Below are 50,704 nucleotides of genomic sequence, written 5' to 3'. Positions count from 1 at the left end.
ATTATCTTGCTAGCAGAAGCTATTAGAAAATGGATTCACTTGCCGTAAAGAGATGGAGATGGTCACCAATAATACTCATTGTTCCATTAAAGGGCCCAAAGTGTGACAAGAAAACGTTTCTGACATCATTACACCACCAGCACCAACGTGATACAAGGCAGGGTGGATCCCCAATGTCATGTTGTTTGTACCAAATTTTGTCCCTCACTGAATATGAACTCTTTTCCAGACCGTTCTTTGTGAACCCTAGACATGGTTGTGTGGCAAAATCCCAGGAGACCATCAATTTTTGAAACAGACCAGCCTGTCTGCCACCTCACAATGTTCAAAATCACCTTCCTTACTCGTTCTGATCCTCAGTTTGACCTTTAGGCAAGCTTGACCAAGTCAACACGTATGAGTAGTTGCTGTGTGATTGGTTGATTAGAAATTTACCTTGAGCAGTTGAACAGGTGTAACTAATAAAGTGGATGGTCAGCTGTTGTTTTTGTTTTATTTTTATTCTATTGTTAAATTAATTGGCAAAACCTTTAAAGTTAATTAAAGTACATTTTAAATTGGTGGAAGAAAATAATTTCGGGAATATTTTATGATTCTGTTTTATGTATGAAAAATATAAACCGAAAATGACACTACAGCAGAATATGTCGTTTTTCCCCCCCCAAATTAAAAAAACATTGTCTCTTCATATAGCAGCTAGTGGTATTGATGATTTTACAATTGAATTACATTATCCAGAATAGAATATGTATTGTGAGAAAAATACGGCATGTAGTTTAATTTGGAGGCCTGACAGGACCTATCAGCGTCCGCGGACCACGGCTTCGCAATATTAATGAACCGATGTTGTAATTGGTTCTGAAAGCGGAACTGCTCTTGACGCGTAATGTGACGAGCATTGTAAACAAAAGTATGGTAAATGTTTCCCTAGCCTAGAAAAGAAGGAATGCTGTCTCAAGAGTCTTTTCCTTGAGTAAGGTAAGAGGCCTAAAACACGAATTCCCCTATTTAGATAGATACGCTTTCCTGTTAACACTATGGGTGTGTGTGGCAAATGAAACGTTAGCTAAAAGCCAGTGGCTCTAGTTTTCCCCTGTCTTGTAGCTAACATAACTCGATTTCTGCACCGAAACTCGCGTAAACAGCTCATTACTCTAACGTTATCATTAAGGTAAAAGTCAAATGCAATGGTTAGCTTAAGCACCCATGCACTCTAAATGCTTGAAAGTGTCTAGGTAGATGGCTAGCGGGACTGTTTATAGCTTGACATTAGATGCCATGCTAGCTAGCTACTCTATCTGTGTCTGTGTCACGCTGACCGATAATCGTGGACATTAAATAAATGTGACTCTGCGCAGGTTTTGTGCGGTCAGTGTCGATGAGTTTGGCAAAACTAGCTTTGATTTCATTGTTCATAATTAATGATTTTTTTTAACGTACGCTTTCTAAAAGATGAAAGATTAGCCGCACCAGATATTTAACATCAGTTAATGCGTTTTTCTTCTTGTTGTCAATGGCTCTCAAACATTCTATTCCACAACCAATTAATTAAACGTGAAACATGCATGGAAATGAAATGTATAGGGCAAAACACACAGGCTATACAATATTAATGAACCTGAAGGTCAATATTTGGCTAAACCCCAAAATTTGCCGGTCCCCCAGTGGGCTCCCTCTTCCCCCTGTCAAGACTGTCCTATGCTGGTAATAAATAATAAAGGTGAGCACGAGAGAGGAAGACGCCCTAGAATAAGTTGAAAAATTAACTTGTCCTTTATTCCTGCATATCCATTTTTTACTCTCTGTGTGTGTGTGTGTGTGTCATTCGTATTGTCTCACTTTGTATGTTCCTCAACCTTATCTGTTTTTGGTGTGCCACCCCAAATATTTTAGTGGCCCACATTTGGCCACCCTTATGAAAAAATTGTGCAGGTGCCCCTGCTTCAGTAATGTTGAGGCCTGAGCTCTGGAAAGGCCAATCATGAGTCTGTGTTTTTTGTTTTGTCCCCCCCCCCATACATTCACAGAAACTGGTTGAAAAGCAACCAGTTTCCAGAGGAAAAAGTTGAAAAACCTTCAAACTGTATTGTTGGGCATTTTCCATAGAATCGACTGCAGAAATGGAAGCAAATTATGTATTTAGTGACATGCTACTAATAACAAAGTGCCTAAAGATACAGTTTAAAATCACTTCTTTGCCAAGGTGTCACTTGTGTGTCGATAAAACACTAATAATCCTTTAACTTGGGTGCTTGAATTATTTCTTGGTCAGCCTTAAGTGGTTAACCGACAAAGAAACATTCCTATGAAAATGGTCAGGTACAATGACCGAATTTAAAAACTGGTGAAAAAGCAGCCACTGTCCAAACGAAAACACTGAAAGACCTTCAGAAAGGCTGAGGAACTATTGCTCAAGACCACTTTTAAAAAGTTACCAAAAAGTCTGAGTACAAAATCTAATACCTTGAGGAGAGGCTCAAGACTTTTGGACTGTATGTTGTATGTGCTACAGACATAATTTAATTGTTATTTAGCAACAACATGGTGCCCACTACCTTCATAAAACTGAAATCATCACTTATATATGATGCATGTGTGTCGTCCTCACAGAGCTCCAGGATGTTGTGTGAAATCCTGCTCACATCGCTATGGCTCCTGTTTGTTATCTTCTGGCTGGAGTTGATAAGCCTGTGGTTGTTTCTGTCCATGTTCTTCCAAGATCGAGCATTTTACCACTGGGGGGATGGGTAAGAGATTGTTCTATGGTGTCTTAAATATTTTTTATTTCTTGAGTGATTAAGTTGTATCTACATGTTCTCACAATATCTGAATTAAATGTAGTCATTCTTCATCTAAGTACCTGATTTATTTTACTGCTTTTCCCATTGAATTGGTTTAAGGCTGGGCCATCCTCTTGTCTCCTTATTAGCTAGGATCCATAGACAACTGCTGCTATTTATTTAAAGTTGTGTCTCTGTCATTGAGAGCTTCGTGTCAAGAGCAACTAACCTATCAGGACTACATTGAATGCATTGCTTTGGAACAAACACTTGTTCAGAAATTCCTCAGTTTTCTATGCAAATAAAACCCAGCTACAGTTTCTTCTGCTGCATATAATGTTTTGATTCAACACACATCGATAACAGACCTATCTGGGAACAGTTAGGTCTGTTATGTGTGCAAGATGGCACAGTTGTGCTGAGCAAATTCAATGCTCTTTCAAATTTCCAGCAATTGAATTTGAGTTTTTCAAGGGCAGTTAAGCATGTGTCAGTGTGTTGTTACTAAGTCAGATTGCTGCATTTGTACTGACACCCATAATTATAAACAAGTTTGACTTCACATGACTCATGATGTTTTGCTCACTGAAATGTCTTTGAACTAACTTGGACAAAGTTTGTGGAAAAAAGAGACCGTAGACTCACAAGGGTTGAAAGTAAAGATGTCACCATTTAAACTATGGCTGTTATTTGATCTTAGCCCTCAAGCCCTGTTCTGAACCAGTAGATGGAAAAAATATTTTAAAGCCATTCGCTTGTCATTGTAGGATGTTTGCAGATGATCCTGGACAGATGATCTACATGTTAAGCCGGTATGAATTATGTCTTGATTCAGTGTGTTGTGGGTTTTTGTTTGGTTTTTAAAAATATGAGGTGTTTGTTTATACCTGTATGCAAATCTGATCTCTTGTCCCTTTCCACAGCGCTGATGCCCAGACAGAGACGCAAACCTGAGATGGAGAAAACAAAACAAAAGAAAACAAGAAGTCCACTAAAGACTCTGAATGGAGAGCTGAAGTAATGTGACTGAAGAATATGATAAAAGGCAGGAGCCTTTTTTTTCTTTTTTTTCTTTTTTTTTTTTTAAATGATCTTTTTTGTCCTGCCTGGCGCACCCTTGTGCACAGTCCACTTTCAATAATAGATGGTAGAGAGGTACAGCATGAGTGAAGGGCCAAGTTGAGATGCAGAGGGGGGTGTGCAACATTTATGATTTTTACTTTCAAATTTTGGTGAAACAGAATGAATGTAAAGGAACTGTTGATTCAGAAAAGACTATGCTTTTTTTTTTTCTTTTTTTTTTTTCTACCATTTCATTTTAAACTTTTTTTTTTTTTGAAATGTTGAGATAGTGTTTTGATCATGTGATTCTATGCAACTACATTTGTTGCTTTTTACAGCTATATTCATGCTTTCAGAAAGCTGATTACTGTAAATCTGTTACCAGATTTATTTTTTTTTATTATCTTTTTCTTTTTATTATTTGTTCCAATCAATTATCAGAGGTTTGTATGTTTGATGCTACAGCTTTTAACAATGAGCTACTTTTGAATGTTGGATTTGATGAAACACATGTGATGAGTGTAGAATAGGTAATTAATAATTTGATCAAATATTTTTATACACTTAACACTAAACGTTTCACCTACAGTAGATAAAGCATTATTTGAGCTTGAAGGAGGTATCTAGTATTACAAATTTCAGCCTTTATCTGATTTTGATTAACTGTATTACCACTCTTATAAAATCTTATACCAGGTCAGAAGATGGCAAGGGAAACGTATTCATTTGTAAAAGAGGATCAAGGAATGTATCGGGGGAATGGTAGCAAGTGTATAAAGCAACTTCTTTTTTCTTTTTTTTTTAAATTAAATATATAGATATATCCAGTGCATAAAAGGAAAAGTCCACTTTTCAAACATATTAGTCTCAGCTAGCCTGTGAGATTACTTGTCTGCAAGACATTTTTGTGTTATCTTTAGGTGTCTGTTAATTAAATGGTTTCCCCTGAAACAAACAGCATATTTGGGTTTTCTTCGTTTCAATACATTTTTCTCACAGTGAGCCAAATGTGGTTGTCATTTTTAAACTGGTCTTAAACAATAGTTCTACAAGTTTTCTGAAGAGCTTTCTGAGGGTCTTTCAATTTTTATTGGAAAATGTATTTCTTTAGTCAAATAGATGAAAAATGCCAAAGATAACAGTTTGACAGAAACTAGTGTTGGGTTTTTTTGTTCTGTTTTTGCACCAACAAGGTGATTCCCAAAGATCTATTAAATGAAAGCTTATATTGGGTCAAGGTGAGGACAAGAAGTAGTAGACCTACAGCAGATGAGCAGTGTGTGAAAGCCATGTGCTTAAGAAGTTGGAATCCAGCAAAGACCTGATACGGGAGCTGCAGTTGATCCATCTACCGTCGATGCTCACTTCAGCCTCATCAGAAATGGTGTCATAGGAGGGGTCTCTGTTACACCTGTTTGAATCTATTAAGCAAGGTAAACTGGGAGAAAAGGCTGAGGTATGCCAAATTCCGGGAGAACTGGATGAAATATCAGTGGCAACAAGTCTTATACAGTAATTTATCCAAATCATCACTAATATGTATGGATGAGGTCAGGAGAGGCACAACAGTCAATGTCTACATCAGCTGTAAAACATGGAGTCTAAGTCAGTAGTGTGACTTACCGACATCATTACAGTATCAGATTTTGATCCACCATGCAATGCCATCTGGCAGAGGCTTCATTTTTCAGCATGCCAATGATCCCAAACACATCACAGTAAAAAGCATTAAAAAAAAAACCCCAGAACATTATTAGTCATGGACTGGCCTCCCCAGAGCATACACCTTAATGCTATTCAAACAGTGCTGGATCATTTCAACAAAGAACATAAAAAAAGCCAGTCAACATTCAAAGAACTTTGTCCTTAGAAGCCGATTTCTGAAAACTACTTATAGGAAAGCTTGCCTAACAGAGTTTAGGTTGTGTTGAAGAATAAAGGTGGTCATACCAAATACTGGGTTTCAAAAATCGCCCATGTCCCCTTTTCCTGTGAAAAAAACATTTTAAAAAAGGACAACGGGTTGTTCAAGTACTTCAAATTCCAGAACACTAGGAGGCGCTCACAATAAAGAAAGTCCACTTAAGAACCGGAGATGTGGATACACTACCGGGTCATCATCCCATCCTGCTAATAAAAGATGAAAACGCACTCAGGCCATGAACTCGATAGGAGTTAATGTTTTTTGTTGACATCGGGCGTATTTGTGCTGGTTATTTGTGCAAACAAACGGTTTTGTTTGTAATTTTAAGCGTTTTTTCATAAACATGGCTCCAACGATTCAGACGCAATCTCAACGAGAAGACGGCCACAGGTACGTTCAACAGTGCCTTAACAAGTTCGCTTACCTGAGTGGTTTCTGCACGTTTTGTGTCAGTTTACGACACAGAGTTAAGTGTAATGCAGTAACAAGTGATCAGCGGGTCCCAGGGTGCTTTTCTGATGTGTGTAGCATTAGTCGGAAGTGTTGTGTAGCAAACAAACAATCAAGCTTAACGTTCGGCTAATTTACGATAATCTTACAGAAATCAGCGTAGTGATTTCCATAAGCTTAGTGTCAGTAGTTTGTGCCAGTCAACAATTTATTACTTTTTTTTTTTTTTAGCAGCACTAATGTAAAGTTGAGGTAAATCAAAAGCTGACTTTATGTTGGCTACAAGAATGCTAACAACAATGTGGCGGAAAAAAGGCGCCTGAAAGATTAGTTATTAAGTACTAAAAAATTGTGGTTTTAAGTTTGCGATATGTGTAGGGTAGCTTTTTATGTTCCTTTTAAACATGTTAACACACAAACACCCCTTCCAGTGTTGCCATTGCCAATATTTGTTTTGAATTTTTTGTCCTTTGTTTGTAATACTGCAAAATAAAATAAAACAAATAAAATGAGAGTTAGCTTGTAATTGGTTTAAGCTGTACATTTCAGACCACAGTGAAAAGTATGTATAGACAACATAAGGAATGCCCTATTTTTGCCCAAAAGGAGAGGTTCTCTGTTTTCCAAGTTGAAGACATTTGGATTCTTAATATAAAATTAAATTTTGTAGTAAAGGGATTGTGCATTGTGCACTCTTTACTACTAACCAGTGGCTGTTTTTTCTTCCAGCAGGCCATCCTCTCACAGAACCGTCCCAGAGAGGTCAGTAGATTCAAAACATATTTGTATGTACATAGTTTCTGTCATGTACAGAAACTGCTTCTGTATGTGAAGATTGCTGGCTTACCGTTGGTGTATTCTTTACTTTGGTGCTCTTGACAGGTCTGGAGTTGTCTGCAGAGTGAAATACTGCAACACCTTGCCTGACATACCCTTTGATCCTAAATTCATCACTTATCCATTTGATCAGCACAGGTATTCATTTTTCACTCCGCTGAATTGAGTGAATACAAGTATTCACTTTCCATCAAGTAAACATGTTTAAACACACACACACACACACACATATATAACCTGTGGTTTTCTTTATTGGCAGGTTTGTACAGTATAAAGCCACTTCTCTTGAGAAGCAGCACAAGCATGAACTCCTGACTGAACCAGACCTCGGGGTCACCATTGATCTTATCAACCCAGACACGTACCGCATAGACCCCAACAGTAAGTCTCCATCAAGGTCGATCCTGTTCTTAATTTACCTTGTGAATTATTTAAATGTCTGCACAGACTAAGTTAATCTTTCACATTTTCAGTTCTGTTGGATCCCGCTGATGAAAAACTGTTGGAGGAGGACATCCAGGCTCCATCCAGTTCAAAGAGGTATGACTGCTAAATGGGCTGCTTTGTGTTATGTATTCAGCAATATTTTATTTTAAGCAATTTTTCCTCTTCCCTATAAGGTCGCAGCAGCATGCCAAAGTTGTCCCATGGATGAGAAAAACCGAATACATTTCCACAGAGTTTAACCGATACGGTGTTTCCAATGAGAAAGTGGAAGTCAAGTAAGTTGGATCAGTGGACTCGCCTTTACATTTCACACATGTACAGATGCATGTTCTAGGTGTTCACGTAATCGAGACGATTTTGTTTTTGCGTTTAGAATTGGAGTGTCTGTCAAACAACAGTTTACAGAAGAAGAGATCTACAAGGACCGAGACAGTCAGATTTCTGCTATTGAGAAGACGTTTGAGGATGCACAGAAATCTGTGAGTGAGCATATTAATATGCTGCTCAAATCCTTCTCTTCTTACACCAACAAAATGATGTAATATGTAAAAGAAATGAGTTCAATTTAAACCTTGTATTGGATGTGCAACTCCTGTTCCGGCAATTTATTTTTTTATTTTATTTTATTTTTTTTTATGTTCTTGTTTGTTTGTGTTGGTAAGCTACAAACTAGCTAAAATTGAGTTGTTCTTTATCTCCAGATTACACAGCATTACAGCAAACCCAGAGTTACTCCTGTGGAGGTACTACCTGTGTTCCCTGACTTTAAGGTGAGCTAATTCCTTAACTGAATTTATTTGTATTAACCTATGGAACCTTATGCAACAACAACAACAAAAGAAATCCACTCTTGTTGCGCTTTTAGTTAAAAATAATAAATACACTTTCTCTTTGCCCCAGATGTGGATCAATCCATGTGCTCAAGTCATATTTGACTCTGATCCTGCACCTAAAGACATGTCTGGACCAGCAGCTGTGGAAATGATGTCTCAGGCCATGATCAGGTATGATCAGATGTGTTTTGTCTGTTCTCTTCTTCAACAGCTTGTTTTTTTGGGGGGTTTTTTTTGTAAATGTCACTTGTTGTTTGTGAAATATAGAGGTATGATGGATGAGGAAGGAAATCAGTTTGTGGCCTACTTCCTGCCCAATGAGGAAACGCTCCGAAAGCGCAAGAGAGACTGTGAAGAGGGGATTGATTACATGCCTGATGATCTGTAAGTAAAATAATGCATCACAAACATGTATCTGTGGAATTTACTGCATTAAATAAACATTAATTGGGTGTTATTTTTTTAAATTTTTATTTATTTATTTATTTTTTCGTGAGTGTGTTTGGTGAAAGTGTACTGTATACAAGTATAATGGAATTTTGTATGGTATGTTTCAGCTATGATTACAAGATAGCGAGGGAGTACAACTGGAACGTTAAGAACAAAGCCAGCAAAGGCTATGAAGAGAACTACTTCTTTATCTTCAGAGATGGAGATGGTGTTTACTACAACGAGCTGGAGACAAGGTGACACCTTAGAAATTATTTGTATATGTTGACACTTTGGTGGAAAATATTTTTAACTACCGGTACTTCAGCATTGTACATGTTGGTTTTGTTGCACAAGTTTTGGTGTTGGTGGTATTGATGTTGTTGCACAAACCATCATGACAAATAACTGGCTGGCCAAGACCTTTTACAACTGTTATTCTGGCCTGTAGGGTGCGCTTGAGCAAGAGAAGAGCCAAGGCTGGAGCACAGTCTACAACAAACGCTGTGCTGGTGTGTAAGCACAGAGACATGAATGAGAAGGAGCTTGAAGCTCAGGTGAGTGTATTTTATTGTTTTTCAGAGCTTTTAATCATGGGTTTAGCTTTCCATCCTATAGTTTGCTGATAAAGTTAGAAACATATGTTGTTGTTACTGATTTTTTTTTATTTATTTTTGTTTTGTTTTTCTTGGAAGAAGATTGGGATTAATACAATGTCTTTAAAGACATTTAAAGAAAACTGTTTAGAACTGTATGATTGCTCTAATAGAAGTAGTTCTGCTGCCACACATTTGATAAACAAAGTAGTTGCTATACAAAAGAAGTGCTGGTATGGGAGGTGGCTTTTTATTGCTTTAAGCAACAACAACAAAAAACTAACAGGGTCAATGATGGTTTGATTTTTATCATTCCTCTGTTACTCTGTATTTATAACTGACTGCCTTCACTGTGATTTTTCAGGAGGCACGTAAAGCTCAGTTGGAGAACCATGAGCCAGAAGATGAGGAAGAAGATATGGACATGGACAAAGAGACGCAAGATTCTGGTCAGTTGTTGACATATAATTTTTACTGACTTTTCTACCCTCTGTCCAGAATTGGCTGGGGAAAGACTCCGATGATTATTTTTTTTTAGTTAATCAACATAAACTTTGTTTTAGAAATACGTGATAGCCTGGGCAGTCAGCTACCAAAGCATTTTCTGTAATTTTGCACATTTATGATGTAGAAAAACTGTCATGTGCTGTTGAAATTGCACTTCTTTAGCTTATATTAAGATATCTGGGAAATGGAAAGGTTCTTATAGTGCTTTTCTACTCTACCTGAGCACTTATTGCGCTTTATTATCTAAATCTAATTAATATTTTGGGGATTAAATGTGTAGTGAAATGTCTTTAAAGTGCTATTTCATTTTTCTGTATGTGCCCTCGATGTAAAATGAGTTTGAGCGATTGTCAGTAACTCTGCTAAATCAACGCACTGTTATTTTCTCCAGGTGATGAGAAGGAGAAGGGCAGCGGCAGCGAGGCAGAAAACTCTGGCAGTGAATCTGAGAGAGACGATGAAGACCAGGAACAAAGGGGAGAAGATGACGATGAGGATGAGGACAGAGGGAAGAGGAGGAGGAAGGCAAGCGGCAGTGGTAGCGAGAGCGGCGAGGAGAGGACCAGAGAAATGCGAGATGAGGAAGAGATCTTTGGCAGTGATGACGACAGCGACGACAATGAGCCAAAGAATTCAGCCAGGAGCAGCGGGGAGGAGGGCAGCGACAGTGACGATGAAGGAGGGAACAGAAGAGGCAGCCGGAGTCGCAGCGCCTCTCCTGCAGGCAGCGACCGCAGCAGCGACCATTCAGAGACTCGGGCTCAGAGCGGAAGTGGAAGTGACAGGGGCTCAGATTCAAGCGACGCCAGCGACAGTGAATAAGACCAGTGAGCCGGTGACCTGTCTTATCTATATATTGAGCTCCAAACGCTGGCGCTCTTACACTGTCATTGAGTATAATATTGGCCTGATGTGGGGTTGAAGTTTCTTGCTGATTACAAATTGTTTATGAAATGCTGATAATCTTTCACCTGGATACAACTCTGTTTAATCCAGTTTTTATTTGTAGATTTAACTCTAGTTGCTATTTGTATGCCATTCCTCTATATTGTTTGCCAGATGGTCATTACAGGATCATGTTTAAAAAAACAAAAAAACAAAAAAAACCCAAAACGTTTTCCACTCTTAAATGATTTCCACTCTTGAAATGCCTTTGGAGTGGGAATAGTGTAAAGCATGTGGGCTCTCAAAGCAGGTAATACATTGTAGATGACATTTTCTATAAAAAAAAAACAAAAAAAAACTCTGACCAGACTTTGTTCTTTTTCTGCGTCTTTTTCTGATTTGGGAACCTCTTGAGTATTTTCATGAATTTAACCTGTATGTGCTGTAATTAGTACAGCTGATCTTATAGTATTGGATTTGTTTATCTGAAAAAAAATATCTAAAATGACTGATTTAAATGCAGAACTGACAAAGCTGTTTTGATTAAAATGTTTATTAACAATTCCATACACACCAGATGGACATTAAACTGACAGCCTTGTTTCATAAAGGAACCTTTTGGAGATGCAGAAGATGTACATTCAGCGAAAAAATGACAGGTGGCTCTTCAGCCATTCTTCTGTCAAGTCGTCAGGGTTTCTTGTTTCAAACACCTTAGAGAGTAAAGCAAAGAAATTATAAAGTGAGCAACAGCTCATACACAGGAGAGTTAACATGTAAGAAAACATGTTTATAAGAAAAGATTACATTAAAATATGAATATGAATGGGCTTTGGTCTAGATTCAATAATGATCTAGTTTATGTCTGTCAACTACATAACTAAAAACAACTGAGATTTCACAAAAAAGTCAATCTGAGACTTTCAATTAAAATCTACAAATTTACAGATTTTCAATTTCTCTGAATAAAAAGAAATATTATACCTTGTTACATTAAATACTAGTATATCTACTCAACATACCACTGTATATTATAAACTCATAATTTTGTGATAATTACCTTTGTGAGCTCTGCAGTTTGGACCAGTCGATTCTTGCTTCCTGCATACATCATCTGCTGCTCTGGCTTGCACCCTATTAAAATGAAAGTGACGAATTTTGGGGGGTAAATTTAATACTCGCCCAAACATATCTTTAGAATTCTAATTCAACCTTCATCACCATAAAAACATTTAAAAGTGTATTTTAAATTAGTTTACTTTGCCATTGTTGCTACAATGCTTTAGGAATCTAGATTACTGTAACTGCTTACCCACGGGACTGGAGAATATGAAACACAGCGGGTAAGACACTCTGCCATCATCATGGACATATTTGTAGCTGTAGACAATGAATGTACGTTTTGGTCAAGGAACTTTTCTGTTTATATAACCATATCAGTAGAATCTGAACAGGGAGCAAGCAGAAAGGAGTCTGAAGAGGTGGAGGTATGGATTGGAGAAAAGAGGAATGAAAGTCAGTAAAAGCAAGACATAATACATACATGTGAATAAGAAGGAGACAGATGTAAAGGTAATACTGGAAGAGTAGTGGCAGAAAAGGTGGATGAGTTTAAATACCTGGGGTCAACCAATCCAGTGCACAAGAGTGCAGCCAGGGTAGGGTGGGTGGAAAAAAGTATCAGGGATGATTTATGACTGATAGCAGCTAGAGTGAAAGGGTTTACAAGATAGCAATGAGACCTCCTATGATGTATGGTTTGGAGACCATGACACTGGCAAAAAAACAGGAAGCAAAGCTGGAGGTGGCAGAGTTGAATATGTTAATATTCTTTAATTGGATTGACAGGATTAGAGATGAAGACAACAGAGGGACAGCTCAGGTTGAGACAAAATTATAGCGGCAAGCCTGAGACTGTTTGGACGTGTGCAGAAGGGGCATAGTGGCTACATTGGACATAGGACTTTGAATATGGAGCAATCAGGCAGGAGAAAAAGAGGACCACAGAGGAGATTCATGGCTGCTGTGAAAAAGGACATGCAGAGGGTTGGTGTGACAGAAGAGGATAATAGGATAGAATGAGATGGAGGCTGATGATGAACTCTGGTGACCCCTAAGGGGAGCAGCCAACAGAAGATCACCTGACTTTGCAAAAAGACTATTTTTTTAATGAATAATTTTGCAATTCATGATATGACGTAAGGATATCTGGGCTGCCGCTCTGGAAGTTCATTCCTTAAGTCATCCATTGAGATGTCCTAGAAGACAAGAGAGAGTGTGAGTGACTTTTTAAATCAAAACAAACAAGAGATTAAATAGAGAGAGAAAGAAAAAATTGACTTACGTCATATTCCTCCTCAAGAATAACGAGCTGTTTCTCCATGTCTATTTTCACTAAGAAATTTCAAAGAAAAATCTTTTGTGCTTTGATTTTATTTTATATTAGTTGGTCTGCAGATATTTATATGCGATGAACATTTTTGATAATGGTTTTACAAATGTGAAGTACGTGTGTAAGGAACGGATAAACGCTACTTACTTAGTATGGCAGCATTGCTGGTCTCTTTTCGAAATCTAAACTTTTTCAGTTTATCTTTCAGACTTTCATCCACTTCACACACAACTAAAGAGCTTGACTGTAAAAACAGGCCATGAAAACATTAGTTAATTTGTGTCACTCTATTAAATGTTCAATATCTCCAGATAAAACTGTGATAAATAGTTAAGTGGGCTGGTCTACAGACCAAAAATAGAAACAAAACAAAAAACGGGGTGAAGGACATCTACTAGATCTGTAAAGGGCTCTATCCACCTTGCATGAGTACATTAAACATTCATGACACTCTTTGACATTTTGAGGGCAGGAAATGTGTTGCAGCAATATGCAAGATTGTAGTTTCCTGTTTTATAGAGCAAGGGGGATGGTCGCAATGGTTAAGTAGAACAAATATCTTTATGCGCACACACAAATACATAGAATTACGGTTCATCGAATGCAGTGAACTTCAATTGAAAAGTCTTTCAAGAAATTGCATCAGTTTCACCTACCATTCTCAAAGGATCCTTTTCTGCTTTTAAGTCCTGAGGGTAACACCGTCTTGCTTAAACTGTTTGCGATAGACTGACAGTTACTTTCAAACTGTTGAAGACAGCAGGGGAGGGCAGACGCAATGCTAGATTGCCTCTCAGTCATGCTTCCTCCTTTCAGCAGGAAAACATGACAGCAGTGTTGAAGTGGAGCAACGTATCTCAGTCTTTTATTGTATAGGGGAGAAATTACGGAGAACATTCACACACTAAACTCACACATTTTACTGTAGCAGAAGAAGCTGGACTTGAAATTGAATAATTTTAGGCCATTTAAACCTGAAGATGATCAGTTTAATCATTTTGCGTTGTCTTTTACTGTCACTTAGTATCACTTCCCTTTATAATGCGAATGTGAATATCAAAGTGAAACTTGCAGATGTAGAAAACGTCTTCATATATTTAAACAATAGCAAAACAGAATGTTGTTTAGGAGCTGAAGTATTTTATTTATACCGTTTAAGTCATAATAATAATAAAAAAATAAGAAAGCTATTATGTTTAAGCAGTCAAAAGTGGGGGAAGAATACTTTATTTTAAAAAATTCTTACTGTTTTACATTCTGGTTATATTATGGAAGGGCAACCTATAAATCACAAGTGAAAGCACATTGTAATATTAGAGTTGATACTGGATTTTTTGGTCAATATTGGAATTTGTAAGGCACTGGTCATGTGACTTACATATGCTCTGTGTCGCCTTATAGGGCCTTTTCCCACCACGCCTGAAACTAAAAGGCTTAAGTCAGATCTCACACTCTGCACGACTGCCATGCATTTAAGAATCTGCAGCCTGAAAGAAATCAGTTTCCTTTCTTTATGAATAAATTACATTACACTTACACGGCAACCTACCCCAGTGCCCAGGAATATTGTCAAATTAGAAGTGCAAATTAACTGTGTATCTGATAGGAAAGAAATTTATTGCCATGCTGCTCTCTACTGGTAGAAATTGTAGGCATGTTGCACCTCTGGCCAGACACACTTTGCTGTTTCCTAGACTTAGTTTTAAATAAAAATAATTAGGTGCAATTCCCTTTTTTAATCTGTACTGATTAGTACCAATTGTGTTCTTCATGATTCAAAACTGGTATTAATAAAATAATGGAAAGGAAGTAATGAATAATAAATACCAATGAAATCGTAACAGCAAAGGAACATTAACAATGAGCAAGACAACTGAAAGACAATACCCAGACAGTAAAAGCTACCATATGCAGTTTAATTTAGTCGATAAAATCTTTTAGTCTTGTGTTTTAAAAAGTGAATTTTAAAAGGATGCTACAGAGTCTGCAAGCCTTATGTTCTCCACACTTCAAAGTTGAGTGACTTTGATGGCAAAAGCCACCTTTAGATGTAGTCTCTACTTTGAAAGGGCAGAAGGGTCACATCCAAGGATGTAAGGGTATGAACTGAGCAATATGGTCAATGTTTCCGATATGTAACTAGAGCCAGCGTTAATTTAACTGTGGTTAGTTTGAAATCAATTCTAAAATATACAGGAAGCCAGTGGAGAGATGCCATGATTATGGTGATGTGATAAAGTCTACTAAAACCAGTGAAAAAGGCTTTCTGCTATGTTCTAAACTAGCTGAAGGTGGAAGAGTGACTTTTCATTTATATCAAAGAGAATAAATTGCAGTAGTTGGGCCTTATTAGTATGCATGTGTGGAGGTCTTCTTTCACGTCTGACTATGAGGATACTGGTTTTATTCTGGGGTTGCTTTTTATTTCAAGGAAGCAAGACTGGAGAACTGGACAACCCAAAGCTGAATAAGCTGAAACTCCTGTATCTCTTTATATTTGTAAAAAAAAAGAGCCAAGAGAACTCTAATCACTATTCATGCCGTTTGTGGGACTGAACAATAACAATTTTTATTCTTATCTATAAAGTGGAAGAAAATGTGGCGTTTTCTAATATTTAGCATCACTATCACAGCATTAGCTAGGTCTCTGGGCCACTGTATCTATGGTGACCAACAAACTTCTTTCTAAAAGACAAGAATGCAACAATCAACTGCAGTATCCTCGATAAAACCCTTAATTTTACATTATACACCCTTTCCTTCCAAATGCAGTCCAAATTTATTCATAAAGCACATTTAAAAACAACAAAGTTGACAAACATGCTGTACATGAAACAAAGGGTTACACAAAAAAATAAGAGATACGGCCAAAGAATTGCCAGAAAAGAAAAGATCACATACATTTTCATTAATATGAAGATGATAGGTCATTATATTTATCCTTGAAGACAGAAGACCCAATTAGTTAAACTACAGGCATGTCTTAAAGACATAAAGGCCTGGATGTCCCATAACCATCTTCTCCTAAATACCAACTATACTCCAATTATAACAGAGCACTTCACTTTTTTTTCAGGCTGTAGGCTTTCTTGTGGTTTTCTTGTGTACAGGGTATTTAAAAGTAGAATGTGGTGCAGAGCCTTTAGTTAGAAAGCCCCTCTATTGTGGGATCAGCTACCAACTTGGATTTAGGAGACATACACCCTCTCTAGTTTTAAGATTAAACTCAGAACTTTCCTTCGCGATAAAGTTTATAAATTAGTTGGGGCTGGCACAAGTGAACTTGAACCATGCCTGTTACTGCTGCAGGACTTCCTGTGATACACTGTGGTGGGTTAAGCACTTCCTCTTCACCCACCTCTTTTCACTCATTACGTGTTTATGTACCACTGCAGCATGCCATTAAATTTTTGTCTTCTCTCTACCTTAGTCTATGTTCTGTCCTATCTCCTTATGCTCTGGTTTGCTTTTCTCTTCTCTTTTTTCTTTTCTCTTTCCCCTCACCTCCCAACCAGTTGTGGCAGATAGCTGCCCCTCCCTGAGCCTGATTCTGTTAGTTTCTTCCTGTTAAAAGGGAGTATTTCTTTCCCTCCCATGCAAAATGCTTGCTCATAGGGGTTTGTATGATTGTTGGGTTTTCCCCAGAATAGTGAAGGGGTTTTCTACCTTAGGTTATCTTATCTTATCTTAAGGTGTTCTAAGGCCTATGTTATTCTAATTTGGTACTATATAAATAAAGCTTAATTGGACTGAAAACATTTTTTAAGATGATCTAAAGGATCATCATCTAAGGATCTGTCGAACCTCATGAAACTCTGACATGTCTAGAAGACTTCAAAGTCTCCTCTGTGGACTGGTTACACTGAGGAGGCAAAATAAAAGCTAAAAGGTTAGTGGAAACAACTTAAAAAAAAAACCTTTGATAAAAATTGAACTTTAGAAATTGGTCTTAAATATGTAAGAACAGAAGGATGAAAGTTTGCTTTCTTTAAAAAAGGTTAGATGACAGCACATATAAAAATAGAATGGAAAATGATGCTGATAAAGAGATGAAAGAAAGTTTTACATTGTTGTGAGGCATCAGTGAAATGACACTGGACAGATGTGAAAATTGAGTCTATATCTACTGTATTTTATATTCAGGTTAAGTTGCTGTTTCTTGTCTATTGCACATGTTTAACTGTCTAGCACCTGCCATTTATATCTTACACAGTACTCGTTCCATACACTCAGGATTGTGGGTCAATTCAAGCATGATCATATGTTCTCTTTAAATATTAAATTTATAGCTTAGTTTAATTTTGCCAGTAAACTGCCTACTTTGGGGCATTTTTGTATTTTGTATTTCCACTGTTCTCTATGTCGAAGCACAATGTGTGGACTATGTATATGTGCACACTGTGGAACCTGAGCTTCACAATTTTGTCTCTTTGCATACAGGTGATATAACAATAAAATTTGGCTTTATCTGTATAACTACAGTGAGAGAAGATGACAGAATAGCATACACTACTCAGCCACGACATTAGAAACAGTGGCGAGTGAAAGAATATCATTAGTCATTTTGTTAATATTCAGTGTTCTGCTGGGAAACATTTGGTATTGACATTTATGTTGATGACAAAACTGATTACAGCGGCCACACACATTAGGGCAATACAGGAGCTTAGAAAGGCTCATCGAACAAGCACGTTAGGTTAATTTAATGGTTCTTAAACTCTGGTGCTGGCCCCACTGGTGGGACATAGAGCCACAGCAAGTGGGATTTGAACGACCAGAAGCTAAATATAGAATAAAACTAAGTTGAATTAATAAGTTTAATAAGTTATGCCATTAAAAAGTACCTTTTCTTTTCTTCTGTCTTTAATAACTGACACAAATGTGGGGAGCGGGCTGTGTGGGCGAGTGTGGTGTGAGGTTGTCTTTCTCTGTGATCGACTAGAGACCTGTTCAGGACGTTCTGGGATAAGCAGCATTCCCCTCGCAGAGAAAACGTAAGAAAATTTATATATGTATCAGATAGATAATCCACCTCAGCCAGGGTCTTCTTCATATTTATGAGATTGTGGGCGGACATTAATATTACGTGCGTCGTGTAGACGTATGACGTTGTGCCCACGTCTTACGTCAACTTAAAATCGAAGTAGATTTCTCCAGGCGTACACTCCTTATTTCTGTATTGTAACTAACATTTTTGTACATAAATTCTTTAATATAGTATGCTTAAAGCCACAGAGGCTCACCACTGTACAGGAACCTCCATAAGGAGTACCACGCATGGGATCGAAAGCTACGCTTCTCAGCTAAGCTAACGTTGCTGCATCTTTTAGCAAAACTTGCTAGCTAAGAAGCTAACGCTACCGTCGAGCTAGCTATGCATTACTATTAGCCTAGCCCGCTAACCAGTGACAACTGACAAAGGTAAACAACAAATCTTTTGAGTCTCTTCAGTTTAAATCGTCACTTGAGTAACTTAATCTTGCTATCTGGCTAAAACCTCTGGCCGATCAGAATAGCGTTTTAACATTGTCGTTTTTACCGCTAAGACTGAAGTACGAGGCGGAGAAAAGGGGCAGCAACAGCGTCAACGAAAAACAATACAAATCTCGATCCCTCATCACAGACTAGGCCAACCGAGCTAACTCCAGCTAACCGCTGTCTAATGCTTAGCTGCCGGGTGTAATATTCGTCTATTTTAGTCTAAGAAACCCTCGCAGCAATGTGAGAACCGGAGCTTTCAGCCGAGCACCCAGCTTTGTTCATAAAACCAGCATTATAGCTCATACTGTTACAGGTGATACCGTTTGTAGTGCTGGGAGTTAGCAGTTTTGACATGTAACTGAAGTTACCCTTGCTCGTTAGTGATTACATGTCTGCGATTCATTTTCTCTGTAAGAGAAAGCAGTATTAGTTTCTGTAAAAAAGAGGCATTGTTCACTTATGTTCTTTGAATAGCAGACTACTTTTGCACTACGTTTTACTGACCCAGTCTCTTATTGATAACGGTGTTGACACACCTTTTGTGACTGGCTCGTCTGTATCATGATGCTATGACTTAAGAAGCATAGAACTGGGAGAGGTCTTTACAATGCATATGATATAGCAGTAGTCTGTTTTATTTGCACTTTGTGCCATAATCTCTGATTAATGATCATGATATAAGATTAGACCCTCATTGTCAGTTAATTTTTTCCTCTCCCTGTGGTTGATGATCCATTGGCATGATCTAACAGAGTCATTACTGTTACATTGTTTGGAAGGTTGAGGCAATAGATTACTCAACTGCCTTATTTTAACATAAGATACTTCTGGCTGCTCCCTTGCAGTGATGTTACATTTAAGAAGTTTTTCCTTGTATATGATTTTAGAATTAACGTGACAGTGCACCGAATGTCTAGTTTATGTATGCAATGTGGTTTGCTTTCTGTGTTTGTTTTGTAATAGGGCACAGATGATCCAGAACATGCCGGAATGAAAAAAATATTGTCCTGTTTGTGTGATTAGCCACTACAGTTGACACTTTCAGCCTAAAGACATCCTGTGAAAAATCCACGCCACATCCCTCGCTGAAGTTTCTCCTGCATCTGAACCATGTGAGGGTCCCTCGGTCCAGTCTGAGGGGAATCCCAGGACTGTTGAAAATACAACCCCGCTGTGCGGGGCTGGACTCAACCCATCTGTGTCTGAGAGAGCAGCCTTTCCGGTAGCCCGCTCCCTGTTGGCACATTCTTTTTCTCCTTACCAAGGAGACGCGCCATGATGTTCCGAGACCAGGTAGGTATCCTCACAGATTGGTTCAAAGGCTGGAATGAGTGTGAACAGACAGTGGCGCTGCTGTCCCTCCTGAAGAGGGCATCCCGCACCCAGGCTCGCTTTCTACACATCTGCCTTGAACACTGGCTGGCAGACTGCACTGACATCCACATCCTTGAAGCTGAGGCCAACAATGCAGGTAGCTGAGAGCTTAAGTGTCATTTATTATTAATTACTTTATAATTACAGAGCCATGTTAATTGTTTTTCTAAAATGAAAAAATAAAAAAAATCTTTTTGTCGTTAGCAATTGTCAGCCAATGGCACCAGGAACCAAAAGAGAAAGTGGTCTCCTTGCTGTTGTCCCATCTGCCTCTGCTGCAACCACGTAATAGTGAGGCCAAATGTGAGTACATGAAGCTGCTGCAGAAGGTTTTGAGTCACACTATTGAGAGTAGCCTGTTTGTGGAAGAAAGCAGGCAGCTGCTATCTTATGCCCTCATCCACCCTGCCACCACACTGGATGACCGCACATCTCTCGCCATGTGGCTGAACCACCTGGAGGAGCACCTTTCCAGTGGGTATACACCACGTGCTCCATCCAGCCCCTACCACCCACGCCAAGGCTCAGATGAGTGGCCCAGTTCTGCAGAGTCTCTGGACCCCGGCCTTGTTTGGCACGACAAGTCTCCTTCATCCAGCACACCTTCAGCAGGCCAGAACGGACACATGTCATTCCCAGGCGGGATGTCCTCACCTATTAACAGCAATAATACAGGTAATATTTGTTGTTCAACTCTCATTTTTCATCTTTTGGGAAAACATAAAAAAGAAGTGGTTTAGTAAAAGCACGAGATGTCAGTCATGAGCATATCGACTATGTTTTACAAACAGTTTTTTTTTTGTTGTTGTTGTTGCTCATATCTGAAATGTTTCCCTTGCCAGGCCTTGGTGGGCAGATGCAGCCCAGCCCTCAGAAGAAGTCCATGTCCATTATTTCTTCCAGTCCCCAGGCTTGTGGGTCTGAGTGGGTTAGCCAGGACGACGCATTGGGCCGGCAGAACTTTATTCCGACAGATCACGCACCCCTTTCACCCCAGAGCAGCGTAGCTTCTTCAGGCAGTGAGCAGACAGAAGAACAAGGCTCTGTTCGCAACACCTTCCAGGAGGATGGTAGTGGCATGAAAGGTCAGAGTTCTTTACCTAACCTAACCAGGCCAAAAGCACTCCCAGCTCTGGTAAAAGCCATGCACAGCCAACAGCCTGGGTGATTTTAAGCCAAAATATAATGCGACTTTTTTTGTAACTTTTTTTCCCCCCCTTTTTGTTCTAGATGTTCCTGCATGGTTGAAGAGTCTCCGCCTTCATAAATATGCATCACTTTTCTCCCAGATGACCTATGAGGAGATGATGATTCTCACAGAGCAGCACCTGGAGTCACAGGTTTTTAAGCCTCCTTTTTGCATACGCCAGGCTTTGATTATTCTACACTCCTTATCAATTGTGAACATTATTGTCCTCAAACCTGATGATACATCAGCTCTCAATGAGGCATGAAATTAAACAACGCACCCTACAGTTATATCGACCCAGTCGCACATACAAATGGTGCGATTTTGCCTCTGCCCCTTGGCTTTAATGAAACAGATGGTGATTAGGTCTGTTATTTAGTAACTGTATAAATTGCCCAGTGTTCCCTCAAGAAATGACTTTCCTGCTTCTCATGCCATCTTGCTATTTTCTCTCTCTCCTTTTTAGAACGTCACTAAAGGAGCACGACATAAGATTGCCTTGAGTATCCAAAAACTGCGAGAGAGGCAGAGTGTGCTCAAGTCTTTAGAAAAGGTAATTCAAATTGGATAATATTTTTCTCAAGCTAAAAACAAAATAGCAGTGGTGCTTTGTCTTGATGAATTTTCAATTGCACTGATCAAAATTGCACTTGAGTATGTACTTGGTGACAATCATGTGATTTAGCTCCATTGGGAAATTCCCAGTCTGCTTGTTGGCATAGAAACATGGAGGAGGGCTGGTAGGAATTCAGTGTCTTCCTGTAAGACATTTCAGTGGAGCAAATGTTTGCTTTGCTACAGCCTAAATCTGGATTTCCGACTTGGAAATCAATCTTTCCACTCACAACAGCACCCGTAAAACTTAAGCTATCATATGACAGTGACGTTGTCATCTCTTGTCAGGATATTTTGGAAGGGGGAAACCTACGTAATGCCCTCCAGGAGCTGCAGCAGATTATCATCACACCTATTAAAGCCTACAGTCCACCCACTGCAGCACAGCCTGCTTCAGACACCACCACCTCACCTTCAGATTCTACAAAAACAGGAACGGATAAAGAGCCGGCCCCAGAGGGCTTCCAATCCAACAATCCACCTCCCTGTGATGGAGATTCCTCAGGTGCACCCATCTCAGATGGTGACATTGCTGGACAGTTCACTCGTGTTATGGGTAAAGGTAAGAATACAGTAGAGGTTTTACTGAGTAGATGAAGGTTGGAAAGTAGATTGGTGGCCAAGTCCTTATTGGAATCTCTCTTACAACTTTCTTACAAAAGCTATGAATTTAGATTTCATACCCAAGTCAGGATATTGTATAAAACAAAAATACTTAAAATAATCCATTTTCACCGACCCCTATTAACAGAGATCAGCAGGTGTCACTCACACTGAAGGGTACTGTGCCTTTTTCCCCCTTCAGTTTGCACCCAGTTGCTGGTGTCAAGGCCAGATGAAGAAAATATCAGCTGTTACCTTCAGCTAATTGAGAAGTGTCTGGCACATGAGGTAAGAAACGGAAGATGAGGCTTTTTCTCTGTTTGCTCAGATATGTGTGGATGTAGTTGTAAATGGAACTTGTGACAACCTTGAAACACAAATATAATGCCTTTAAAAATATATTTTTAAAAAATCTTGCCTTTTTCTTTCTTGAACTTGCATTTTTCTTTCTTAAAAAAAAAAAAAAGATTCTAAATGTATTTCCAGAAATCCTGCTAATACTTCGTTCATTATTTCACTCCTTTTTGTTGTCTTGTTTTGACAGGCTTTCACAGAAACTCACAAGAAAAGGCTGGTCTCCTGGAAGCAGCAGGTCCTCAAACTGCTCCGCCTGTTCCCTCGGAAAGCTATGCTGGACATGCCTGGGTACCGTCAGAAAGGGTGAGAGTGCTGTCCTTCTTTTACCTTTGATCTTCCTCTTTAGCAGAAGAGCTGTCACACCAGTTTATTGTAATTCTGCATTCGTCTCTGTTATCTGTTAGCTTTATTTTCTTTCCCTTCTTATTAGTTTCCCCTTTTCCTAATTGAAATTGCTGCTGTCATTTCTTATGAAATGGCTGTAATAGTTCAACAATCCTTAAAATTTCTAAGGCATGTTTCTCTGGTGTTTGTTTTGCTACTCCAGCTGGACCTATGGGTCCAACTCCCTCCCCACAGCAGGTTCTGTAAGTGGAGGTGTAGGGCGGCGCGGCCAAAGGCAGTTCCAGATGACCCCTCGTGGACTTCCAGCTGGACGCATGTGTCTCCCTGCTGGTATTGGGGGAGCTTCTCCACGGCACACTCTCACTAGTCCTGCGCTGACAGGACAGGGTAGACAAGTCAGTATTTTAAATGTTATAATTATATTATGACATCAAGTTGTAACATGCATTACTAATTTTAACTTCTATACAGATTAGATGGCCTACAAAAAAGTCAAATATTAAAAGATTTAATGACTTAAAACCAGTTGTTCTCAAACTGTAAACCCCACTGGTGACAAATAGTGAGGTAAGTGGGGTAGAAATGACCCAGAAAGAATTAATGGAACAAAGTTCAATTAATGTGAACCCTGTGTAGGGTAAATTTGAATAAAAGAAGGAAATACAAGAATTGCCAGTACTGTTGAGCATAAGCTAAAATTGAACTTGGACAATTTGTTTTGTAGTTACTGATTGATAAAACTTATGGAGTTCTTTGGGGATTACAACTCTTCTTTTGTGGATTTTGAATTTGTTCATACTTCAAAGTTAGTAGTTCTTAGACTTTTTTACATGCTAAAATATGACCTTTAGGATGATTAAATGTAAAGGTATATTTCAAAGCAAGATTATTTTCAGCAGTGTTCTTTTATTTTGGTCTCCTTCAGTAGTTTTGTGTGAAGGTATTGGCCAGTATGAAGCACGTTAAAACGGTCATAATACAGCTTTGTTCTGAAAGCAAAAAAACTCCCCCAAAAAAGAGGTTTAATCAGTACACATTTGACAGTAAAACTGGTTTCATAGTTTTATATAATTTGAGTGTTTTTATTTGAGGACCTAGCTGTAGGTTTAAGAAACTTTGCCAGTTTTCCTGGATAAGTGATGTTTGTGTAAGGAGAACTTGTGTTTTTCAATATATAGAGCCTGTGGTTTGCCAACCCTGGAGGCAGTAACAGCATGCCAAGTCAGAGTCGCAGCTCTGTGCAGCGGACCCACTCGCTCCCTGTCCACACTTCCCCACAAACCATGCTCATGTTCCAGCAGCAAGGTATATATATATATATATATGCACTAACCCACAAACTGTCATAGTGCTTGTTTAATGTACCACATTCTGTGCCAACATGTAAACACAACCTTCCTGACATCTTGGGATTCCTGTTTACACTTTATAACACCTAGCTTTACCTATATGTTCTGAAAGTAATTTTTTTTAAATGCCTAACTGAAAATGGCTATTGGAATCTTTGAAAGCTCTGGGTCTCAGTCTGAGTTTTGCAAGTAGAACAAGCTACACAACCTCTGTGAAATAAAAAAAAAAAAAAAAAAGCTATGAATTGGTCAGATGCCAGAATGGAGAGTGTCTCTCCCTCTGTGCCAAGGACAAACTAACAAGACGGCTTAGCAGCATGTTGCAGAAAACAAGCTGTCACCTTGTATAGTATACATAACCTTTTGGTTGCCTTGTCTTGTGTGCCAGATGCCAGACGTGAGCATTGCAAATTTACCTGTAATGGATCTGTCGTGTTTTAGCAGAGTCAGCTTCGGATATTTCCATAAAGGAGTATGTGAAAGCCAGAAATGTATAGTTCCACAGACATGAACTCAGTATGGTTGTAGTTTCAGTGTCTACACTCAGGCAGTTTCATATTCTTGTATTCTTAATAACACAAAGAACCAAAAACCTGAAAAATACAGCATTTCTAATTGACTGTGTACAAATCTGAATACTGGCTTTAAAATTGTGTTGGATTTTTTTAAATGATCGATTGAATAAATGTTGGAAATATTTAATTGCAAACTAAAGCTTGGTCCTGCACAACAGACCATGTCTCCTAATTTACTGCGCTTCAGGCAGCTTACTGCTTATGAACAGAAGTGTTCCTGAACTGCTGACCTTGTTATGTTTGCGATTCAATGCTTAAATCTGTATTTTTAATATAGTGGCATCTACAGTCATCTGCCTCTGACTTTTCTCTTATTGCATGTTGTTTTTGTTGCACGCTCTTCCTACACTTCATTTAGTGTAACAACATGCCTTGCATCCATACATCATACACCTTGTTTTTCTCTCAGGTATAACCCTTTTTATTCTTTTGGAAGTTTTGTTCCTCAGTACAGAGGCAAAACAAAACTATTGTAGCATAATATTTTCTTTGAGTATCCCAGAGGATTCCTTATAAAGCTGTCTAGACATCACTGTCAGCCAAACACCTAAATGCCTTTGTGGAAGTTCAACTTTCAAGCTCCGTTTTACTCTCTCTTCTCAGACCAGTATTGTACTATCGATCATGTCTTTATTCTCTTGAAACCGATTGAAATTTACACCTTACCTCAGAATACATCTAAAGCTTTTCTTGAGTGACCCACGTGTGATCACAGTCTGCTTTTTTTAAGTAAGTGAAATGCTAACTGATGTAAGAAAGAAAAGAGGATTGCAAAGGCAGACCTATATCTCAGTCTTGATTTAAAAAAAACAAACTGTTTGTAAGTATAAATTACATTTCATTAAACACTTTTAAAAATACAGTAAGATGATGTTAAACTTTAGACTTTTAAACCATTTATACAAATTTTTGTGCCAGTTACCTCCAGTTTTCGTAATGTAATACTGTTTAATTTGGTTGAACCTGACTGACTATCTGTAGATATGACTTGTCTTGTTTGTTTAGAAAACAGAACTACTCCCTTTATTAGTATTACTCACTTCAATTTTAGATTACAACACCAAGGTGAACTGAGCATTAGCAACATTGTGATGATTATTCTTTTGCACACAGTAGCCACATGGAGCACATTGTGTTTCAATAATGTAATCTAAAAGTGAATCAGGCAGATTAATCTGCGTTAATGCAGATTTTATATATAAATGTTTTTTTTGTTTTTAAATTTGGTGTGGTGACAGTATGTCATTTCCTAATGTTCCTGTGGACTAATAGTTTCATTCATTTCCTCAGAATGCCAAGTTCCAGGTGCTGACCTGGAGATCAACCCTACGCTGGAATCACTGTGCCTCAGTATGACAGAGCATGCCTTAGGGGGTAAGTGTCAGCAACTTGGGACACTGGTTGGCAAACTTGTACACAGTTTTCAGCTAGAGCAGGGGTGGACAGCCCACGATCTCCTTAACTGTGACTCCCGCAAGCTTTGAAAAACAAAATAAAACAAAAAAAGATGTAATCCTGTAATTCTTCTTAATGTGCAGCTTTTTTCTTCCATTGTTTGGCAGGAGGAGCTTAAATAGATCTTTTGACATTGAAGGTTGCTGACCCAAGAACTAGTTAAACGGGAGAAAAAGAGCTGTTTAAACGAAAGACAGTGTAAAAAAATGGATATACCCAGAGAAGTTTTTACTATTTTTTTTTTCAGCCACAAGCTACCTTACATGCTTGATAGGGTCAAGTTTTACTTTATCAGCTAATGCTAGCAGGCTTGATTAGAATGCTGCATCTATAAACTGTATGGCTGCAACTCAGACACACCTTTGAGGTAATTAGTGCCAAGTAAGACTAATAAAATACTAGAATTTCACTCACCAAAATTGAAACAAAAGAAGCCATAACATTAGTCAGATAATCCATTGAAAAGGCTCCAACAGCATAGACACAGTGAACAGTTTAATGAGTCAAAGTAGTGGATGAGGCCTAGCAGACTTGATCAGCTCCAGCTGCCTGTGGCAGGACACCTGTCTGTCAGAGTGGCCACACCCCTGACTCAGTTATTCAAGTGGATGAGTTACAAAAAAATTCACCCCATTTAGAGTGGGATCAAAGACAGATTGTTTTATGGATATTAATTCTGTTTGATATTTGAACATGGGGGTCTGTGCAGTGCTCTATTTGGAAGAGAAACTCGAGTAGCAATTAAAGGAACTGCACTGCCACTTCTATGTTGGCTTAAATTTTAAGCTCTGGAGGTTGCACCTGTGTTTCAACATCAGTATCTCTGTATAATTGTCCAGTATTGTGGTTGTAAATAATTTATGAGATGGATGAATTTTGGAAAATGTTATAATATTTTCATTCCTTTAACTGATGCGGCTAAAGTTATGTTCTGTTTTGTCTTTGTATATCTTAAAACAAGGATGCATACAGGTAGAGAGCCAGAAGCAGCACTGGATAGTATGTGTTAAATCAGTGACACTGCAAGACAGAAGCCAAGTTAAATTTCATAGGATTTGGTGTTGTTAATTTTCTTAATGTGACTAATATATGTATCTAACAGTAAGTTTAGCAGCAGGACAGTGACATATCCCTTCAGCGATGCCATGCTCATCACATTGTGATTATAAATGTAATGTACCTTAACGTGTCTCCGTTCTCCCCCTCAGATGGAACAGACCGGACTTCAACAATATGAAAAGAAGAAAGGAAAAATACACTTCATTTGAGGCCTATTCAGTTCCTCATCACCCAGCACAAAGATAAACGTATGCTTCAGAAAACCAGGCAAAGCAGTCACTACAAAATGACAAAAAAACTGTGTATATGTTCTCTAATATTTTTGTACGTTATTATATACAACTAAGTTTATTAAAAATGGAATACAGATGATTATTATATTGCAGGACAGAGAAAAAAAAAAGGTTAACTGTGCAATCTGCTCCGTGTCACCTGCAGGACTGTGGCATGATGTGCAGAGGCTCAGTTTGCCGTTGTGAGAGAAAAACAGTAGATTGGTGCTTTCATAAAGGGTTCCGCCCTATGAGTTATTCTTCTTTTCCTTCTGCCTTGGAACAAGGCTTTCTATCCAAAACACACTGACAGCAACAGCCTCTGCACCATATAATGTGTAGATTCTGAAGATTTCCAGCCAGAGTTAAGGCACTTTTAATAAATGAACTTTGATATTAGGCACTAAATGGTATTTGGCTCAATTACACACTTACTGAGGTTCCCCTTGTAATCAGGTGCTGATATACAGACACCAGTATGCTTTCTAGCCACCGTAATTGTTCTTTAACCTGTGATAGTTGGGGCTTTTGTTGGTTGAAACTTGGTCAGCTTTCCTTGGTTCTTTTTGTCGTCTCTAACGAGCATGTTTTTGTGTCAAAGGAAGGAGAGAGATGACCAAAAGGCTTGAAGAACAGCTTGTAATTGAACCACAGGTTTATCCTTTGTCTTGGTTGTTTTTCCCTTGAACATGTAGTCAAAATAGAAGTGACTCTCCTCCTCTAAACTTCTACCAAGCCAAAGAGAAGGGTTGTGTGACTGTCAATTTGAGAAAGACATTTATAGTGAAATGGTATACTATTTTTTAAAAAAGAACAGCGGTTTAAAGAATTTATGCCAGCTGCAATTTGTCTCTGTTATTTTATGCCCTACTACATAAATGATGATGAATCTCATTTTGTGCCGAGGAATCCCCAGAGGGGTGAGTAAGGGCTGTGAGGTTTGTACTGTGTGAGAGCTGATTTGATATTGAATTGATAAAAGCAAGGAGCGCAGAGTGTTTTCAATTTACAGTCTAATGCCGGGCGAGAAAACTAAATGAAACCCATCTCAACCCTCTGGCCCCCTTATGATTGGCTTTGGAAAATGAAGCTTGATCTCATAATAAATGCTATGGAGCACAGCGCCTCACCCTCGCAGTGCCCTCTTCCTCAAATGGCCAATGTGATGATTTGATGAATCATACTTTTCAAGGTGCTTGACGATGTTCATCTTTTTTTCTGTTTGTGTCTCAGTGTGTTTCAGTCTCAGAACCCTAACATTATCATGTGGTATCAGTGTTGAATCAAAAACTGTCTTATACAGCCTCTGTCTGTGAATGTGGCAGAGCCGGAGGTGCATGTACGTGTAATATGGTCTTAACTTTTGGATCACTTTTGGTTGCAACATAAGGCAGGGATAACCATTCAAATTATTATTTCATCAAAAATAGGAGGTCTGTCTAGTAAAGATGGTTATTTACAGATATCTTTTTTTTTTCCAATTGTATTTTTTACTCTCCCTTGATATTGATAACTTATGCTTATTTTCTATAATCGCATGTTTTGCCACACTAATACCACACTGTTGTAGATAGAGGGCATGGTGGTTGATGGTGCCCAGTGTCACCGGAGAACAGAAATCTTGCAACTAATGTTGTATGTTTATATCGCCTAAATGTCACTGTTTACATCTCTCTGGGATGATGCCAGATTCATGTTATGTGATGTCATGCATAATCCATTGTCTCACAATCTAACACATTAAAGAACTGAAGCCTTCTCACACCTGAGCAGGCTGGGTAGATCCCAAAAGCGAGTCTTCTACCCCCCCTAATCCGTGGACTCCATATGAGTTGCAGTAGTGTTTTTTTTGTTTGTTTGTTTGTTTGTTTGTTTGTTTGTTTGTTTTCAAAGGTATAACTATATGAGGCACTTAACGGCTCCTTTTTTTTGTTTTTGGTCATGTGGTGGTGAGAAAGAATTGTTTCTCAGACCTTGTGATTAAACTGTTTAGCTGTCATGTTCTCATAAACTGTTCATGTGGTGCCTGAAATTCTCGCTCCAGCATCCTCAGCTTTTGTTTTAATAATGGTCATGAGAAGCATTCTAGTCATAGATTTCTTCAGAGCAGGCTCTTGGGATTATCTGACTTGTTAAAAGCATCACACTCATGCCCGCAAAGGACTTCAGTGAGTTAGCAATGCTGGCTTTAAGACTTCTGTCTTTTATTTTTAACTCTTCACTATCCTGTATACCAACTATGTTGTTGCAGATGGCTCAGATTATCCTTCTCATGGCCTCTGTTGCTTTGGACAGCCTACTTGTTACTTCAAATAGACACAGAGGTACAGTGCGGCAGATTTCTACAAGAGTGTGTGTGCGTGTGTGTGTGCGTGTGTGTGTGTTTATAAAGATGATGCAGCAGGGGGGTGACAATGCTTTTCTGAGCCACATAATCATGATGTGATTATGAGTAAACTGAACACTAATAACTGGCCAAGGAATATGTTTACTCCATGTTTACATTCCAAGATCCGTGATGTTAGTTGGGAAGTGCATGTATTAGTTTCAGACTGGTGTATTTTAACATGCCACGCACCCACTAAGGAGGTACAGAGCCTGTGTTGCATGGAGACGTCTACCAAGTGGTCCTGAGACCATGCTCGTGTCCCAGCATGGCTTTATTATTGAATTAATGTAGCCCACCAGCTGCATATATCTATCTTGTACCAGTTATATTTAATTCTAAAACTCTCCCCCAACTTTTTCTAATGTTTTATGAACCTTTTTGCATCACATGCTTACACTCTACTTTTTTACTGTCACTCATATGTGAATGGTCTGAAATGCAACATCCATCGGATCATTGACAGTCCAAATAAAGAGGTTCAGTTCTTTTGCAAATTAACTTGTGGTCTGTGTTTGTCTATTTTTTGTTTCTAAATGAGGCTGCGGGAAACTCGTAAGTCGCTTTTAAGATGCTCTTGTGTTGAAAGAGTGGCCGTATTGATGCCGCAGAGATAGTTTTTACTTCCGGGTTGCGCGGTTCTCGCAGTTCATCAAGCTAATGTGAGCTAGTCATCTCGCTGTTAGTAACGGCTTTAGTTTAAATAAGAAGAAACAACGTCTGTTTGGTCTAGGAACTTCATTGCAACTTCTTAGGTATGTTCAACATGTGTGTTGTGGCCCTGTAAGCCAGATGTAAATATCTGTAGGCAAGGCAAAGCCCTTCCTACCACAGAAAAGTAGAGTTAGCGGATGGCTAGCTGTGCTATCTTAGCATGTATCAACACTGAACAGCTGTCGGCTAACGATGTTAGCTTGTTAGTTCTTGCTTAGTAAATTTCACGCTGTGTAAATGATTAAGTACTTAATTTGGCTGGTAAATTTACATCTTTAACGACGATTGAGGTCGGCTCAGCTGTAGAGTTAAAAGTTCGTAAATCTTTACTTTTAAGTCGATCGTCCCCGGTGTCTCGATAATAGCGGGTGGTGTGATTTGTGAGGACAGAGCTCAGTCCCAGATAATACTGCTGCCCCTGGTAGGTTTGTTAAAACTGACACAGTTTTAACATTTCTATAAGTTGCTGAGACACTAACGTTAAAAAAAAAGTTTATTGCTGTTTAAGAATGGTATAAAGCTTTATTCATAAAACATTTTCACAAGTTGTGTCACAGAGTGCTTTTCAAGGAAGTGCTTTACAAGACACCTAATCAAATAAAAGGAAGCCTAATGCAGGAAAGAGAAAGTGGGTGGTTTTACCATTAGTCAACCTTCATGTAAAATGTAATATCTAAATGTTTGGGTGTAAAAATGAAAGCATGAATTACAATCCGAAATAATCACTAATATTAATAAAATGAATTATCTGTTATCCTTTGTTTAATTTATCTTGTCTATGCTGTACATAGCTGGACAGCCACAGAAGCACATTCACAAAGCCCCTGGAAAGCATTGCTAACCGTGGCCAACAAACTTGAACTTTTTCTGCCCCACTTCAGATGTCAAAACAATCTTAATATCGCAAGCCCTGTAATTAAAAAAAAAAGAAAGAAGTATATTATTATTGCCTTTGGATTTATAGCAAAAAAGCGACCCGCATTGAATTTTGCTCGAAGCTGTTAGCAACAAACAAAATAAATAATTAAATAACTTTAGGTTTGTGTGATATTTTTCACCTTGTTGACCACTCAAAGTCTTAAGAATTGCTGCAACTCTGTTACTGGAAACAATGCAGTGGATTTTGCCTTGTGTTGCTGTACAAACTGCATAACAAAATAATTTCTAGCTTACCTTCAGGCATCTCTTTCTCCACTATGTTCTGTAAAGGTACACACACCTCTGTGTACTCATCTGATGTCATAGAAACTCAAGATTTCTTAATGTTAAAAAGACTCTCTTGTGCAGTCTAACAATACCATAAACCAAAATTTGGCCTGTATAGTTTTTCCTCCTCTTTTCTGTACCTAAGATTCAAGTCTGAGTTAAAAAAAAAGAAAAGAAAAAAAGAACTGTAGATTAATCAACAATGAAAATGTCAGTCTCGGCTCTAGAGTCGACACCTTTCTAAAACAATTTAAACAAAAATAAACCTTAGATTTCAACGCAGTGAAATTCTGAGAAGTGCTATTGTGTTGGATTGCATCAGTTTTATATGAGCATTTGAAATAAACTGGCAACAAAGTGTGCGTCACCAGAATTTTGACATTATGTTATGTATAAATATTCCATAAGGTTGAAGCTGAGCTTTGAACAGTTTTCTTTTTTGTTTTTCAGGCATTGTAAAGTCTGTATGGCCACTATACTTGGATGGTGAGAGTGATATGTCAGGATGTGGATGGAAATCATTTGCTAAAAGATAACTGTAATTAGCTGTTCCTTGGAAATTGGTGAAACTGTCTCCACATATTCCGTCATGTCATTACCAAAGGACTCAGGGAACCGAGGAAAAGATCGAGAGAGGGGGGCTCGTCCCAAGGTGAGACAGAGCCGGTCAGAGGAGAGACGAGATGCAGGCGGTGGAAGGAAAGGTGGAAAGGGGAAGAAAAAAGGCCTTTCCTCCCACGACGCTGCGGCTGAGCGACCTGTCAGTGATGGCTTTGAGTATGGTGAGCTGTTGAGTGAACTGGAGACCAGGGACCAATCTTCCCCTTCGCCTCTGAGGGATAGTTGGAGGTGGCAGGGCTTTGAAGTAGCTGCCTCATTACTAGGACAGGAACGAGTAACAGCAAAACCAACTCTGGGAGCGACTGGCTCTGCTGCAGAGTTACCCACATCTAGTGAAGGTGAGGGGAGAGGGTCGAGCAGCAGTCGCACTCTCAGGCAAAAAATCCAAGATGCAATGGGGCAGTGTTTCCCAATAAAGACACACACTGCAGCGGCACCAGCTCCACCGCCGCAGGCTCTTTCATCATCAAGTGCCTGTGGCTCCTCGAGGCGCAAGATCCATCTCAGTGAGTTGATGTTGGATGACTGCCCTTTCCCTGTAGGATCAGAGCTGGCTCAGAAGTGGTATCTCATTAAACAACACACGGCCCCCATTACCCAGCCTCCCCTGCTAGATTCTACAGTAGTGTGCACTGCCCCGACTTCAACCATGGCAGCTGCAGTGGAGGATGTGGATGACCGATTACGAGAGCGCAGGCGCATCAGCATTGAACAAGGGGTTGAGCCACCTCCCAATGCAGAGATCCACACATTTGAGGTTACAGCCCAAATTAACCCTCTCTACAAGCACGGCCCAAAGCTGGCTCATGGTATGAACGACTTAGCTGAGACTGACAGATCCTCCATCCATCAGCAACAGCAGCTTCTTCTCCAAAGACAGCAGCAACACCAACTCCTCTTACAGAGCTGTTTGGACACTCTGGATGAAGTTGCAGCCTCAGCCTCTGCATCAGCCTCCGTTCACACCTGCGACGCCGTCTCCGACGCTTTGGTTGACCCAGACATAACTGCGACCAGCATGACCTCTAGAGCAATTCTTCCTCAGACTGAGCATCACAAATCTCACGATAGCTACCGCATTCACACTCAGATTGATTACATTCACTGTTTAGTTCCAGACCTGCTGCAGATCACAAACCTCCCATGTTATTGGGGAGTCATGGACCGTTACGAGGCAGAGACATTGCTGGAGGGAAAGCCTGAAGGCACTTTTCTACTGCGGGACTCTGCCCAGGAAGACTACCTCTTTTCAGTTAGCTTCCGCCGCTATGGCCGCTCACTACATGCACGTATTGAACAGTGGAATCACAACTTTAGCTTTGATGTTCATGACCCCAGTGTCTTCCACGCGCCTACAGTTACAGGACTGCTGGAGCATTATAAGGATCCCAACTCCTGCATGTTCTTCGAGCCCCTCCTGTCCAACCCCATCCACCGCACACAGCCCTTCAGCTTGCAGCACATCTGTCGAGCGGTCATTAGCAGCTGCACCACCTATGATGGCATTAATATGCTTCCCATTCCAAATGCTTTAAAAAAGCACCTGAAAGAATACCACTATAAACAAAGAGTACGTGTACGGAGAATGGATACCTGGTGGGAATGAAAAACAACAAAACACTGACTTAGAGAAACTTCCAAATACATTTTTAATGCAAGTCTCACTAAACTGAACTGAGAAGTGAGTCTTATTCTTCACTCCGTTTGGCTGTATTAACCTACACCACACTGTACTTATTTATTATATTCCTGCTGTACAGGTCTTAACAAATTGTACTAAACAACACTGATGAGGCAATATGTAATCTCACTGTTCTTGCACACTCAGTTCTTTATCCTCAAATTAAACAGACTTATTTAGATGTGTGTTGTTCACAGCTATCCTCACATATCATCTGTGTTTTCAAGTGTGACTAAATCAGCTTAATTATCTAACGGTGGGGGGGGAGAGTCCTAGAGTGAAAGGAGATGATTATAATCAAGTTGTTCATCAGTCACGTGCTGAGAAGGTGAAACACGCACTGACAAGGTTTCTTTCTTGTAAGTGAGGTGCTGAAGTACAGCACGTCTGTGGTATTAATCATCATTTCCTACATAGCCCAGGGCTGATCATAAGGGATGACAGTTAGGTGCATATGCTACGTGGTCCTATTAAAAATGCAAAGGCTTGTCACTCACTGGATTTGATAATGTGCTCACATTAGTTTTTAGTTTAATTTTTACTTTTAACTGCAATTAAAGACTAACTAACATCCCGTGGTATCAGTCCTGTCTTTGCTGCAGTGATGTACAAGTATGTTATCGCTGGTGGGGTGGCTCCCGGTGCTTCTAGTGGAGACACTGGACCCGGTAGGAGGTGAAACTGATTTGAAAATGTCCTTCTCCCAGGGAGTGGAGTAAAACACTCCATTCTCTTTTACACCTTTCTTTAGCACAGTGTGATTTTTTTTTTTTTTTAATTTTTTTCTTTCCACATTCATTAAAGTGTGCAAGTCTTATGCTCAGATTCTAAACCTTTCAGCTTCAATCCTAAACTGTTGGTTTCTCGTATAGTTAAATTGCTGCAGCCAGTTCCGGCAGTCTTCATTAGTTTAGTCAGGATTATATGTGGCTTGCATGAACCTGTCAGCCGCATTGTGATTAGAATGTAATTATAAAGCCCTGTGGTTTATGTACCTTATTTTGCCCAAACTCTTGACTTTTGTGCATTTCAATAAGTCCAGAAGTTTAATCTGTTTTATACATTTTTCCCCTATGCATCTAATTGTGATGTGAAAGGAGAAAATTGATCTTGTTGCTATACTTCCTGCTGGGTATATTTGAAAGAGGTAGGGTGTCTCCACACTAATCTTCCATTCCAGCAGTTCAATGACAAAATTACCATAATGAAGTAGCACTGGTGAATCTTAATTAACAGGGAGAATGATGGGAGATGGAATGAATTTGAGCTTTTTTCTGGGCTGATGTGAAGTCAGTTACCAAGACAAAAATCAGTACGCTCTAAAAGCTCTGCAAAGAAAAATCAGTCCTAAACTAAAACCCTTAAGGTGCTGAAAAAGGGAACAGCTTACAGTGTGTAAATCTACATGTTTGGGAAGAGTAGGGTCGTAAAAGCTATAGTGTAATACATAAAATATAATGCTATGTGATGTGTCTGTGATGAATGCTCAGAAACACTGAAGTTTAAACATAATACATCACCAAAAAATGTACTGTCTTCTCATTAGACTGTAAAATCTTGCTTTATGTGTGTTGAGTTGAACATACACAATCCGTAATATCTATTTTATTAATATTACCTGACTAAAATAAACACATTTATGTATAATTCTGTCCTGAGTTTGCATATGAGCACTGCAAATCTCGCAAATGAAGTGTTTACACATTTGCGTGTTTAAACTTCCAATTACCATAGCAACACAGAAAGACTGAAGCATTTCACGCAGGTCAGACTTACGTGGTCAGTGACATATTTATGACTTATTTTGAGAGCAATTCCAAATTTTTACCCCTGCAGGGGAGTCATTCACTCCTATGTGTGAACAGCATTTTGTATTAATGAATACACAGAAGAGACACCCCCACTGCTAATTGTTGTGTGCACTAAGTAATGGTAGTCACAAAAGCCAACCATCCCAGTGTTAATGGGAAACCATGGAGATGGGACCTAGTTTGTCCTCTGAGCCACTGTGATGTTGTTTTCTCCTTGAGATGGCTCATTTGACATGCAGAATGTAAATCATCCATGACAAGCACTCATCCAATAATGAGGCTGCTATTATTTAAGCAGCAGTTCCAATGCACCATTAAAGTCTGCATTCAAAATGCGAAGTCAGAGCCTTTGACCTTTGTGTACTTAATTAAGTCACCATAAAAACTCAACAATAAAATGAGTGATGGAAGACATTTGACCTGTCATGCATACACAAGTGTGGGCTACACCAGCAATTTGAGTCCCTGAACAGCTCGAGGTTTGTGCATCTTCCACCGGTATGCAAGACTCTGCAATCAGGTATTCATGGGAGAAATAATCCAGTAATAAGATGTTTTTTTGTGCAATATATTCCCATAGATTTGCATAGCTATAAAGAACTGTAACCAAATTCATATATGCATTCCTGGAAAGCAGTTTTTAACAGCTTGCTAATTATTACTTATGCTGGCACCCTTTCAGTCAGCATTTACAATGAGTTTCCAGCAGAGCAGATCAGCTAAAGATGCTAAATTTTTAAAATTTGTTTACAGGCAAGCATACAATTCAGCATGCATTGTTTGAATTTGTAAGTTATCAATGCGATACCATTTAGTTGTCTTTAAATACAGCTAAGCAAGTTCTCTATTTACCCAGTAAATGCAATAATTCTATGTAGGGATTATTAGGAAATTACAGACCTGCAAAATAAAGAGTTTCCATTTTATTTTATAATTGCTATTAAAGAAAAAAAATACCAAAGATAATTTCAGTTAGTTCAAAATGCTGTATTACTGCAAGCACAGCAGGTGGCTGTAAAGAGCTTCAGTGTGTTACCCCCTGGCTCCTCTCAGTACCGTGTGATTTGTGTGTGGTGCATTGAGATGGAGGGATTGAGTTCGGGTTTTTTTTTTTTTCTTTCAACTGGCAGCACGGTGGCACTCATCATGCAGGTATTACAGGTCCTGGGGTAAAAAGAGGACTTTTCTTTCCCTGGATCATGAGGCCCAGAGGGATTGGATGCTCAAGCAAATCAGAAAGCTCATTGGCTACACATACTTAGTGTGTTTGTGCCTGTTTGGACCCGTTTTCCTCTGAGCCTAATCTCTACAGTTGAGAATCACGAGGGTGGAGAATAAGCTTGGGATGTTCATAACACCTGGGGACAATTACTTTCCCAAATAATCTGCCGGTCATAATCTAACAAAAGCTCAAAAAAGAGCTTGACATGGCACAGACTTGGCTTATTCGGCTAAAAATCTGTAGCAACCTTAGGTTCCAGGGGTTGTTTTTGATGTGTTTGTTTTAGCGTGCAGTATGTAAACCCATAGATTTAAAACTCAACTACCATGAGATGCGGCGTGATCTGCGCCATTAATTCAGGGGAGGGCGTATCAAACTGATTTGGAATTCTTGCAAGATGCAAACAGCTAGACATGATTCTCCTTATCCACCCAGAGAGGAAGAATATATTTCTGTGACTGAGAAACACCGTGGTTGCGAGAGTTATTTTTGGTCAGTAAACGAATCCAGCTGAATCTCAACCTTGAACATGAATCAGTACATTCCTTTCTATTTTGAAGCGCACCACCTTTTCAAAGATAGCGCTTCTTGTCAAAACCAAGTAAGTAATTCGTGAGTTATTAAAGTTTCAGTTCTTAAAAGTCTTGCAATTCCCCCTCAGGAGGTACATTGTCACGCAGTGACATGCGTACATTTGATGTTTGTTTCCCTGGAAGCAAACCTTTGACAGCACATTATTTTCTTTCCTACTTATTTAAAATCCAAATGCACTCCTGCTTCTCTCATGCGTGTATTGGAACTCTTGTGAGGCCTTTGCTGCAGAAAAACATCAATATTCTAATTTAGACCTGTTTGTGTTCCTACTGCTCAGTCTCTTGCCGTTTTTACTCTCCTTTGCACTGTCAGATTGTTGATGGAATAATAGGGGTGTAGGGCATTCTACGACTAAGCCCAGAGAGATACTACACAGATTGATGAGATTGCAGGGTAAGTGACACATGACAGTCTACATCCCAGCCCCCAACCTGTGGAGCTGATATCTAACACCCTGGCACGTTCTAAGGACATTCCGAAGTTTTAATCGACAGCTCGTAAATTAACATATTATTTAATTTAGCATCAAAATATAGTTGTAATGTGTATCATAATGTGTTTGTACAAACTGTAATTGACACAGAGATAAGGCAAATATAATTATAGATAAGCATTGTTTGTTCTGAGAAGATGGTTAATTACAATAAGCCTTCACAATCACTGTGAAAAGGCCCATGCATCATTGATAGAACGTAGAGAAAAAATTATAATTGCATAAATGATACATTACATTGCATAACACCTGCTCTGTGACTAATTATGCTGTTGCACAGTGGCTGCAATGACCAGTAGAACAAGTTCAAGCGATAAAAGGAATGTGTAGACCTCAGTAGCTGGTTGTTATTTTATTTTTTTCAAAGTCATTTCTCACATCAGGCTCCTTTTGGACCCAGTGATATCCAGCCTGTTAATGTACTGTCAGTGAATGGACAAGATTAATTTGCAGGAAAATACATTTGTGGAGGACAGAAACCTAAAGTATATGGCCTTTATGCTAATCATTCAAACTAATAAACACCACACTGCTGTGCTAAAGTTATTAAAGAATCTTTTTTCATTTTATATAATATGTCTAAGTAAGTTTATGTTAATTATGCATTGTAGGAATGAGTCATTTGTCAGTGTCTTTTATATTTGTTTTGTTTTGGTCCCTGTTTGATTTGCTGGTTCTATCTCTGTCATGGTTCCTCTAGTTTTGGTTTTACTTGTTGCAACCCCCTCCCCCGCCTTTTGACTTTGTCCGTTTGGCTCTTGTTTCTCTGTCCTGTTCCCTGTGCTCCTTTGTCTATTCCATAACTTTTATATTTCCACTTTTACTGCTTTAAATGCTGTGGGGTGTGTCCCCTGTTGTACGTCTTCATTGGCTATTGAGACTTTAATTGTCCTGCATTTGGTTGCTGTCCAGCATAACTCTAAATACACTGTATGTTAGAAAAGACATCTGTTGAAAGTATTACAAATTTTTCTGATAAAAGCATTACTAAATCAAATTTACTTGAGTTCTGGCATGCTCTGCTCTTAATATCATTGCATAGAGTACTAGAATAAGAAAAGCAGCTATGTACAGTTCAGGCATCATTACTCTTTGTTAATGTATTCGTTCAGTTCATCTACTTTCTTGCTTAATTGAGTACTGTTTGACCTTCTGCCTGTAGCTGCAATATGGTTTTATTTATCACAAGGGATCTAGCCTACATATCAGCCACATATTATAAAGGAGAAAAAAAGGGTTTCAAAAATATTTCCATTTCACCCACATGCATCACTTCTGTCTGTTGCATTTATAAGAGCAGAGGATGAACTGTGCCTGGCTTTACAGTTTGAATTTGTTCGCCGTAATCATGCAGCAAATATGACTTGTGACCAATAATTAGACATAAGCTAATCAAACAAGAACTTGACACATTAACTGCTAAATGGGCCTGAAAATGAGACAGATTTTGATAAATGACAGATCAAGACATGTGGTCACTGAGCCTTGATATGGCACTTCCGGCTGCCATCTTTCTTTGGTTAGAAATAAGATGCATCACGGGGAGTTTTTGTACAAAGTCCACAGGGGACCCTTTGAGATGTCTGGAAATGTGTTCAACGCAGTGGTAACCTAACTGTTGTCAAACCCCTACTGGGGTTTTGAAATTTTGAATTGGAGCTTGCTAATTATCATTGTGAAAAACAGATGCTCAATGCTCTGTGCCATTAAGTGCCAGAAATATCTCAAGCAGAAGCTACGAGAGGCATAAATAGTGCTGCTAAAAAAACAGAGGCATCAACAACATTTTATTTTATTTTATTTTTTTAACTTTTTTTATTGAAGGAAAAAAACTAACACATGTTGCAATAAGCTATAAGCAGGATAAGAGCATTAGAACCAACTTTGGAGCAGGTGGATGTGGCACACGAGCTTTGTCCCTGCATGTTTGCTCATCCAATGGATTCAATTTTCAGGCTTTAGGAGTCAAACCTATATAGTTATAGTTCTCAAGAAAAAAAAATATAAGCACAAGCAAGTGCTCACGATGCTGAAAAGCATTATGGACAATAATGGACAATTTAAAATAATGATACTCTAAAGAAGGTGGGTTGTATGAAATCAGATGAACAGGAGCCCACTTAGATCAGCCTGGAGTCCTTTTGGTAATATGCGTGCAGGATTCTCAGACAAAAGTAAGTAATGTTTTTTCCGATAATGTATATTGCATTGCTGAGCTGGAGTGAAAGTTAGCTTGGCCGTATGATGTTCTCCTCTAATAACTATGCAGCGTCCTACTGTGCTGTCTGCAGCATCTGCAGCCACTTGTTCTGGTTTGTTGCTCAGCATTGTAGTTGTGGTTATTGATTGCTGAAGAGCGGCTTGAGTTCACTTTGCCTGATTATTGTTTGGGATCCGTTTTAGTTGATAAAATACCTGCCTTATACGTGTACTGAGCTGTGTACGCCTGCCAAAAATGTGTAAAATTAAGCTCTTATCACAGACAAAGCTCAACTTTCATTCCAATATGTAAAAATGCCTTTTCTCCATAAAGCAATTTTTGCAAAAAAACAAAACAAAACACTGAATAATAAAGTCATTAGACCCCTTTTAATGGCTTCTCTGGTGCCATACAGCAGACATGACTATCACAAAAATAGCAGCTCTTTTAAATTATGCTTCTATTGCCTATCTGCTTCTTCAGTGCCAGTGGAGGCCTCGTCAAAATGATTGGCACTTGTAAGGAAATGAGTTTGACCAACTGTAGGGGAGCTGGAAAGTTAACAAAAAAGTTATTTACTTCACTTTTGACCAAACTGTATCCTAACAGCTGACATAACATTTTGAGTTGTTTTTCATTTTGGTGATTGATGTTTTTTTGTATCACATGCAACTCGGAGGTTTTTAACACCTCTGAGTTCCACTGTGTTCCAATTAATATATTCTCAAGCTCATTTAATCAGACCTGTAAAAAACACAGTCCAAAATGCCATGTGATGAGTAAACAGATTCGAGAGGTGAATTTGCCAACTCAGTGAATTTCAGTTTGACTACAGTGAAAACCACTGCAGATGAACAGGAACTGCTTTGCTCAGTAAACCTTGTAGATGGATACCTGATGGTCCTATCATAATACTGATACTGGGTTTTCATTTATTTTAACATCTCAGCTATTTTTACTTCCTACCAAAACACAGCAACATAACGTCATGTAGGAAAAGAACAATAAAACAGATGTTTTTCCACAAATACAATGACATGAATATCACATGTAGCTAAGAATACTTTCAGTTATTATTTTTTTCAGTGGGCATAGCATGATGTGAAATGCAATATAAGGACAATAGAATATAAGTACTGGGCCACCAACACAGAAGATCTGCAGGAAACTCCTGCCATGAAGCTCCTGGTGCACAGCTACTGTGCACCATGAAGCTCCTGGTGCACAGCTACTGTGCTGATGTTAATGTAAGAGGAGTTTTGGAACTCTGCAGTTACTGAGTCAGCAGAGAGCCAGCGACCTTTATGAACTATGCACCTCAGCACTAAGTGACTGCGCCCTGTAACTGTACATTGTCTCACACTGATTGCTGTGGTTCCTAAATGCTTCCACTTTGCAATAACGCCGGTTAATAAGACCCCTTCTTCCACAAATGTTTGTAAAAGCAGACTGGATTGCAGACTCAAGGCACACTGGACTTGTCAGTTGTTATATAATTATGAGTAATGATAAGATATGCAGTAGATGTTGAAATTCAAAAATTCTATTTTTCATTAAGAAAAACCCAATTTGCATTTTCACAGAGCGATGAACCGCTCCCTATCTTTACTTCCCTCTCCGTCTCTTTTTATATCCAATCATGTTGCTAATTAACCTGATTAGCTGTGAGATGTTCTGCCAGGTGTTTTTTGTTATGTTTTCATTTTTTTAAGCATTACAGCAACATTTTCATTCTTTTGTTGCTTCTGAGTTGACAGAATTCAGTTAATTTATTCAGTATGATCATTTCTTGTCAGACTCTGTTAGGCATGTTTTAACTAAAAAAAACTGATAATTCACTGACACAAGCCAGTGTAGTAATAAAAGCTAAATGAGGTTTGGAATTGTGTAGTAAAGGGTCAAGCACATAATTTAGGACAGTGAAGCTGTAATAACTAGGTGTGTTTCTTCGTACATTTTTCTAGATAGGCATCACTCAATATTTGCAGCTGATAAAAAAGTTCTAGAGCGTGGATTTCAGTGCAGTGTTTAGAAGACCAAATAAGCTCTTTGTTTATTGACAGAGCAAATCTTTAGAGGCTTTTTACTGCCTCTACTTGGTTTTAGTGTTCTCTACCTCACTCAATTCAAAGCACTGGGGTTGAGTGCAGGCGTGACCACAGCTGTAATGGCTTCTTTGAATTCTGTTTAGAGAGAAAGTTCATTCAGTCAGTTTTTTTTTTCCATGAGGTAAAATTATAATACTAACCACGGGTGGGCAAGCGCAGGGTTTATTGTATTTCAGGTAAGAATAAAACAAATGTATTAAATTCTGTAAATTCTTGGTAGTGATAAGGAAATAGTCCTTAAAGCTTTTTAAAATTCTCCATGGTGCCTTTGAGCTTTTATGATCTCCTTTTAACAAAGCACTAGGTCTTTTCATTTGGAAGAAAAAAGCTGTTTCCCTATACTCTCTTTTAGTAGGTTTATGATAGACCCATTTTGTTCAGGAGCTTATAGTACTTGACTTGGTTTTTACATCAGATGCTTTAACAAATTAAGAATTTCCCAAGCATTAACACATTTTAAAGGGAAATTTGGCTGTCGCGTTACATCTCATACACAAATGTGATCTGCTGGGTTCAGTTTAGTTGCGCTGACTTTTTAAAAATTCATTGTACAGAAAAAATACCCCCCCAAAATAATAAAAAATATGTGTTTAAAATGCATGGAGAGCCAAGTCCTGCATGTATTGAATGCCAAGTTTGATAAGTTTTTTTCTTTTTAAAGAAATTTTGAATTTACAAGCACAAAACAGCACTGTTACTACCAGGTGGGAAGACCTTGACAGTTATGAAGTATTGAGTTGTTTACCAAATTAAGGTGTGATTTCTTTCTGCCTGCGAGCTTCCCATTAGGCAAATGGGAACAGACCCCTATGACTCAAGTGCATCTTCTGCTTTTAGACAGCAGTAAACCTGTTCATAGCTGAGCAGCTGGAAGGTTTTCATACTCAATCTGTTTTTTCCCCTTGCCAGATTAAAAAAAATGAAAAATTTCCTTTGGTGTCTTACTCTGGATTTATAGGCAACATCTTTGAATACAGCAGTTAGATTAATAGATATCAAGTCTTTTCTACCAATCCTTAAAATTGGCAAGTAGAGGATCATGAGGATTCTTCTTCTTGACACTGTCAAGTGCTTTCGATCATTAGAACTTTTTCTTAAATGGTCTCCAATATATTTTCTTCTAAGTAAGGGGACGTTGATGTAGAACAGCGAAGGGGAGGTCAGGGAGATTAAACCCAACTGGCAGATCTATTGATTTTTTCTAAATTTCTTGCATGTCATTGCAGTGATATGCAAACCAAAAGCAGATATGGCTGGTAAGGATTCCTCTGGTTTCCAAATAAACATCATCCTGGATAAAGTGTGGCATGATGGTGAAGTGGATAATGCTGTGGCATCATAGCAACGGTTCAAACACTGGCTGTGGCCTTTCCACGTGGAGTTTACATGTTTGCCCTGTCCCGACGTGGGCCTCCTCTATGTATCCAGGCTTCCTTCTGCAGTCCAAAGACAGGTAAATTGAATTATACCGATGACATGGCCATGGATGTGAGGAGTGATGTGAAGTATATTGAATAAAGCACAGTGGGAATGTAGTTAAAATGTGGCTTGTAGCAAAAAGGCAGAAACAATCGATAAGTTAAAAAATATTACTCACTTTATGCTCGCTCATCTTGTGTAGGGCTAGCTAGATGCTGAAGTACTGCAACCACGACCTGCAGCCGTTCCACAATAAATAAATGAATAAAAACACCGGTCCACTTTAACCCCTGACCATCGCACACTGCCTATTAATCACGTGGTGGTGATTAATAGGCGAACATGACTGCCTTTCCTGTGTTACTGTTTAGGATCAAATTGGTTTGATGTTTAATGGCCCGTAGTGACGAAGTAATAATAACTTCCCTCAAATGTCTTAAAGCAAAAGTAACAAGCCCATTTTCAGAATGTTGTCAGAAAAATGACTACTCAGGTACCTGAAAAGTCAACTTAAGCACTGTAATGGTGTATTTGTACTTTGTTACTTCCCACCTCTGCCTAGGGGTGGCAGTATCAGTTTCTCAATGACAAGCCTTCACTCAGATTAAAAAAAACAAACCTCAGCCGAAACTGGTGTTGGTAACATTAACCATTCTTATTAGCACTGCCTAAAACATCTGCACAGTAAGGATGTTCCTGGCAATTCATTTCTTAGTCGACCAAATGAGAGGGAAAAAAAAAAAAAACTAGACTAACCAACTAGTCTAAAACTAAGAAACATTCAAATGTTAAGTTAAATTTGAAAACCGTTTAATGGAAAATGTCAAAAGCTGATAAGAAAACTTCTTTAAACTGTTTATGAGATTTTTCAATAATGAATCATGCCACTTAGCTGTGCGGCACCTTTCATTGTGCATTATCAACATAACACGTTATATTCCAGACAACGCAGAAGAAAAACACTTAAAACAAACTGATGTTATATATTATATGAAAACATGTAACTATATCAGATGTTCACGTATTACTAAAGTATGACAAGTTAACATCTGGAAAAGGAATATGAAAATGAATTCATCATCTTCCATCTTTAAGTGGTCAGTAAAATGGGAAAAAGCATGTGAGTACATTACGTTAGATACAAATCAAAGGCTGCTATATACGCAGTGCTTAACAATTTTACCAGCCAATGTAAGTCTTATCCCACAGCTACCGTAAATTAACACTAAATAAACAATATTGGTAATTGCTAAATTAGTTTTTCATGTTTCTGTTAAGGTTAATCTACCACGCTCTTTAATCAAAATCTGATTGTTATGCTAAAATATAATTATTGTTGTTTTCTGTGAATTTTCAAATGTAATTTCTTACAAAAAAAGCTGAAAAAATAGTTAAGCACAATATTATTTTTTGATTAAGAAGCCAAATAGATTCATATTTCATTCATCTAAATATCATTTACTTGAATTCCCGAATGGAAAAATTAGTTTTACTGGTTAAATGTTATGCTTGATTAATTTCTTACTTCTCTGATATCTGGATGTAAAAATGGGAAATTAGGTTGTTTTTGTTGTGTTGTTTGTTAATTTTTTTTGTCTAATAAATACCAATTTAATTTTTAGTTTTAAACGAGTGTTAGACAGACTCAAAAAAATATTTGTCTTTCTTTGTTTTTGACAGGTGGTCAACTGAATTTGTTAATCTTCATGTGGATGTCATTGTATAAATGGCTGCCATTACTTTATCCCAGGGTCATTATTATTAGTAATAAAGGTCAGTTACTTACTGATAACACCAAGATCAAATCCATGACACAGAAATTCACTGGATCACGTTGCAGGTTCTCCTTCCTGTGTTGTGATAGAAACAGCACATTTCTGAATTGGTGTAACCAGCTCTGTGTAAATGTAGGTTAAGAAATAGCCTCAGTAAGATGTATTTGCAGGGATATGCTACATTATTTAACCATGTGGTCATGTTGCTTAAGCTATCCTCTATAGCCATATGGACCTATGGTCGTTAACTGTTTGTGATTTAAGGAGTAAGGATATTTTGATTTCGATTAAGCGAATGAGGGGGACATTTTTAATACCTGATCAAATAAAACTTAAATACATAACAAAGGTCAAAGAGTGTTTTCTCTCTGTGGGAAGATTATTGCTCCTATGATCTCAAGCTCACAAGATCTCGTAGTCCACCAACTGATGGAACAATTAGACTTTACAAAAAAGCTTTTTCTAGAGTTCATGTTTGAGGTGAATGTTCATAGAGGTCTGTTCATCATTTCTACTAAAGTTTCTCTCAGAGTATTTTAGGGGGGAAAAAATTGCTGACTATACATTTACCCACTCCGAAATGAGGTTGTTCCTTAAGTGGCTCCTTTTTTCCTGGCTGTACAATGGAAAATAATAGCTCCCCTCACATTTTCCTTAAGTGCATCCAAGGCTGTGTACCTTTGATATTTAATAGTAGTTTTCCATTTTAGATTACAGTCTGCTTTGCAAGAATTAGAAAGCGGCTGATTTATTTGTGACGCCCAGGATTGCAACATTTTGTGATTACTTGGACTAAAAATTAAAATAGGCAACTGTTATTACGAATTGCCAAGACTGATGGAGATGGATGGTGCAGTGTTTCATGTGGAGTAGGTGTGTAAGCAAAGGAAGGCAGATCTGATCACATTGTTGCTTGGCATGATAGCACATCTGGCACGCCATGTGTCCAGTCCAGCTGCCTTTTCTTGTTCCGTGTGTGGAGGAAGGGGCTGCATGCTTCTGTGGTCAGACATAACCAGTGGGAACAAATTTTCCTTGCACAAAACGTTTATTATGTTTGCACAGTTATGTGCACAAAGATGAAAACTGTGCATTTTTTGTTAACATTACTATTGTAGTGTAGAATCGCTGTCACAGCTTGCCTTGTTATCATCACCTGTTTAAACGTAGATTTTGGAAATAAGCCGAAATAAAAGCAGTTTCTTAAATTTCCACTGCATTTCTACATCTTATATATGGCAAGATGTGGCTATGTGCCTGAAGGTTTGGCATGTGCTGGAGATTGTATGTTTTAGGAAAGCTATTGTTGAGCTGAGGCTGTCTCAGGAATGTAGAAAATATCAACTCTATCTCAAGGCATTCACTTTAATATCAGAGTATCAGGAGGAAACTGCAATTTACCCTACAGCTTTTACAAACACCACATCCAGACTGTGCAAGATCACGTAAAAGATAGCAGTAAATATGAAGTGACAAGTTGAAATCTGCATTTTATCCTCTATTAGAAATGTGAGCCTGTCTAGTTTTTATTTAATTTGATTTCTTACCAAAAAATGATGATGGTGGCAGACTTGGGAGTTGACAGCCTGTATTTAAAAAGTCGGGTCAGACATAGGTCAGTATGTCTGCCGATTTAAGAAGTTGGCTTTACACATTAATAACTTAGCCCCCTGTTGCCTGGTATTCAAGATTAAGAGGTTTTGCTGTTCAAAAAGGACTCGTCTCCCAAAAGTGGTAGACATTGTTTAAAACTGATCCTATTATCTCCCAGCAATATTCCAAGTTTGAGGAACTCATGCCTCATGTTCAGTAAACACATTTGAATGACTGTAATTACTTTATGAACCATTTTAAATTATTTAAACAAATTCCTCAGCTGACACTTGTAACTTGAGTTGACTTGACAGCATTCAGCTAAAGAGTAAGGTTTTGATTAAGGCTCCTTTTTTTGTCAGTGAGGGAACAATCATGGTATGATCCTCTGCACTCACTTGGCATTTACACTCAGCTAATCAAATGACAGCAGTTCAGTGCATTCGATCATGTAGACGTGGTCAAGATAACCTGATGCTCGATAAATTCAAATTGAGCATCAGAAGGTGGAAGAAAGGTGATTTAAGTAACTTTAAATGTGGCCTGGTTGTTGGTGCTAGATAGACTGAGTATCTCAGAAACTGGTGGGATTACTGGGATTTTTCCACAAAACCAGTGTTCACATCTGGGGTTTACAGAGAATAGTCTGAAAAAGAGAAAATATCCATTGAAAGGCAGTTCTGTGGGTGAAAATAACTTTTGGTATCAGATAGGTCACACTGCTTTGAGCAGGTAACAGTAACTCAAATAACTACTTGTTAAAACCAAGGTATGCAGAAGTCGATTTCTGAACCTACAACATATTGAACCTTGAAGCAAATAGGGTAGAACTTTAGAAGACCACATATGCTGCAACTTCTGTCAGCCAAGAACGGGAAACTGAGGTTACAGTTTGCATGGACTAAACAATACTGGACAATAGAAGATCAGAAAAGTATTGCCTTGTCTGATGAGTCTCGAGTTCTCCTGTGGTGTTCAGAGGATAAGCTCAGATTTTTGGAATAAACACCATAGATCCATCCATCCTGTCTTGCATCCATGGTTCAGGCAGGTGGTGCTGTAACAGGTGTAGGGGATATTTTGTTGGCAAAATCTGGACTCTTTTTGTACCAACTGACCATCATTTAAAAGCCATAACCTACCTTAGAATAGCTGCTGACCACATCTATCCTGTCACGGCCACAGTGTACCTGTCTTTGTATGGCTGCTGCCAGCAGGATATTGTGCCGTGTCACAAAGCTTAAATGATCTCACACTGGTTTCTTGAACGTGACAGTGAGTTCAGTGTACTCAAATGCCATCAACAGTCACCAGATCTCAGTCCAAAAAAGCACCTTTGGGATGTGGTGGAAAAGGAGAGTCGCATCATGTTAACATGGACCAAAATCTCAGAGGAATGTTTCCAGCACCTTGTTGAATCTGTGCCATAAAGAATTAAAGCAGTTGTGAAGGCAAAAAAGTGTTCAACGCAGTATAGCAATGAATACCTAATAAGGTGTCTGGTGTGTGTATACTTGTAGTGTATGTTTCTGTTATACCCATGCTGATTAGATAAGATGTAACATGCAGCTTTATGCTGTCCATGACTTCATCTTTTGTTCATTATAGCATTATTTTTGCACATTGAATTGCCTTTCTAACAATTGCAGAGCAACTGCATCAAAGGATTTTTCCTCACAGCAGTCAGTTGTATCTAAAAGTAGGGCAGTGTATCAGCATTTAGGCCATTTATTTAAGTGATAAATATTAGTTCACTATAAGTTAGTTTTACAACAGTTCTTTTTGAAATTAAATGGAGACATGAGAGAGAACAGTGAACAAGGTGTTGCCTGCCCAGTGGCATGCTGAGAGAAAATGTGCCCATTGTCTGCTTATGAAAATCCATATTGAAATATATTCAAATATAAATTGGTCTGAGAAATGGTTTACCTGCTGAGAAGACTAGAAATTCATTTGCATGCTCTACTCAACCATGGCAAGACCCAATCATAAAAGACTGAATGATACTCTGCTTCACATATGTTGGAAATCCTGCCCTCAAGAGCAGAATTAAAGCAAAGTCAGCACACTGTGCAAGCCACTGGTAACTAGCAGGAAATCTTTAGAATATCCTGTAGTTAGGAAGCCGAAATAGTTCCACATTTGTGTGGATGGATGGGGGTACCAATGCATGTATTTTTCTATCACATCTATACATCTCTTCTTTTTGAATTTTTAGGTTTTTCTTTTTTGAATAGTTGATTTGCAAAATATTTTTAATGTGTTTTTGAGAATATTATCTTACTGGTCGTACACTTTGTGCTGCTTTTGATTTCACCAAATTAGTGAGGCAGGCACACATTTTATCACAAAAGCATGAGTGCATAAGTATATAGTCAACATTCCCCGGGCAATTTGTATCTGACCTCCAGGTGACCTCCATGTATATCTTTCCAAAGGATTTCTGTGTTCTAATAATGGGACTTTTTTCACTGGATTTTTTTTTTAACAAGCTGTATTTTGTTGGAATTGTATGACTTGAATTGTGTGATTGTACATCCAGTCTTAATTCATAAAGGTGGGCTGGGTATCTGTGACAGTGGCTGGATCTTTGGAGCAAATTTAATATATTCAGTTCTGTGTTTATTTCTTCACATATTGCCACCAGCTGCTAGCAGGAAAAGCTACCCTAGCATGGAGGAAGATGACAGCAAAATTTTATTTTTGACAACTAAAAACTGTCAAGTGAGTTAACAGGACCGAGAAAGTCAGATGGCAATGCTTCCCAGTTTACTGTTTTTTTCTCAAGCTCTTGGTAGACTAGTTTAGGGTATCGGGGGATATCTGAAGTCAAGGTGTCACTTTAAAAATCTCCGACAGACCACCATCAATCAACTGAGGAATGCTGTCGCTGATGTTTTCAAATGTGTGAAGTGTGAAAGTTGTCCAGATGTGAAGCATGTCTTTTATCCTGTCTTCCTTCTCTCACCCTCAATGGTTGCGGCAGATGGCCGCCCCTCCCTGAGCCTGGTTCTTCCTGTTAAAAGGGAGTTTTTCCTTCCCACTGTTGCCAAAGTGCTTGCTCA

At 38.6% G+C, this 50,704-nt stretch overlaps 4 protein-coding genes and 2 long non-coding RNA genes across 10 annotated transcripts; 4 read left to right on the top strand and 2 right to left on the bottom strand.

The window, feature by feature from the left end:
• The first annotated feature begins 820 nt into the window (after nt 1–820).
• LOC100693855 (uncharacterized) lies at nt 821–4,793 on the top strand. The gene is made up of 4 exons (XR_269840.4): nt 821–978; nt 2,611–2,747; nt 3,548–3,592; nt 3,704–4,793. It is a non-coding gene; the product is annotated as an uncharacterized LOC100693855 (long non-coding RNA).
• A 1,137-nt stretch (nt 4,794–5,930) lies between these two features.
• On the top strand, nt 5,931–11,114 carry paf1 (PAF1 homolog, Paf1/RNA polymerase II complex component). 2 transcript variants are annotated; one of them, XM_003440115.4, is made up of 14 exons: nt 5,931–6,156; nt 6,949–6,978; nt 7,099–7,191; nt 7,313–7,434; nt 7,527–7,593; nt 7,674–7,775; nt 7,874–7,979; nt 8,202–8,270; nt 8,401–8,504; nt 8,601–8,717; nt 8,891–9,019; nt 9,214–9,319; nt 9,723–9,807; nt 10,257–11,114. In XM_003440115.4, the coding sequence occupies exons 1-14, from the start codon at nt 6,110–6,112 to the stop codon at nt 10,685–10,687; spliced, it is 1,608 nt and encodes a 535-aa protein (XP_003440163.1). In that variant the 5' UTR covers nt 5,931–6,109; the 3' UTR covers nt 10,688–11,114. The 2 variants fall into 2 exon arrangements, with proteins under 2 accessions (XP_003440163.1, XP_005474781.1); XM_005474724.3 differs by having other exon boundaries at nt 5,932–6,156; nt 6,946–6,978.
• Nucleotides 11,115–11,285: 171 nt separating this feature from the next.
• Nucleotides 11,286–13,951, bottom strand: gmfg (glia maturation factor, gamma). The gene is made up of 7 exons (XM_005474723.2): nt 13,799–13,951; nt 13,290–13,386; nt 13,095–13,144; nt 12,959–13,008; nt 12,063–12,145; nt 11,811–11,884; nt 11,286–11,463 (listed from the first exon to the last, which is right to left on the bottom strand). Exons 1-7 carry the CDS (start codon nt 13,799–13,801, stop codon nt 11,392–11,394), a joined length of 429 nt encoding a protein of 142 aa, XP_005474780.1. The 5' UTR covers nt 13,802–13,951; the 3' UTR covers nt 11,286–11,391.
• Nucleotides 13,952–17,993: 4,042 nt separating this feature from the next.
• samd4b (sterile alpha motif domain containing 4B) lies at nt 17,994–30,345 on the top strand. Of its 3 annotated transcripts, none has more exons than XM_013268494.3 (13): nt 17,994–18,136; nt 19,587–20,094; nt 20,202–20,672; nt 20,840–21,082; nt 21,228–21,337; nt 21,653–21,739; nt 22,090–22,363; nt 22,607–22,692; nt 22,949–23,064; nt 23,309–23,501; nt 24,285–24,411; nt 26,321–26,404; nt 27,694–30,345. In XM_013268494.3, the coding sequence occupies exons 2-13, from the start codon at nt 19,899–19,901 to the stop codon at nt 27,720–27,722; spliced, it is 2,016 nt and encodes a 671-aa protein (XP_013123948.1). In that variant the 5' UTR covers nt 17,994–18,136; nt 19,587–19,898; the 3' UTR covers nt 27,723–30,345. The 3 variants fall into 3 exon arrangements, with proteins under 3 accessions (XP_013123948.1, XP_025753645.1, XP_013123947.1); XM_025897860.1 differs by lacking the exon at nt 17,994–18,136 and adding an exon at nt 18,241–18,563 and having other exon boundaries at nt 19,647–20,094; XM_013268493.3 differs by lacking the exon at nt 17,994–18,136 and adding an exon at nt 18,241–18,563.
• On the bottom strand, nt 20,445–23,263 carry LOC112842075 (uncharacterized). The gene is made up of 2 exons (XR_003213693.1): nt 22,967–23,263; nt 20,445–20,651 (listed from the first exon to the last, which is right to left on the bottom strand). It is a non-coding gene; the product is annotated as an uncharacterized LOC112842075 (long non-coding RNA).
• A 477-nt stretch (nt 30,346–30,822) lies between the features above and the next one.
• Nucleotides 30,823–34,998, top strand: socs9 (suppressor of cytokine signaling 9). Of its 2 annotated transcripts, XM_003440113.5 has the most exons (3): nt 30,823–30,957; nt 32,573–32,608; nt 32,727–34,998. In XM_003440113.5, the coding sequence occupies exons 2-3, from the start codon at nt 32,606–32,608 to the stop codon at nt 34,347–34,349; spliced, it is 1,626 nt and encodes a 541-aa protein (XP_003440161.2). In that variant the 5' UTR covers nt 30,823–30,957; nt 32,573–32,605; the 3' UTR covers nt 34,350–34,998. The 2 variants fall into 2 exon arrangements, with proteins under 2 accessions (XP_003440161.2, XP_005474779.1); XM_005474722.4 differs by having other exon boundaries at nt 30,825–30,957; nt 32,573–34,998.
• The last annotated feature ends 15,706 nt before the right edge of the window (nt 34,999–50,704 follow it).

This window comes from Oreochromis niloticus, linkage group LG14, assembly GCF_001858045.2.
Source record: "Oreochromis niloticus isolate F11D_XX linkage group LG14, O_niloticus_UMD_NMBU, whole genome shotgun sequence".
NCBI classification, from domain to species: domain Eukaryota; kingdom Metazoa; phylum Chordata; class Actinopteri; order Cichliformes; family Cichlidae; genus Oreochromis; species Oreochromis niloticus.
The sequence above is the reverse complement of the archived record's forward strand: the minus strand, read 5'-3'. Positions and strand labels throughout refer to the sequence as shown.

Bases quoted from the DNA above. Each gene is read 5' to 3' on its own strand.
- paf1 (XM_005474724.3), top strand. From the start codon at position 6,110: ATGGCTCCAACGATTCAGACGCAATCTCAACGAGAAGACGGCCACAG. The intron at 7,435-7,526 runs GTAAGTCTCCAT...TCACATTTTCAG, and splicing joins GTACCGCATAGACCCCAACA to TTCTGTTGGATCCCGCTGAT. The intron at 7,776-7,873 runs GTAAGTTGGATC...TTTTGCGTTTAG, and splicing joins AATGAGAAAGTGGAAGTCAA to AATTGGAGTGTCTGTCAAAC.
- gmfg (XM_005474723.2), bottom strand. The intron at 13,009-13,094 runs GTAAGTCAATTT...CTTGTCTTCTAG, and splicing joins TTCTTGAGGAGGAATATGAC to GACATCTCAATGGATGACTT. The intron at 11,885-12,062 runs GTAAGCAGTTAC...TCATTTTAATAG, and splicing joins CATATTCTCCAGTCCCGTGG to GGTGCAAGCCAGAGCAGCAG.
- samd4b (XM_013268494.3), top strand. From the start codon at position 19,899: ATGATGTTCCGAGACCAGGTAGGTATCCTCACAGATTGGTTCAAAGGC. The intron at 21,338-21,652 runs GTTTTTAAGCCT...TCTCCTTTTTAG, and splicing joins AGCAGCACCTGGAGTCACAG to AACGTCACTAAAGGAGCACG. The intron at 21,740-22,089 runs GTAATTCAAATT...ATCTCTTGTCAG, and splicing joins TGCTCAAGTCTTTAGAAAAG to GATATTTTGGAAGGGGGAAA.
- socs9 (XM_005474722.4), top strand. From the start codon at position 32,712: ATGTCATTACCAAAGGACTCAGGGAACCGAGGAAAAGATCGAGAGAGG.